General features: G+C 39.8%; 1 protein-coding gene across 9 annotated transcripts; it reads left to right on the top strand.

Annotated features, from left to right (window-relative positions):
* The first annotated feature begins 7,185 nt into the window (after positions 1-7,185).
* On the top strand, positions 7,186-28,973 carry LOC131242698 (uncharacterized). 9 transcript variants are annotated; one of them, XM_058241515.1, is made up of 12 exons: positions 7,201-7,598; positions 11,895-11,966; positions 12,047-12,171; positions 12,275-12,435; positions 13,911-13,980; positions 18,377-18,431; positions 19,739-19,822; positions 22,854-22,892; positions 25,966-26,012; positions 26,608-26,661; positions 27,760-27,898; positions 28,332-28,973. In XM_058241515.1, the coding sequence occupies exons 1-11, from the start codon at positions 7,518-7,520 to the stop codon at positions 27,863-27,865; spliced, it is 894 nt and encodes a 297-aa protein (XP_058097498.1). In that variant the 5' UTR covers positions 7,201-7,517; the 3' UTR covers positions 27,866-27,898; positions 28,332-28,973. The 9 variants fall into 9 exon arrangements, 8 of the variants coding, with proteins under 8 accessions (XP_058097500.1, XP_058097502.1, XP_058097498.1 ...); XR_009169693.1 differs by lacking the exon at positions 28,332-28,973 and having other exon boundaries at positions 19,739-19,844; positions 27,760-27,915; XM_058241514.1 differs by lacking the exon at positions 28,332-28,973 and having other exon boundaries at positions 27,760-28,306.
* Positions 28,974-60,948: the final 31,975 nt, after the last annotated feature.

Raw genomic sequence — 60,948 nt, 5'->3', positions numbered from 1 at the left:
TTATATGAAGGTATATCAGACTTTTCATCTTCAAGGAAAAGAGCCAACTCATCAACTATTGAAAGTTGTTATTTATTTTACATGCTCATAAGAAGTTAGAAAGTGAGACTTGTCATAGTAACAATTCAGACAATTGAATGACCTAAATTTAAAGGTTGAAGTCTAAATGCATCTTATTGCAACGCATCAAGGTATATTCTAGCAAAGCTCTCAACATACATTTAAAATGAGAATGTGGATAAATTAAGTTTTGAATTATTGTTTTCATTTATGCAATTTATATATCATCCCTTATATTCTATGAAAGTATCAGAGTTTTCCTTTTTGTAGGAAATCTTTGTTGGGATTTGTGCTGCGGAATCACACAGATTTGGACCTAGGATAGTAATCCAAGAGCACCAAGCAAATACAAGAGAATACAAAGATTTAACATAGAAAATCCATTCAGGAAAAAAAGCATGGCACAAAGCGACGGATCTTCACTATAAAAATAGGAATTACAAAGAGAAAAGACTTACCCAATTCAAACAAGCTTGAATCTCACACTTGCTACACCTTATATAACTGTATAACCCTTTTAGGAACCATTGAAATACCTTTAGGAAGCCTTAAAATACCTGAGAATGACCCTAGAGACTCCTATTTATAGATGGGGAAACCCCATTTATCACCTCCCTAGAAACTGTCTCAAATTTATGCAGTCTGCGCACAAACCACGCACTGTCTACATAACCCTCGACTAGTTGAAGGAGAGCTTCGACCAATCGAAGGGACCTCCGACTAGTTGAGCCAGTCCCTCGACTGATTAAGCATCATGGACATCAAGATTTAAGACATCCTTTTAACAACAATCTCTACCATATCTTCAATCCTTAACCGTGTAACTTTTTGACATCTTCTGTTATCTTTGTATCGCATCATAGTTCCAATCAACACTTTTCGTGCACACTTCGTCCTTTTTTTACGCCTTCGCCAAGTCCAGAGAAGCTGCACAGAACTTGAACTTTTCTGTAGGAACAACCTTGGTAAGTATGTCTACTGGATTCACGCTGGTGTGAATCTTCTCTAGTGTTACACTTCCTTCCTTAAGCACCTGTCGGATAAAATGATAATGAATATCCATGTGTTTAGTATGTGAGTAATAAACAAAATTTTTAGCCAAATTGATAGCGCTCTTATTATCACAGTTAACCAGCACGGCTTCTTGCTGAAGTCCTGACTAATTTATCATGCCTCTTAACCAAACTCCTTCCTTAAATGCTTTCGTCACTATCATATATTCTGCTTCGATCGTGGAAAGATCCACTACGGACTGAAGCTTTAACATCGAACTAATTGCTCCACTCGCTAGTACAAATGTCTTGAAGTAGACTTCATGAAATCTACACTGCCTGCGTAATCTAAATCCACATACTCTACCAACTTTGCCCCTGTCTTTTCAAAAGTTAAGACGCAGTTTTTTGTACATCGAATGTATCGAAATAGCAATTTCACTGTTTCCCAGTGTTGATTGCCAGGGTTTGACATGTATCTGCTCACAACACCAACTGCTTGTGAAGTATCTGGTCTCATACAGACCATGGTATACATTAAACTGTCAACCACATTCGAATAAGGCACATAAGACATAACTTGATTTTTCTTATTTGATTTAGGACATTGTTCTGAGGAAAGCTTGAAGTGAACCACATGGAGAACGCTTGACGGCTTTGCCTGGTCCATTCCATTCTTGATCAACACCTTTTCAAGATATTCTGTCTATGATAACTAAAGTCTGTTCCTCTTCCTGTCTATATGAATATTTATGCCGAGAACCCTCTTTGAAGCCCCCAAATATTTCATTTCGAATGTTCTTGATAACCGAGTCTTTAATACGTTGATTTTAAACATATAATGACTGGTGATCAATATATTATCAACATACAATACTAGGATAATGAATCTGCCATCACTCAATGTCTTGTAATAGACACAGTGATCGCATTCACTCCAAGTAAATTTCTGACTCAATATGAAAGAATCAATTTTTTTATACTATTGCCTAGTCGACTGTTTTAGGTCGTACAACGACCTCATTAACCTACAAACTTTATTCTCTGCCCCTTTAATGTCATAGCACTGTGGTTGCTTCATGTAGATTCGCTTTTCCAACTTCCCGTGTAATAATGCAGTCTTGATATCCATTTGTTCCAGTTCAAGATCGTATTGGGCAACCAGTGCCAACACGAATATGATAGACACTTGCTTAACTACTGGCGTGAATATCTCTGTGAAGTCAATTCTTTCTCCCTGAGTATAACCCTTCGCTAACAATCTAGCTTTGTATCTATCCTGTTTTCTTTTGAATAACCACTTACATTTGATAGCTTTTCGGCCCACTGAAAGCTCCACTAGCTCCCACGTGTGATTTTTTGTACAACGAGTCCATCTCATCGTTCATAACCACCTTTCACTTTTTTGCATCAGGCTCACTGAGAGCCTCCTGAATAGTAGACGGGTCCCTCTCATCTGTAACGAGGGCATATACAATAATATAGTCGTCTTTGTATATTGCCGATAACATGTGATCACGCGGTAAGTTTTTTCTCATTGGTGGCTACTCCACCTGATCCCGTACCTCTGTCTTTACATCTGTCTCTTCTTGAGTATCATCTGTGTTAATCTGGACGTCTACGATCAACCTTTCTGGTTCTTCTTGCTCCTCTTGATCATTCTTGCAGAATAGAGAGCTTTCATCAAATCTGATGTCACGGCTAGTGATGACCTTGCATGTGACCCTGTCGAATAACCTGTAACCTTTCATACCAATACCATAGCCAACAAAAGTATGCTTTTTAACTCTATGGTCTAACTTATCTCTCTCAACTGACGGTACATGAGAGTAAGCTTCACAACCAAATATGCACAAATCTAAGTAGTCAATCTTATGACCACTATATACTTCCTCTGAAATTCTACATTCAATTGCCGTAGAAGGAGACCAGTTCATCAAATAGCAGGCCGTGTTGACGGCCTCTGTCCACAAGTCATTGCCTAACGCAACATTACTTAACATGCATCAAGCCCTCTTCAAGAGAGTCCAATTCATTCGCTCGGCCACATCATTTTATTTGGGCGTGTGACGCACTGTGTTGTGCCTAATGATCCATTCATCTTTGCAATATTCATTAAAATTAGTGGAAGTGAATTCTCTACCATTGTAAGTCCTTAAAACATTTATTTTCCGCCCTGAGTGTTTTTTCACTATTGCCTTCCATTGTTTGAATATGGTGAAAGCTTCAGATTTACGTTTCATGAAGTAAATCCAAACTTTCCCGAAGTAGTCATCAATAAATGAAACAAATCATGACAACCCCCAATGGAAATCTCTAGTGATGGCCCCCATATATCTAAATCAGAATTTTTAAAAGCTGGAATCAAACAACGATCAGGCAGTACCTTCTAATTTAGATATATGGCTCGCATATATCTAAATCAAAATTTTTAAAAGCCGAAATCAAACAACGATTAGATAGTACCTTCATGCCCCGCTCGCTCATGTGGCTCAGACGAGCATGCCACATACGTAGAGACGTGAAATCTGCAATAGCTGCTGCCACTGCACTTGCTGAAGTGTTCCCAATCAACCTATAAAGGTTACTGTGCCTCTGCGCTCTCATAACCACGAGTGACCCTTTTGAAACTTTAAGAATACCATAAATACCGGTGAACTTGTACCCTATAGCCTCGAGTGCACTGATAGAAATTAGACTTTTCTTCATATCAGTAACGTACCTGACATCAGTCAGAGTATTCTCCATCCTAGCAAACATCTTAATCTCACCATATCAATAGCCACAACATTACAGACATTATTACTGCCCATAAAAACATTTCCACCATCGCATTATCTGTAATTGACAAACCAATTTCGATGATAATTCATGTGATATGACAGTCCTGTGTCGAGGATCCACTCGTTTCCATGATTGTCATGCAAGTGTCCGATCATAGACATAGACAAAACATCACCACTACTTGCTTCTTCATCAGATGTGACAATATTAGCCTCTTTGGAAGAAGCTACTGAATTTTATTTCTTTGCTTTAGGATTGGTACAATCTTTCTTCATGTGTCCAGACATCTCACAGTTCCAGCACTTTAGTTTTCCTTTGCCCTTGCCCTTGGATTTGGATCTATGTCTTAAAGATTTTATACCTCGCTCAGAATTCCTGCCTCTCGTAATTAGGCATCAGAAGATGTTTCCACGTCGTCGTTTAGTTTTCTCATGGTATTCCCTTGAAGGGCTGAGATAACGGCGTCGACACTCAAGGTTTTATTTATGGTGCACATTGTGTCCTTAAATGACTCATACAATATCGAAGAGAATTCAGTAACATACATGCTTGTTCGTCATCTTTGATTACTCCTCCATATCTAGCAATTTGCAGGCTAATTTATTAAAGTTGTTAATGTGGGCCTCCAGAGCTCCACTCTCTGTCATCTTGAACTTATACCACTGCCACTTCAAGTGTAGGCAATTTTCAGATAATTTTTCCGCATAGATATCCTCTAACTTCACCCATAAACTAGCAGCAGTTTTCTCCCTCAAAACATTATAGAGAACCTCATCCGTGAGACATAAACAGATTGGGGATAAGGCCTTCTTATCAAGAGTATTACATTCATTATAGTAGACTTTTTCGCCTCAAGAGCACCATCATCGCTTTGCTTAGTTAAGGAATTAATCATCTTGATCTTTCATAACTTAAAGTTAATTTTGCCCGAGCACTTCTCAATATCATACCTGATACTTCCCATTATTGCTAATCCTGCAAATTCAGATCTGTGCCCCAATGATTGCTCTGATACCACTTGTTGAGATTTGTGCTGCGGAATCACATAGATTTGGATATAGGATAGCAATCTAAGAGCACCAAGCAAACACAAGAGAACACAAAAATTTAACGTGGAAAACCCTTTCAGAAAAAAATTATGTCACAAAGCAACAAATCTTTACTATAAAAATAAAAATTACAAAGAGAAAAGACTTACCCGATCCAAACAAGCTTGAATCTCACCCTTGCTACACCCTTAGAAAACCCTAAAACCATTTTCGGAACCCTTAAAATACCTTCAGGAAGCCTTATAATAACTGAGAATGGCTTTAGGGACTCCTAATTATAGATGGGGAAACCCCACTTACACACCTCCATAGAAACTGCCTCAAATTTACGCAGTCTGCGCACAAACCACACATCATCTGCGTAACCCTCGACTAGTCGAGTCAGTCCCTCGACTGGTCGAGCATCACAGACATCAAGATTTAAGACATCCATTTAACAACAATCTTCCAATCTTCAATTTTATTTATTCATTTATTTTTGTCCCAGACCCACCATATCGATGGTCTAAAAAATGATAGACTGTCAAGTTCAATGCTAGAAGTATGGATGTGGATTGCCTATTGTTGCCCTATGGGCCCACCATGATTTTTTTAATATATGTTATCTATCTATTTTTCTAAATCAATTTAGGGCGTGAGCTAAAAAATGAGGCAATTCCAAATCTCATGTGGAACATAATATATGAAACAATGGTGATTGAACACTCATCATTAAAAACTTGTTGGGGCCATAAAAGTTTAGATGAAGTTTATGTTTGTGTTTATCTTTCATCCAAGTTCATATGACTTAATCAACAAGTTGGATGGAAAATAAATATTACAGTGGACCCTAATGAGCTTTTGATAGTAGCAATTCAATTACCATTATTTTTGTTATAATATAGTCCATATGAGATTTGGATCCGCTCATTTTCAGGATCATGGCTTTAAATGATATGAAAAAATAAAAATGAAGACATCATAGCAAGGATTACATAGCACCGTCCAATAGTCACATCGCTGCTGGCAAGGCAGTAGGTAATCCGTGTTATAGTAGTCTAGAGTGGACAGAGATGTACAAGAGTCGAGTTAGCTTGGTCTGCTCGATTTGACTAGGAAAAGCTCGACTCACCTTAGCTTGAAATTGGATTCGGACGGAGTCGAGCTGGTTTTGGAACTCGAAAAATTTTCGAGCTGAGTTTAAGCTTGCCTAAGCTCAACTCGACTTAGATTAAACCTCAACTTGAACCGACTCGGATCAAATCAGCTCAGAGACTCGGTTATTTTGATATGAATGTTGCTCACCAACTGTTTGATGAAATAACTCAACGAAGTGTTGGTAAAGAAGGAATGGATATGTCAATTGTTTGATCTTGATGCTACTTGCTTGGAATTTGAGTTTGATGTTGCTCTTTAGGTGTTTGATGAAATACCTATGAAATATTGTTCCTGTTTTATCTTCTTGAGAATTTAAAGTTGCATTCTACCTGCTTGAGAAAATGCTAAATATGCTCAAATTCGGCTTGAATTGACCCAGTCGTTGCTGACCGAACCAAGCTGAGTCGAGTTCGGGCTGGGATTACCAACTGGCCGAGCCGAGCTGTGCCAAGCTAGAGTCGGTTCGACTCGTCTACCGCACTACAGTGGACGACTTATATCCACCACATGTATGCCGATATGTCGCCACCGTTTAAATGACCACCGGTGTTTCCCGAAAGTCAACTCCTCAAATAAAGAATGCGTCGAGGCAATCTCACAGCCTCTCTATCCGGCCCGAATACCTGCAAAAGTCCATTTTCCCCACATAGATGTCGAGCATGGTTTTGGTCGAGACTACGTTTGGCTGAGTGTGATGCTCCGTACGCACTTTGAAACTGTAAACATGGGCCCGTGCATCAGGTCAATCTGGCCCTCACTTGTAAAATGGACGGTCTAAAAAGACGTCCATGTTGATACCCGGATGACTGAACCAGCCCGATTTCTAATGCAGGGCCTGTCCACACAAGTCCCCAGCAGGTACATGGCTTGATATGTAACACGTATGAAAATTTGACACGTGTCATCATTCCTCCCGCCAATCCAGCATTTCTAGAGCAGTACTCATGAACTACCGCAATAACTGCTACTTCTCTCTTGTTCGTTTTCCTCTGTCGCGACTCAGGATCCAGCGTACGTGTGTCGCCACCTACTGGGTCCCACATGATGAGATGTTCCTATGATTTGATACGTCCATATTCTCTTTAATACCATCAATAAGATATTATCCTGCAATCGCGCTTCATGGATGATCTTAGCCTTTGATTTTCAGAGCCGAATGCAAGCCATTGAAAATCTTTTTCATTATTGGATAATGGTGGTTACACCCATTCGTATAGAGTAGTTTTCCTACGATGATCCGTATCGCATAGAGTCCATAATATGAACGGTTCGGATCATCGGATCAGGACCACTCACCATGTGGCCCCAAGTTGGGCGGGAGCCTCCTGAGTCGCGAAAGACGCAAAACGAACTCCACTCTCTCTCATTCTCTCTCGCTCACATCCAACCGATTCCGCTCCCGCAAAGCGAAAACAGAGAAGCGGAGCTGCGATGAAATCAAGGAGCAAGAAGGACAGTCCGATGAAATCCAACGGCTCAAATCGGCTGCCATGAAATGAAAACCGTTCTCTTGTACCGCTCTTATTATTCTTCTTCCATCGTGATGGCCAAGACCAATAAACCCCAATCCCAAAAGGTCTCTCCCATCTCTCTCTACTCTTGTTTTATGCCGCGTTTGGACGCACTATCGAATCGAATCGCAATAATCAGTTCAATAAATTGGAAATGACCAAATTGCACTTACTCTCCTTTGGTATCAACGCTTATTTGAGTGCTACTTTGTTAGTATGGTTGTCAAGGATGGTAGCTCTAATTTGGTCATTTTCATTCTGCCAGGCTCGTTATTGCAATTCGATTCACTTGCGCAGCCAAACACACCCTAAAGTTCTTTTTCAGAGAAGGATAAGTAGGTTTATCTTGTTATCTTGATGAAGCTTCAGCGCATTTTTACTGGCTTCCTCCATCTGAGACCGTCCGACCTAAATGTCGTGAGCGTCGGAGAGAGGGAGGGAGTTTCTCATCTCTCCTTCCTCATACATCACACGCTCCACACGTGTGTGGTCCACCTGCGTGGATAGCTCGCTGTGATGTCTTGGTGGGGTCCGATGTGAATGTCGTTCATTTGAATTCTACCTTTTTTTGTTGCACCTCCTCAATGTAGTGTCTGTGATTGGTCAGGGAGAAACCTTGGCTGTGATGTCCTGGTGGGGTCCGATGTGAATGCCATTCATCTGAATTGGGCCCTGATGTGAATGCCGTTCATTTGAATTATACCTTTTTTCGTTACACCCCCCCTCATGTTGTGTCCGTGCTTCTAGTTAGAAGTTAGAACCGCCTGTTCGTTGGATAATGAAAATTCCATGTTTGCTATGCTCTCCTGGACGGTGAAATCCTACCCAAGATTCAAAATATCTGAATGTATTCATATCTGGGAATTTGTTGCGACAAATTCTACGATACAAAATTGTGCACATATACGCATCGAAAATGTATATATTCTGTATCATCAATGCATTCTAATACAAACCCACATTCTGATACATCACACTCTCCTGGACACTGACGTGAACCAAGATTCGAAATATCGAAGTGTATCTTATTCTATGCGGCAATTTGTTGGGATAAATTCATCCAGTGTCACAATACAAACTGCGTACATAAACTGCGTACATATATGTAAATATAACTTTGTATCAGTTTGTATGATCAATACATCCCATGATATCATTCCGAAGAATGAGCTGGATATGGACAGTTCCAATAAGATTTTGTTCCTGAACAAAAATCTTTGTTTTTTTTTTTGATTTATTTCATCTATTACGGACCAGAACAAAGGGAAATACACATTAATAAACTCACATTCCAGTACATCACACTCTCCCGGACTGAAATCTGACCCAAGATTCAAAATATTGGAATGCATCTTATCATGTCCTGGAATTTGTTGTCATAAATTTATCCAGTGTTACGATACAAATTGTGTACATGTGTATAAAAGAGTATAGGCTTCGTATTGTCAATTCTGATGCAAACCCATAATATCAAAGGAAGATGATATGGTAGAGCAGAAAGAACCATCATATGATAGAGTCATTGCTCCACAGGACACATGGCAGGGTGATGTATCGATTGGGTCCACCCATATACTGGCACCAATGAATGGAATACGTTTTAAAAGTAAAATCCATGAGACAATCTCAAGTTTTATACAGTTTATCCACTGCATTTTTGACCATTAACTGTTTCTGCTTTCCATGATAACTTTAACGGATATGTATCAGATAAATAGGATGGTCTAATATGCTGAGTCATAAACCATCCATGCTAGGACCCGGCATATGGACGGATCTGATTTTCTCATCACCCTGCCATGTGTCTTATGGAGAGATGGCTCTGCCATCTTACATTTCTCCCTGCTCCACTGTGTCATATGGCCTGCGTCATATGGCCAGTATCGAAATGATACAGTAGAACCACTTGAGCGGTAATAAGGTAGATCTCCAATCAGTGTGTGCCATGTGGCATACTTAGCACTTCGCAGAAAAATCCAGAAGAAGCTTTTAGATGCCAGATGGTATAAACTGATTGGTGATCTACCTTATTACTGTTCAATTGGCTCTACTATATTTTTCCATCTAAACGTGGGTGGTTGGTATATTCCTCCCAGATTCTTTTAATTTAATATCATACCTTCTGAAATGAAACAAGAGGAGTCACCATACCAACTTGAGACCAATATCGACCAATATGGGGTGATTTGTACCAGTTTTGGTCCCTCAGCAATTCACACTCTGGAACTGCCACTTAAATCCATGCATACTAGTGCCAATTATCTTGAATCTTTTGGTGGAAGGGAAGAGCTTTATGGAGGTTATGCTTTACGGCTATCATTTGGGCAGTTTGGAGGGCAAGGAACAATTGCTCATTTAATAGCATGAGCGCCCCTTTCTCCGCCATATTTTCTTGAGTTAAACATCATGTTTGCTTATGGGCGGATGGCTTGGGCCTCTTTCCCCCTATCTTTTGCCTGGGTTTTGTTGTCTCTTGTTGGTCGGTTCTCCTTTGTAATGCACTTGTGTTATTATGTGCCTACAAGCTTTTCTTTTTAATAAAGCATCATTTGCTGATAATAAACAAAACAGCCATATGATACATTCAAACGATATTTTGAACCTAAACCGTGCCTTCTTGGGATGTAGTTTTGTACCTATTGGATTCGACCTAGAGAGATGGTTTTGTTTATTTTCATTTATGTTTGTATGCATATTTTGGGCAAACTTTCTGGTGCTACGAGTTACATTTTGACTCATGGACACTTCAATCAATCGTCCTGGAATGTCTGTTTTGTTCCTCCCAACCGGGCTACCATGCAACTCAAACCGATAAGAGGGTCTTATCCATCTGAGTAATTTCCTACAGAATGGTTGGTCCCAGTTAACAAGAAAAGTTACTCAGCAATTTGAACCATCCATTCGGTTGGTCCCTCCCTGGATTGCCTCTGGTTCTTAGTAATCAGTTCAGTAAAACATTTCTAAGTTCCTAACCATGTGATCTCTGTGTTGGAATGGATGGTTGTAAGGAGTTTCAACATTCAGATGGATACAGCTATCCAATTGGATTGATGTTTGCATGGCCTTGAAGAGCTTGTTGGATCACATGAATGGCCCAGCTCAATTTTGTTGATATGGTGTTGGTGCTGGATCACATGAATGGTCCTGCTTGATTTATGGGAGTATCCACCTGTCCAAATGTAACTTGCAGCACTTTAACTTACAGCGGTATGACAACACTGTAGTGTTTCTCTAATAGATTCTCTGTTTTGATGTGTTACCTTGGTCAATCGACTCAAGCCCAAATAAGGAGTGGACCTGAGTGGCTAAACATGGTTTAGAACCTTGGTAAATAGCAAGTTTATTATGATTCCTGAACTGATATGTGCCGTGGGTTTGCTCCCCACAAATGCGAGTTCGATTCCCCTCCCCAGGATTACCCGATGCACGTGGTTTCTCGGTGATTACCTGCATCCGCAGGGATTAGTCTCGCTTTAAAAAGGGGCAGGGTCACCTTGTTGTCATCAAAAAGAAAAAAAGATGTGTTGGTATTTGGTAGATATCACATGATAGATGGCATGCATCATCCATGTTGTTGTTGATCTTGGATGATTTAGTGCCATATTGACTAGATCATCAAACCTTGCACAATATTGTTAGGGTTCAAAATCCGGTGCGCCTCAAACAATACAAGTCGTCTGCCCAAGTATTTAAACTATGTTGCTATACGGAGTTCTTTTGGCAGTTGTGCTCACTACCACCATTCTTGTCTCTTCCTTATATAATGATCACGTTTGTAGATAGTAAACCATTAGGTTCTTTTTCCTTGGGATAAGGTTATGTAATGCAGGGGCATTTTTACAGCGGGCTCGAGTGAGGTCGCTTGTGGGATGCAGGGGCACACTCGGGGTGGGCGGGGCCCACAGGGGAGGTCTCGTGTTCAAGACTCCTCATCGGGGGTGATTAATACGCATTTCACACCGGGCTCGAGTGGGATAGCCTGTGGGATGTGGGGACACACTCGGGGTGGGCGGCCCGTGTGAGGCGGTACCCATGTGATTTAGGGCCCACGAGGGGGGTTTGGCTGAGGTCCTAACCCATGAGATGTGGGGCCTGAGCTATGAGATAAAGGGATTAATTCGCTATGCTCTAACAGTTCGAGATTTTAGAGCAAGTGGTTAATTGTCCTGCATCACTATTTCTATCTCATAATTCACCAATTGCATTTGAATATTTTTTTCACTGCTACGCAAACTTTTTGTAGGCATATATGTAACTTATTTTAAATTTAAAAATGCAATGGAGTTTTAGTTCTTTTGGATTATACAAAGAGATCCATCAGCAATGCAAATGACGGAGTCTTATGGGAATTTTGCTTCTAGGGTTCTGATCAATCACCGCCAAGGATTACATCCAATGTCAAGCAGAACTTGCAGTTTCTAAAGTTATGGAGGGTAAGCCACTACTTAATACGAGTAAATTCAATCATATTTGAGGTTTTATTGATGATCCTTATGGTCAAGACTTCTTCTAGGAGTTCCAAAAGCAAAAGTCAAATACGCCCAAGCCTGCAACTAGTTACCGCAAAAAGAAGGTGCAGAAAGAGGAGCTTCCGGAAGACAACGAGCTCTATCAAGATCCTACCTCAAACCTTTACTAGTAAGCATTTGCTCCCTGCCTTATTCTTTTTCTGAAGTTATGCGTTTTTTCAAAGTCAGTATAGTGCTCAGTTTTGGGTTGTTCACTCTCTTTCATTGTTTAGTACAAACCAGGGTTTAGAAACTGCAGTTCCAGTTTTGCTCGTCGATGGATACAATGTCTGCGGCTACTGGCCAAAACTGAAAAAGCATTTTATGAAAGGAAGACTAGATATTGCTCGCCAAAAGCTTATTGATGAATTGATAACATTCAGTGTGCTGAAAGGTTTGTTCTTTCCTGCATCTGTCAGAACCTTGACGAGGCTTATCTTTTATTGGTTGTTGTCGTAAAGCTTGTTAATGTAACTTTTGTACATAATGTTATGCTACCCATCAATTTGAAGGATCAGGATCTTATCTGTCTTCAATGAAAATCTCAATTTACCCCTTCTTGGATGTATATAGCATCCAATTTGCAAGGGAAAAGATGTAATTTATCCCAAGGTAGAAACCAAGACCATGGATGCCGACCTTTTCAAATCGTCAGTCTTAAGAACCTTTTGATAATATGATTTCTATTGTTTTTGGCAAGATGTGTGGAGGGGTGATTTGCCTCTTCAGGCTAGATTCCTGATTATAGCTAGTCTTGCTTCGGATTGTAGCATCATGATCGATAGGTGTTTTGAGCTTTGTGGTGAGATGGTTGAGCGGTCTCCACCTTGCCACCGTTTTCTCTGAGACAATGAGGTAGGAGAGTATGCCGCTCTATTGGAGTGGTTGCATCCTTGCAGGCTGTTGGTTGGTGAAAGCGACTGTATGGTTTGGACCAAAGACAAGTCAGGATGCTTCACGGTTAGATCTTTCTACTTCATGCTTTAGAAAAAAAAGGGAGATTTATGGGAAGACTTCTTACATGTGGCAATATGGCACCCCTCCAAATATCATGGCTTTTGCTTGGCTAGCGGGTAGAAAAAGAATTCTAATTATTGACAACCTCCAAAAGGCGCTGTATGATCATCCTGAATATTTGTCTTCCTTGCATGACCAATGCATAGTCGGTTAACCATCTTCTCATTCATTGCTCTTTTGCTTGCCGAGTGTGGGCTTCTTTTCTCGCTAGGTTCAATTTGGTGTGGTCAATGCCCTATGATATTGGTGATCTAATTTTAGCTTAGCATGGGGTAGCCCTCCGCAAAAGTATTCGTGCGGTTTGGCGACTTTGTCTCCTTGCAGGTTTATGGGTGAATTGGGGTGAGAGGAATGGTAGATGTTTTTGTAGTGCCTGCTGAAGCATCGAGTGGGTTGCTAGTTATGCCTGGGATATTGTTGTGGAATGGGCGGTGGGAAAAGGTTGGTTGGGAAAGATGTATTTTTTTTTTTTTTTTGCTTCTGGGCGCCATCTCAGTGCTTTTTCAATGAAAGTTCTCGTTATCTTTCAAAGAAAGATATCCACTTTTTATTTAGTCTCTTCCACTCATGAGTATCTTCCACTTTATCTTGATTGAACAAAGCCAACTTTCATTCTCTTGGGCATGTGGTTTTAACTGTGTTCCTCAATCTAGAAAAAAAAAACTGTTCTCGTTCCCTTAATGAGGTTTTGTTTTTATCTTCACTTGATTTCAATTTGATACCATTTCGTTTCTCATGGCAACAACTTCCAATGTATGCTCTACAAATATATCATAACTAAGTCTGTAGCTTTGTTTTCCATGTTTTTTCTTGACACAACATATGGTGCTATCTTTTTGTGAAAATTGATAGAGGTAAAAGTGGTGGTGGTCTTTGATGCTATGATGTCCGGACTCCCTACTCACAAAGAAAACTTCGCAGGGTATGATCCAGGAAATCCAACTTATTGTCTCTTAGTTAACAATTATTTTTGTTTTATTCTCTCTGACTTGATACAACACTGCACTATTATCTAATGCAACAACATTCAATCATGTAATAGTGGCAGTGCTTATTTTTCCAACTCATCCCATTTTGATTTACTTGGAGATTTTTGATTCACTGTTCTTTTTCCTATTTAAAACCAGTTTTTTTTTTTTTTTTTTTTTTAAATTTTTTTTAAATTTTTAATTTTAATTTTATTTTTTAAAGGTGAATAATTTACTATAAATGCCCCAAAAAAATCTACACAAAAGCTAAAGCCTCACCCCCTCCCCTAAAAAAAAAATAAAAATAAAAATAAAAAATAAATAAAAACTATACAAGAGTAGAGAGCTCCTACCCAAAGAACTATACAAGAGCAGAAAGCCCCCACCTAAAGAACTATACAAAAGCTAAAGCCTCAGCTAAAAACCTAACCCCACTCCGTAGAGGACTTTGCAATTTTCATGAGAACCACATTGGAAGAACTACTAGCATTGTTGAAGCAACGATCATTCCTCTCCAACCAAATGAACCACATGGCTGCAGGAAGACAGATCTTCCATCTCTTCTTCCCAAGAGTCCCTCCACCTCCTACATCCTAGGACCTCACGTTAGTCTTGATCGAATGAGGCATCACCCAAGTGACTCCTGCTTTAAGAAAGATCCCACTCCAAAATTCTGTTGCAAATGAACAGTGCAAGAGGAGGTGAGACTCTGATTTTGCATCATGCATGTATAGGAGGCGAATTGATGCAGGACAATTAACCACTCGCTCTAAAAGCTCGAACTGATAGATCATGGCGAACTAATCCCTTTATCTCATAGCCTAGGCCTTGCATCGCATGGGTTATGACTTTGGCCGAACCCCCCTCGTGGGCCCCACATCACGTGGGTACCACCTCACACGAGCCACCGGCCTCACACGGGTTGCCCACCCCGAGTGTGTCCCCGCATCCCACAGGCCACTCCACTCCAGCCCGGTGTGAAAATGCCCTTGCATTAATCACCCCTGGTGAGGAGTCTCAAACAAGAGACCTCCTGCTCTGATACTAATTTGATGCAGGACAATTAACCACTTGCTCTAAAAGCTCGAATCGATAGAGCATGGCGAATTAATCCCTTTATTTTATAGCCCAGACCTCACATTGCATGGGTTAGGACCTCGGCCAAACCCCCCTTGTGGGCCCCACATGCACATCACATGAGTATCGCCTCACACGAGCCACCCGCCTCACACGGGCCGCCCACCCTGGGTGTCCCCGCATCCCACAGGCTACTCCACTCGAGCCCGGTGTGAAAATGCCCCTGCATTACAAACATTCGGAAAGGTAAAGCCCCTTTTCTAGAGATTGTTGAGAGTGAGAATGCAGCTTCTGGCAGCAAGCCAGGCGAAAGCAGAAACTTTAGGAGGAGCCCCGTAGTACCAGAGAGGGCCAGTGTAAGAACTGGAGGAAGCATTCCCCAGAGAAGAGGGTTTATCTTCATGTTAAAAGAGGGTTTAACATATGCCTTTAGTGGACAATCATTTGCAGACATTTATTGGTATATGGAATGGAAACTGACATGATAGTAACAACTGTTATCTCCAAAAAAAAAAAAATAAAAAATCAAAACAAAATCTTCACATGCCAGTGAAGTTCCACCCAGTAATAACCCCTGGCGCAACTATTATATGCATACCCCTAAGGGCAAGCAAGCAGAGTATAAAAATCATTCTAGGCAAAACTTTTAAAACCCTTATATTGTGTATATATGATCTATTTTAGTATAATTGACTAGGTAAGGACCTCCCTAATAATGGTATGAATAGATCTCCACATCCTTTCATTTACAAGATCAGTTATACGGGCAGTGAATTACAGGATTAGCTTGCTAAAGAACACTAGTGATGATGACGTCTATGCTCCTGTCCAGAGTCCATGTAAAGATTGAAAACTACTTATCTTCAGTATCTATGTGTCAGTTTAAGTTGCCAGTCATCTTTTAAAAAAAAAGTTTATGTTGCCAGTCAATCGTTATTCCTGTGAACATAAGTGAGTGAGAGACAATGTTCCATGTTCAGAAGACGGAGACGAGGGAGATGATGACGAAGTCTCAGGAAGAAAAAAAAGAAGCCACAGAACACATTACTCTGAAGATCCGGAAGAGGAAGATGGATAAAAGGACACTCTTGATACAAAAAAATGATGATGAGACACTCAAAGTTGACATTTTTTTTTTTCAGCGATAGCCTCTGGTTATTACCATAACCAGTAAAAGACACATCAAGCAGCCCTTGTGGACAGCTTATTCCTTTCTTTCCTGTGAACAAGAACATCTGGTTTAACTAAAAACACATTTTTTTTTTTTGAAAGATGAAAAATTTATTAAAGGAGCCAGCAGCTCAAAAGAGAGAACAAAGAAACAAAACAGCCCCAAAATTATGAACTCCACTCCCTGATACAAGAAAACACTTTTCTGACTGTGGTTCCCATAGTATTGCTCCTATCCCTAAAACATCTACCATTCCTTTCAATCCACATACACCAAAGAACAGCCAGCAAAGCAAGACACCAATCCCTTATTTCTTTGGAGGGAGGAGCCCCAACGAGCCAGGCCAGAAAAAGATCCTTCATAGATCCCGGCATCACTACCCAAGGCTTCTTGACTGCTGAGAGACTGAAGTCCCATACTCCCAATGAGTAGGGACAGCAAAGAAAGAGATGCATTACCAAATCCTCATCTTTCTTGCACAAAAGACAAATGTTGGGAAGAATCATTCCCCGTTTGCGCAGGTTGTCTATGGTTAAAATCCTGTATCTTCCCTTGAGCCACGCAAAAGGTGTCACCTTGCGAGGGGCTTGGTATTGCCAAAGATACCTAGTATAGGAACAGCTATTGCCTCCAGCAGAATCACGATTAACCTTGAGGAAGGACCTCACCAATAAAATGCCGGATTTCTCTCCTAACCAAGCTGGATAGTATGAAGCTGCTGGATAGGGACAAACACCTTTGAGAACCGCAAGTTGAAAATAATTGAAAGTAATCCGGACAAATTCTAGTTAGGTGCACAACTGGATACATACCAGACAAAAGGGGAGTACACATGCAATTAATCAAGTGGTAAGGACAGCTTTTGAGTCCTGCCCAAAACTCCCAAGGAACAGAAGTAAAGAGTACCAAGGAATGGGACCTCCATAATATGGTCATGCTTGTGCTCTGCAACTCCATTTATTCAGAGCGTGGACAAAAATGTTGGGGATCAATACCCTGAGACGATAGAAAATCTTGAAAGAATAGGAGATATGCTCTCCCCTGAATCCGAATGTAAGACTTTCACCTTAGCATATATAGTTTTAGTGTAGCATGATTTCTTGAGAGCCCTCTGGTCCAGTTCCTTATCTTTGCATTTTACCTTTTTTTTCCCCCACACGCACACACACCCACACACTCACGCCATAAAGAGTACCAAGGAATGGGACCTCCATAATATGGTCATGCTCGTGCTCTGCAACTCCATTTATTCAGAGCCTGGACCAAAATGTTGGGGATCAATACCCTGAGACGATAGAAAATCTTGAAAGAATAGGAGATATGCTCTCCCCCTGAATCCGAATGTAAGACTTTCGCCTTAGCATATATAGTTTTAGTGTAGCATGATTTTCTTGAGAACCCTTTGGTCCAATTCCTTATCTTTGCATTTTACCTTCTTTTTTTTCCCCACACGCACACACACCCACACACTCACGCCATAGTCGGATTTCACCATCTTTACATTTTGGGATAAAACATTTCTTCCGATGAAGTGCGAGTCAATCTTGATATGTTCCTTCATGGCATTATATGCTTCATTGACAGGCATATCCATTGCACTTCATAGACAGACTTTGATTATTTGCCTCAGCTATGGCTACTGTATAAAGCCTCTCTCTTGATGGGTTAAATTTTGGAAAGCCTGATGAATCCCAAATTATCAAATTTTTATCCTCTTGAAACTAACTCTATCTCTAGATAATTTATGCTAGACGTATACATTTTCATGTGTTTTAAATTAAGTTCCATAAACGCTCTCTGTCACTATATGCTCAATGATGGACTGGTTGATTACCCTCCACCGCACCCATCTAAACAGTGTAATGAGTTGATCATTCATGCCCCCCCCCCCATGAAAAAGAAGAAGGAGAGAAGAGAGCGTGAGCACCAAAATTTCTGTTCCACCACAGCCTGCTTTTGCTGCAACATGGGTTTCCAAACCTGGAAGATGTACATTGGATGACAGATGACCATTAATTATCTTTATGCTGTTTTCATCTGAGCTCTGGGATTTAAGCATTTATATAAATTACGCTTGTTCTTCCTGTTTTCTAATGTCGCAGGATCGATGTAGTATTCTCTGGCGATTCATGTGCTGATGCATGGATTGAAAAAGAGGTAACTAATCATTTTGGTCATGGAGTAAAGTTTAGGTAATAATGTAGTCCCCACGTAACTTTTTTTTACCTCTGTTTCTTTTACTCCATTAAAGTCCAGTATGCATTTTGTATTTGGAAAGCCAAAAATGTGATTTTACTGATAAGTTGAACGTTGGAATCATTTACAACTGGAAATGTGAGCCATGTCAGTCATTCTCTTACATTTTTTTTTTTAAATTATTATTTTTTCTTTTCTGGTTCCGTCATACTAAAATTTCTTAATAGGATATTTTGGAAGCAGTTGCTCTATTTATGTTCAATCCATTGACAATAAACGCTAGCATGGTTATTACGATCACAAACTCAGATTGTTAACAATCTAGATCCCATAATGCTTGGCGTGTGTTTGGATGCACTATCGAATTGAATTATTACAACCAAATTTTAGCGTCCTTAGCATTCATAATGAGGGTCTGGGCACTAAATTTGTTTGGTTGGCCTTAATGCATTATTGATTCTAGCGAACTTTTTTTTTTTGGGTCACTTCCTCTGGATCAAATTGAATGTTTGCAATACAATTCACTCGTGCATCCAAATTCTGTCTAAAACTTTTTTTTTTTTATTTAAATAATTCCATTAGGCTTTGTCGTCGCTCGGATTGCTGTCCAGGTTCATTATTAATAAAGCTATGTCAAGCATAGTTTCTCATATTTTGGCTGAATATCTCAGCACTATGTGAGCTGATGTGAAGACTGGCATGCCTAATGAGATAATGTTCATGATTAGATGATGTTTAGTGCTTGCTCAATTCCATTTTTACTTCTTGATGATTGTTCTTGAGAATTTTTTCTCCTGTGAGAATCAGTGCCTACAGTCATGATCCATGAGGTTGGTCTGTCTTACAAGCTACTTTTGTAGTTGTAGAAAAAAGAAAAAAGAAGAGAGTATATCTGTATCCTCCTCTAGCAATTCTTTATTTATAATCTCCTGATTACAAAGATAGTCTTCTCTTTATAAAGATATAACTACAAGGAAAAAGAAGAAGAAGCCAAAAGATGACTAAAGGATGATAACTAAGAGATATACATCAATGTGGTGTTCATCAGGAACACAGAAGACTATGCTCACTATCAGTATGGAGCTCTGCACGTACACAGTTTTGTACTCTATCAATAGTAAATACACCTATATTCTTTTCTTTCCAAGCCTTCAATGGGAACTGAATTAGTTAACATTTGTAAGATGTATTTTTGATTCTGTGTGTGGTTTCTTTTCCCAAATTTCTGATTATTGGTTGGTTGCTATCTGTTCCACACGTGCACTCAGGTTGTAGCTTTGAAGGAAGATGGGTGCCCGAAAGTTTGGGTTGTGACTTCGGATTTTTGTCAGCAGCATGCTGCACATGGGGCAGTACGTATACTTCTCTGTATTAGTTGTGTTGGCTTTCAAAACCACCACCTTCCCACTTTCTTTTCTGGTCATCTGTTTTCAGCAGCCAGATTCATCTATCTGTCTATTTTCATACCTATAAAAATGTCCATATTTGTACCTCACATGATTAACCTTTTTTATTTTTCCCCTGTGGAATCACAATATAAGTTAAACAAAGTTAAAAATCTTCCATCTGATTGCAGGGGCAGCCTCTGATTGGGTTGGAGGTTATTGTGGACTGTTTGGATTGGTGGAGATAAAAATGTAACCAAAGAAATGAAATTGATTTACTCAGATGTGACGGTTTCCCTTGTTTGCAAAAGACAAAGACTGAGGAAATTGATTTCCTTTTCTTCATATTTCCTTAGATTTCTCTATGAAGTGCCATTTCGTTTACCACTTCAAGAAAAGGAAGCCTTTTCCTCTCCACAGTTTTCCTTAGATAACTAGGACAAGGAATCACAAGAAAGCTGACCTGAAATAACTATGACAGAGCTCTGAAGACTGATGATGATGGTGATATGATGAGAAATGCACCTTTACTTGTTAAAAGCATGTATCTTGCGGTGTTACCTTGTGTGGTTTTCCTAAGTATTTAAAACTTAATATTGAAGCATAGTATTCCCTGGTTACCAAAAGTAGCAGGAAGTTGCTTAGGCAAGCATAAAATAAGTTATCTTATGATTGCAAGTGTCTGATGCATGGCATGAAAATTAACTATGATATGCAAGATCTCAGGCTTTAGATCAAACTAATTCAGAAACATTCATATAAAATTTCCACATCCCACACAAAAGCTCAAAAATTCAAGCATGAGGAATCTGTGCGGGTCCAGGCCTACACATGTTTGGGTTGGATCAATAAAAATTATGAGCCAAACGATACTCAAAGGGAAGTAAAACTCATCCACACGAGCACAACTATCAGTCCCTAATCCAAGGGATTCACCGGTTTCAATTCAAAGTACCCTAGGATTAGAAAAGGGGCAAATAAATTGAAAGTAATGCAATGTAGGGTTAGGGTTAGGGAAAATAGGTATGAGGGGAGTAAAATAGGTAGGAAATCTGAACCTGAAGACAGTTCCCGTGCGCGGACAGCGGACCAGGCCTGTCACACGTGCGCAGGGGCCTGTCCGCACCTGCGACGGGGTGCCGAATGCGGAAAGCGCCTCCTTGGCTCTGGTCGGCTAGGGGAGGGCTTCAAAACCCCCGAGTCTCGAGTTGATCAGATGCGCGGTCTGTGTGTTGTGCTCCGCCGAAGTTTCAGCCCTCCTGCAGGGCTAGATTTTGAAAATTGTCTGTAGGGAGAAGAACTGTTGCAAAAGTTGACGGATTCGAAGCTAGGATGGGTGTAGAAGGTGAGAAGTATGGATGATAGAAGATAGGGGCGGATCAAGATAGATGTGGCTTTGCACTACGGTAGTTAGCCCTTCGATGAAGGGAGGGCTTCGCTCCCAATTGAATTTCCACAACTCAAGAACTTAGAGGAGTAGAAAAACGCATGAATTTTTATTAATCTGCAATGAATCAAAAAACTACAAGGAGTGCCTATTTATAAGAAAACCCTATACCCCAAAACTCATACCATGTGTGCAACCTATTACTTGGCGATGAAGTACAAAAAAAAAAAACTAATCAAAGAAATCTAAACCGTCTATGATATTCTAAATAATATTAATAAGCAAAACCTAAAATATGAGATTAATCAGACTAGTGGGTCACGATCATGAGATCCTATGATAGGCTTTACTTGACTATCGGGCCCACTCCAACGAACTAAAACTCTGTCTTCTAACTAAGAGGCCCTCCTTGGACGTGATCATCGATCCAGATCGATGGTGGGGCCCTCTTTCTCCTTGCGTACGTGCGTAGGGGGGACGGTGTGCGTGTGCGTGTGCATGCGCGCGTGATGTCCCCATCAACTCTCCCCGGTTGTGAAGATTTCGCCACTGGCGAAATAAAACTCCTGAACCGCTCCAAGTTGTCAGGATCAAGTCTCTGAAGCTCCTCCTCAGTGAGCCACATGTTGTCTGAAGCTGGTCGTGACTTCCATTTAACCAGGTACTTCTCAAACACGCCGTCTGACGTTGAAACTATCTGATGGTCCAGAATATCCTCTATTTGTGTCTAGTAATCAGAATATCTTTCAACCCTATGTAGGCCACTTGTGTAGTTCCTAGTATCTGAGTTACATGTACTTGCATTCATCAATTGATATAACAGGCTGGAACGCATCTTGGAAGACCTGAAGTTAGTTACAATGAGATGACTCGATTTGGGTGTACAAAGTTTCTTATCAAATTCAGTTTTTCATGCCTTCACTATAGAGACTTGCTCCTGATTAGGCATTTAGACAAGTGGCAGGCAACTTTGGCTAGACCCTTTCTAAGAATGATATGGTCTAGAACTAATGAGCTTTTCATGCATTCAATGCATGGGTGCTTGTGGACATGTGAGGAGGAGATTTGGTATTTTACTAGTGTTCTAGAAGAACATGAGTCAATGTGCTATTTTGTTGTTCCTTTCCTTTTGTTAGTAGTTGCAATTAAGGCTGGGGAAAGAACCATGTTTCTAGGACCAACACTCAAGGATCACAGTGACTGACTAAGACTTGTCTGACTTGTAAAAAAAGACTTTTGACCCTCTGCATGTTCTTTCAGTTGAAGACATTTAAATGGCTTGATTGTAGTTAACTGACAAATGAATGCAGAAATGAAAGCAAGAAACATCCTTGTTTACGGTATTTGCTGTAGTAGTTATACAGAAGTATGAACAATGTGAGAAATGGGAATAAATAGAGGTGGGCATCTGCAAGGGGAGAATCTTTATTTCCATTGAATGACTGTTACTCTATCTCAGATTTTGTCAGAGATGTTGCATGTCATGTATGTGTATGAAGTCATTTATCTTTTACTCATGTAACTACATTGTCCATTACCTGCAGCATGCCTGCCTCATATTCAGTGCTGGTTTTAATAACAACTATTTACTTTTGTTGTGCTGCTTTACAGGGTGCCTTTGTTTGGAGTTGCAAGGCATTGGTTTCAGAGGTGAGAGGCATACTCATTGCCTTCGCATCACTGCAACTCAACAGATCACTTATGAAGACATTTTTCCCTTGTATTACCAGGCATTCCATTCTTTTATATTTAAAGTTCTCATATTCATCTTTTCTGCAATACACCTTTTAAGACTTACCATGATATAAGGTGTGTCATATTCTTTGTAATGTGGATGTGAATGGCATGTTGTTTCTAGGCACGGGGAATGGGCCATAAGAAAATGTGCATTAAGGTCTTTTGCTCATAACTGTGTGGCTGTTTTGATACATGTTATGCATGGTTTTTTTTTTTTTTTTCTTTTAATGGAGTGCATGAGGGTCTTGGATCTTGATTGGGCGGCTTTGTCTCACTTTACGAGGTTGCGTAGTAGCCACTGAATGTGGGTGATGGTGGATATCAGGGTTCATTGATTCTCACATAGGCTGATAAGGGATCCACTGGTTTTACCATGAGTTTAGGGCGACATCTAGTTAGATCAAGAATTCATTCTGTTAGGACCAACACTTAAAAGGGTTTTAATCGGCTTTTAAAAGGTTTTCAACCGTTAAAGTTTTGTTTTGACATTTACAACCGCTTTGATCGCACTTGATGATGATCTGATGGCCCAGATCTAATGGTCTTCCGATGTAGAGTGGGTCGTGGACAATTTCATGGCCAAGATGGACTAGAAAAGGCCTGATCGGATGTGGAAGTGATCTGGACTGTCAGAACCTTAAAACGGGCATATCTCGCAAACCGGAATGAGTTATTCGACTTACCATATATGATTTTGGGGCAGGAGAAGCTACTTTAGCCAATCAACCCTGTTATGCCGGGTTACCCACGCCGAATTTGCGAGATTCCATCAGATCGACGGTCGAAAATCCATTTTATTTTCGTTTTGACTAATTTTAGTAAGTTTTAGTTTGATTGTAACTCTACATCCTTCGAGCTTTAGGAGTTGTGTCCAACACGAAAAGTGCTTAGAAAAATTAGGAGAAAAAAGTGGTTAGCCAAATAGGACACTTAATATTTTTGGCCGAAAACCATGAGGTCTAGTGCAAATCATGACCATCTATAAATAGTAAGTTTACTGTTTATAGTAATTCACGATTTTAGGGAGTTTTAGTTGTAGTTTGATTTTGAAACTTCTTCCTAGGGTTCATATCACTATTTAAGGGGTTGTAAACTCGTTTTTGATCTATCAATCAATTTATTTCCAATTAATAGAAAATTATTTCTATTTTCTTATTTTCCTCGTGGATTCGAGGTATCTCTGTGAGGAGTCTAGAGAAGCTTTGTGGATTCGGAGTAGTTATCCCCCCGAGGAAGATAGTGCTCGACCTCAACATGACCTTCCCTGCATCATCCTATTTATGATCTAAATGGGTTCTAGATCGTAGTTAGATGGCCTTGGCAGTGGAGGAATTAGATTATGAGTATGTGCATGATAGAGGCGGATTGGCGAGCTTCCTTCATAGCAGAGTACACCTAAGTTCTTCGGGTGATGGAGCATCATACTAAGTATATCCTTGAAACCCTAACCCCTCGTATATACATCCCATTACAGGGAGAGCACTACATGCTTTGGGACATCAACCATTGGCAAATTCTCCTTTATAAGTGTAGCATGAAGTCAAACTGTGTTGTCAATGCGACCCTTTGCCAGTTCCAAAAGCCCAGGAAAAAAACGGAGGTTGATGTTTGGTGGGCAGCTTTTATTTTATTTTATTTTACACTGTCACACACACACCCATCCACACAAACACCCCACATGGGCACTTGATCCCATGATCTGAGTGTTGAAATGTAGCATGTCTACCACCGAGCCATGCATTGAGACCTGTCTGCTGGGCAGCTGATCATGAAAGTTTTGCTAATCTATGATCTAAATGCCAACCCAAAAGTTCTGCTAATCTACCACCTAAAAGGCAACTGGGAGAAAGGCTTGGATGGTGATGCCGATATATTCAATGCATATATCTGAAAGTAAAAATCGCACGAAGATAGATCAGGTTCTCATAAGGTGCTGCGTCCCTGTCCCCTAAGAGTTTATATTGGTGATGGAAGGTATTTGACATAAATATTAGAGATATAAATTATGGGAATCTCTCCTATAAAAGAAGCCCTACACCAATGGGTTCAGACTAAGTTTCAGTGTGCAATAGGTATTTGAGTTTATTTAGATTTTTACCGAGTGGCAGGCAAGTTGCAAGTATTTATCGGAACTTAGTTTAGTTTCTATGTTTTTGAAATTTCGAGCTGTATTTTTTGGTAATTTGACTTTGTAGTCACCATTTGAACTTTTAGGCAGGTGCTTTGGATGAGTTTTTTTTTTTTAACCCATTTATTTATATAAATTCTGGTTTTGATCTGCCTATAGCCATGCTTTTCACATTTTTCCCCAAAAGTTGTATTTTGCTCAGAAAAAAATGGCATGACGAAAACATTTTATAAATATATTTTCTACTATTTCTTTAATATTTGGTATAAAGTAACATGCAATTATGGCCGTTTCTACTGTTTCTAATAAAACAGAAGAAATTATTAAATTATAGATGATAATTATGGGAGTGCATACCATGTTTCTATTTAATGAATGTTTTTTATTACATTTTATAAGATTAGGCAACCACTATTCAGTATCTACACCCATCCTGATCAACAGCAGCACCCATTCTTTCTACTTATGATAATATGATATCACAATTTTATACTATGGTATTACCGATGGATGCTACAATAAGTAAGGGTGTGTACAGGTAGTGGCTCCCCAAAAATAATAGATTTTTTTAATCATATAACCATATAGAGAAATAAAAATTCAGCATACCAGACAGTTGTCTTCATTTCTTAACATGGAGGAGCATCCATATTGCATGATTGAGTGAATCGATAGTTTGACTCTCACCTTGTTGGCACCATTTATAGTTAGCTCCTTTTGCTTCCCCCTCTTCTTGTGGTTTCCTGAATCCTGACCACTATCATCTCCCCACACTGTCACATTGTCTGATATTCTTGTACATAGTTTCTCTTGGCCTCATGACAATGTTGGATTTTTTTTTTCCCCCTCACTTTGTAGGTAAAGGCCACACAAAAGGAGTTTGAGCAGGTACTTCAAGAACATAGGTAAGGCTCATTTTTTGATAAACCTTGATCTTTAGATAGAGCAGGTGCATGATAATCGTAGATGCCATTGTTCCAAAAAAAGAAAAAGAAATAAGAAAAAAGGTAGTTGTAGATGCATTCCATATCAGCAATCTAGCTTGGCTGCTGCGTCTCTTGCATGATTGGTTTTTCAAAATGGCAACTTAGTTGGATTTGTTTGAAAATATACTTGAAGAATGAGCGATACAACTCCACAGCTATATGTATCTTAGAAGCGCATTGCATGATAGTGTGGGGCTTTAGGCTTCGTTTAGCCTGAAACCCCAAAGAAGGAAAAAAATAAAATAAATCTCAGTGAACAGGTGGGGTCCGCCTTGCCACATAGGACTGGGGACGCCGTTTTCTGAAGTCCGACAAAATATAAATAATCAGGATGCAGGAAGTTATTGTTTCCCTCTTCTTTGTACTTTGTGGGACCCTGCAAACAGCAAGCGCAGTCCTAGGTGTCAAGGTGAACCCAGTTTCTCGGGGTTTTTCGACCAAAGGGAACAATTTTCTGTTACTTGTTTTGATGGAAGTTGTAGGAGTCTGCTCTCAAGATAAGTAGGACTTGGAGGCCCAAGTTTGAGGCAAATTGGAAACTGGTGAAATACTTGATCTACTTTTTCATGTTTGCAAAGCAGACATTGTACTCAAAATGTTTTGAGTTTTTGCGTATATGTTGTACCCAAAGCTTTAAAGTGACACATGGCATAACCATTCGGTCATCCATATTGTTCATTCGTTTGTACCATTGGGGGCAAGTCATGGTGAAAAAATCATGCTAGTAGGAGGATCCTAACCCTTTTGGTTACACATTTCTTTACGAGCCATAGTTCGGATGGTTAGCATCACCAAACTAAATTGCTTCTTTGGAATCATAAGTGGTCTGCAGTTGGACCCATTGAATAGCCATTTCAAGATGATCTTTGGAACTTTCTCATTGCTCGACTCCATCTTGACAGTCCATTTTCTATGCTACGGATATGATGGTTAGGATCATCGGATCGGCATGATTTTCTCCCCCAACATGGCTTGCCCCGATGGTATAAATGAAAGAACAGTGCAAATTGATGATGAGCTATGCTACGTGTCACTAAAAAGTTTTGGGGATGCTGTTAACATCCCATAAAGACAGTGATGCCTTTAACCCAATTGGAGTTGGGGTCCATCTGGATGCACACCTAATCAGGAATGGGATAGTTTCTTCCAAAAAATTTCCATTTCCACATTGCGTTTTGGGCAGCTCAGAAAACAGAAACCTCATCATGTAGGTGACTAGTTTCCCACTTTTTTTCACCAAGTGGGATCAAGAACAGCTAGGCCCAAGGACTTGTTCTTATTTCTTTTGAGCAAGGTATTCTGTAATGGTAACAGTGGCCATAATGGCCACTACCGTCACCTTTACGATATGAGTTGTAACGGCCGTTCGTCTCTCTCTCTCTCTCTCTCTCTTGAATTTTTTATTTTTTCAGAAAACTTGTATTGGCCCTGTAATGGACCATTATGGGGGGCGTAATGGGTCGTTACGGGGGCTGTAATGGCTATTATGGGTATGACCCCATGACATGTAACGGTCGCCACCATTACCTTTATGTTACAGCCTTTACGACATACCATGCTTTTGAGATTTCAATGGGGAATGCATTGCCATGACCAGAAATTCAAAAATGTATAAGCACGGGCCCATGTCATCACATCTGATATGGTTTGTTTCTGTAATCTGCAGGTCGACTTCCATGCAAGGGAAATTGCTGCAGCACAATCTCGGCCCTGAAGTAGTCAGTGCTCTCAAGGACCTTAAGAAAAAGCTGTCTGAAAATGGGTCCAACTAGCTGAGGTCTTTCTGGACCGGATGCATTTTGAATGTAAGGATATTTGTATTTGATCTTTGGTTCTTATTGCTATCTTGGGTTTGTATGCATACCCGAGAAGGAATGCTAAGGAGGCTTGCCCCTTCTGCCCCACCACATGACTATCCAGGCCCTTCATCTAGAAGGTCTTGTGGCACATTCACTACACCGTGAGAGATCCTCGCCCTCCATACAATGGTGAGTTAGAAACTGCTTTTATATGTGTTGAGATCTCTGATCAGTTAGAACTTCTCCAATGTAGCTAAGGTGGGATGATGAACAATCTGGATCATTACTAAGTGGGAAAGAAGGGATGAGCAGCTTTGGCACACCCCTATGGTGCACAATCCCAGTGCTTCTCATTGTCCATGAATGTGGCTTTGATTGGAAGGAAAATTTACAGTGGCATCCCTGCCTCAAGCTTACCTACACCATCCTAATCATGCAGGTTTCTGGTTTACCTGAACACCGCTCTTCACACTGCTCATTGTAGATGCATGGCCGCAATCGTGTTATGTCGATCACAGAGTAATAGGATGACCGTCCTCGTGGCCTTGGTAAGGGGAGAGGTGAGCTCCAGTGCACATGCATGGACCATGGTCGTAGGTCATCGTGTACATGAATCTTCTGAACATGCCATGCCAATGGGTTGGTTTTCAGCTGGGTTCGGGTCAGGACCAAAAATTGTAGCCCAAACTTGGCCATGACCCATTACCTTGTGGCCAACCTGACCCACCTAATACCCATCAAGCCCAACCCCCATCCATTCAATTGTAATTGGGTCGGGCTCAACCAACAGGACCCATTTAAGAATGGAATATTTGACCACTGGGTAGCTGTACCTTGGCCCAAGCAGTGGATGCATGGAAAACATAAATGAATTTGTAGACTTTTCTGCTTTATTTTGTTTTGGGCTTTTGGTCGGGTCATGTCACCCAACCCAGTTATAGCTTATGCAGGCACGTTGGGTTAGGCATGGTTAATGTTCCTGGTATTGCTGATATCGTCACTAATATTTGTTGATATTATATGTATTCCAAGTCAGTGATACAGATACTGAGGCTAAAATAGAAGTGAGATATTCCATATATACGTCAATCGTATTGCCGATATTATCACATGTATTGACAATATAGTCAGATATTGGCAACATCCCCTTAAAAAATAAAAATAAAAATCCATTGTATTGTCGACATCATGCAATGTTATTGATATCATGTGATATTATTGATATTGTCAAGAATACAAACGTTAGTACATCCAAGCTTAAAAAAAGTAGTTTTGTTTTTTGAGAGATTTTTCCTAGGGCATGCATTTTATCTTAAAAATGCATTAGCATCATATTTGTTAATTAAATATTTTTGTTCAACAACGCATAATTTCGACCTTAATCCTTTTTTTTTGTTAGCCTGTTAGCACACCCACTGTCAGTTCACACTTTCACTGTTAGCCATCCCCATTAGGGAATGGATACCAAGACCTCAGCGTTGAAACGAGGTATCTTTTACTCAGTCTACCACATGATATATATATGTGTGTGTGTGTTAATTTATTGAGTTCTAAGTGTGTAATCATGTTCCTTAACGTAAGAAGTTTCAGTAAAAAACTTTTACCATTTACATAAAAATTGATTGTTTCTAATGTACTATCCATACATGTTTCATCTCTGGATACGGTTTGACCCAAGCCATACCCACTTACTTCCAAATGTAGCCCAAGCCTGACTTGCCACCCCTTGGCTTTGTTCGAACCCATCTCAAAATCCGGTCGGCCCTATTGACTGATTACTGACCTGACCTATGCCACCCCTACGGTCCATCATTCCCCTTATTCCACATATAAAAGCTATTATTAGCATTTTGCTCACCTTTTGACCATACAAGGGGACGCTAGTTGTTACTGACACTGTCAGTAGCTACTTGGTGCTCTGTGGGCCCCACCCTGATGTATGTATTTCGTCTATGCTGTCCATCCATTTTCCAAATCATTTTAGGGCATGAAGCAAAAAAAAGAAGAGGCAGATTGAAATCTCGTGGACCACACCATGGGAAACAGTGGTGATTGAACGCCCACCATTAAAAATATCTTGGGGTCTACAAAAGTTTTTGATGAAAGCTGATATTTGTGTTTTCCCTTCATCCAGGTCATGTGTGGGCTAATAGACAGATTAGATGGCAAATAAACATTACAGTAGGCCCCAACAAGTTTTTAATTGTGGGTGTTGAATCAACACTGTTTTCTTGTGGCGTGGTACACTTGAGATTTGGACGTCTCATTTTCGGGCTCATGCCCCAAAATGATCTGGAAAAATAGATGGATGGCATGGATAAAACACACATATCGTGGTGGGCGCACAGAGCAGTGTCTGGTAACCACGGCGCACAGAGCAGTGTCTGGTAACCACCTCGCTACTTGCAGCGTCAGTAGGCGCATCTGTGTCCGTACAAAGGTTATGAATATATATGGCCCAAGTCAAGCCGCCCACTTTTATGGAAGATCTGGCCCTTCATTAGGCCTCCCCCATCATGTATAATATATGATAGAAATTCCGTCGATACCTTGAAACTGGCTCGCCTGGGGTAGGCTCTGCCCGGACTGCTGGGCTCCGAGCTAGGGCTATTCACAAGTCGAGCTAGCTCGAAAAACTCGCTCGAGTCAGCTCGGATTGACTTGGCTTGAATGGCCGATTCGGGCTGAGTCAAGCTAATTGTTTGAAGCTCAAGTTAAGTTCGAGCTGAGTTCGACCAGGGGACATTTCAACTCGACTCGACTCGACTCGAAGCCCGAATTCAAGGTCGACTCGGTTCAATTAATATATATATATATATATATATATATATATATATATATATATATATATATATATATTATATTATATTATATTAATATAAGTTTTAAGTTTTAACCTTTTTTTTTAAAAAAAAGAAGAAGAAGAAAATAAAACCTAGAGTCTCTACCTGACCGCACGCACCCCCTTTCCCTTTCCCTTTCTTCTCTTTCTCTACCCGTTGCCAACTGCACACCTGCCTGGACCACCACCACCAGTTTTCATTTCAACTCCACAATAGTATGATTTCAATCTCTTGAGATCTACTTCTTGGGCGAGAAACTTAAGAAATCTGAGATGGGTTCTTCTCAGATTTGTTAGAGCTTCAAGGAAATCCAATCATCTGATTGGCTAGAGCTCTTAGATTTTTGATCTGTCTTCTACTTGGTTTCTTTTTTAGTACTTGAATTTCTACTGGTGGAAGAAGATCAAGAACAGATCGGTTCTTACAGGTTTCCTCATCCGATTTGAAGCTTTGTTTGATTTTTTCATCGGGTTTTGCTTTGATTCTCCTAAGATTTTTGAATTTTTCATCAATGGAGGAGGACCAAGAACATAATCCATTACTCTCTCACCCAATAAGCTCAAGCTCGACTTGAACCACTAGCTTGACTCGAACTCGACTTGACAGCTTTGGCAAACAAGCCAAGCTTCAATGTTGAGTTCGAGGCTGAGCTCGAGCTTGAGTACAGCATGGACAAGCCGAGCCGAGCTTGGCCCACCTTGACTCAACTCGGCTTGATGTCCACCTCTAGCTCGAGCCCACCTAACTAATAAATGACATTACATTAAAGGCCCAGCACCGACCCTTAGGCTTACTATTCGAGACCGGGCTCATCTGGAAGCAGGCTAGGACCGAAAGTCCTGACAGACTGGCCCAGCCTGTTGACGGTCTTCCATGGTATGGGCCCATAGTGAATGTTCCTGAGACCACTAATCAGTCCAGTACGTCATAAGGTGGGCCACACATATCCAAAGAAATGGATGGTAAGAAAATGATGGGAAGACGACTTGCCGAAAGTCCTGAAAATTGCACACAAGTGCCACATTGGCACATGAGGTGGTGCCTATGGAAAGAGCATTCCTCAAGGCCAAATTAACAGACGTTGAGCCCGAGTCACCACGACTCGGTGGAGATTTCATTTTACATTGTTGTCGGTGGGCCGTGTCTGGGCTAACAAATGCAAAGTTTCCAATAGGCCCTACCCAACGGCCCGGACAAAAAGTTCAAAATCAGGGCTGAAGATTACCCAAGGCCAGGCCCATTGATAGCTATACCTATCATGTATGATATAAGGCCAAAATGCACTGGGCCAAGCCGGTCTGGCTCCCGCGCTGATCGGCTCTTAGATGAAGCCCAATCCCAGTCCGTCTTAAAGTGGGCCAGGCTTAAAACCTGGGCTACGGTCCACTGACAGCCCCATCTGTCTGTGGGCAGAAAGAAAGGTTGTGGCCTTGATTACAGACCCAGGGGCCCACTTCTCAAGATGGAAAACCTGCGTATACTGCAAAGATGCGGGTGGTCGTGTATGATTTGATCTTTCATTAAGTAACTCGACCGGGTCAACTCACTGAGTTTCCTATAACCAGATCGACCTCATACCCGGTGTGCATCACATGATATCCTGGGGAGATTTGATACTCTGGCAGTGTGATGGTTGATACACAGGCACTCGGAAATTGTACAGTTAACACTTTTAATCAAATGGACCAAAACTCGGAACTGACTGTAAATAGATCTTACCCCAAAATTCAGATTTGATGTAATGATCCTAAGCTCTAATTAATGGGGATTGGTTGGTTGAATGTGGACCGTTGAATAATTTCTATTTGTACAGTTGATTAAATGTCCCACAAATCAAACAGCTCATCCAACACCTGAAATAATGAAAGACGGTGAAAAATAGTTATTACCAGAGAGTGACGTTTGGTGGGGTGAAGAAAATCGATCACGGGATATCTGCCTTTGATTTGAGAAACGTACAAAATAGTAGCTGTACCACACGTGCCTGTCACGTGCATGTGTCATGTGTCGCACGTGAGACTTGAGGAACCGAACAAAACTGCCACCCTTCTCGACATAGTCACGAACTTAAGTCAGACATGGTCAACGGAGATGGTCCACCAATGGAGACAGAGGAATCCTCTGCAACACACCTGTTTTACGAACCGTGTCAAACATCCAAGCTCTGTGGGGCCACCATCTTGTATATGTTACATCCAGTCCGTCCATCAGGTTCCATCTTCGAACTTAGGCATTTGAGCGAAATATCACTCATATCCACAACCATAGTAGGCCAGACTACAGGGAACAGTGGGTATGAGATGCCAACCGTAAGTGTATCTTTTATCAAATCAGTTATTAGGTGTAACTCACCATGATGAAGTGAATATACAAAAATCAATCTGATCTAAAACTCAAGCGGGCCACACCACATGAAGTTAGGTTTTAGGAGCAATTTTACACTGTTTATATTGGTGTGGACCATTAAAGTTTTATATTGGGCTCATATTTTACTAATACAGTTCAAATATGTTTTCTCACCTGATGAACGGAGTAGATTCTAAATGGGAACCCTACAGATATTGATTAGATGATTCCGGTGAGAGAGCTAGTAAGAACAAGAAATGCAGAACCTACTCGCGCTTGCGCGTAGGATCTTGCGTATCCTCCCCACATGTGCCATTTTCGCACGTTCATCTAGATTAAACTGATAAACAGGTGGGTCCAATGAATATGTTCCATAGCAGAAAAGTCGGACGGATCTGATCGTCACCGGGTGGGCCACAAATGTACATAGAAGTAGATGATTACAGGCAGATGATGGACGGTCTTCACTTGACCTACACGCGTCACACGACTAATTATCGGAACTCCCTGATTTTTGGGCCACGACACATTTGGTGTGACTAGAGGTGTACACGAGTCAATCCGAGTCGAGCTTGCCACAGCTTGACTCCGCTAGGCCACTTGCCGACCCCAGCTCGAACTCGACGCGGCTTGGTGCTCGAGCTTGACTGGCCAGCCCGGCTCGGTTCGGTCAGTAACTCGGGCCAGTTCAAGTCGATTTCGAGCCAAGATCGAGCCGAATTCACCTATGCGGCATTTTCACAAATCCATGGACTGCATCTCAAATTCTCACTGTTTGTAAAACAACGACATCGATTTTTATAGGTATTTCATCAAACACCTGGTAGGCAGCATGAAAATTAAGAAAAAAAATATTTGTTTTACATACATACCTTCTTTGCCACCAGCCAACACTTGGTTGGGTTATTTCATCAAACAGTTGGTTTGGATTTAGGTGAATGGACGGCCGAGAGGATTTGGGCGAATGGGTTAGGGTTGGGTGAACGGGTTAGGATTTGGGCGTTGACCGCTGCGGTTATGATTGGGCGAACAGGTAAGGGTTTCTCTCTTTTTCTTTTTAAAAAAACCTATATATACTCGACTCAAAAATCGATCCGAACTTAACCGAGTCGAGTCAAGCTCAATACCGAGTCGAGCTAGGTCTGGATCGAACTAGACTCGAAATTTTTCGAGCTCATTAAAATTGCCTTAACTCGGCTCGATCACGATTTCTATCTGAGTCGAGTCAAGCTTTTCCGAGTCGATCTGAGTAAGCTAACGAGGTAACTCGACTCGTGTACACCTCTAGGTGTGACCCCACTTGATGAGCTTCCTGGATTATTGACCATAGAGTTTGTACATTAGCTTCATGAATTTCGATTTGTATTGGTGGGGCTCATGATTCAGTGATCCAGACCGTTGATGTGATTGCCTCACCATGGATGGCCCATGTACTGAAGATCCTAGATTAAAAGATCCTACTTATAGAAATCTGTGACCTTTTTTTTTGGGCGGTTTAATTTGATCGGTTGCTATTATATCTTTCTCAACCGTCTACTTGTTGGCTACTTATTAAAGGGCTCAGATTCTTCCGTACGGGACATTTTTAATGCACGGGTCATCAGCAGAGGGCCCACAATATCAACAGTTGAATTAATGGACAACGAGCCCCACTTGCACAAACGGATCCCAGGCGTACTGCGCACAAGCGGGTTACAGTTCTTATGAGAATAATATAGGTGATCTGGCAGAGTGCGATGATTTATGCTCGTACACTCACGAGTAGTGAATGTAACTCAAATTAAACGGTGGAATTTGTGGGACCACTTTACCTAGATTAACAATCAAACTTATATATTGTTGGAATTATGGCTACACATGGTATATGTCCATTTGACAAAGTAATGATCGGATTGGATCTGATACATGACCATTAGGGTGGGGCTCATATCATACGAGGTGTACATAGTTTGTTATGGGCATGAAGTGTAGTTGACAGCTCTATGGAATACTCTGGATAGAGTAGTTGTGTTGGGAGATGACTTCTCTACCGGTGAGGGGAGTAAAGAGACCTCGGCTAGTGGAAAAGTCCTTCAATGAATGGACTCTTTTCACAACCACTTCAGATATAAATTATATTCGTTCCCTAACTCTATTTTATAAACACCGGCTAATAATTGCATCATAGGGTGCACAGGGTCAATGAAAGTACAAACATTAAGGTGACATACATATTTTAGAATATTAAGGTTTAATTTACTATTAAAGTTTTGATCTTTGTTCACATTGAGCATACTAAATGAACAAATAAAGTTAGGCTGATACATCCATTGATAGAGATTCTTGGACTTCTTGAAAGTTTGCATGCTGGTTTCACCTGGCATGGGATTTTCATATTCTGCGCTTGTGTTTTCGATATCGATGTCGTTGGGAATAGTGGCATATATGATTACACCTGGTTCTGTATCGATAAATGAGGTGATGATTGCCGTGGTCTAGTGTCAATAGTTCCAATGAATCGAATAAATTTAAGGTACTTCATAGGATCATTACATATCTAGTAAAACTTCATGCTCATTAAGAAAATACTTGATATGACATTATATACTGAAGAATGCTATGAATGTTCCACGTGGGAGAATGTTAGAATTATGGGCCACACATGTCATATGTCCATCTAGCTATAGACGTTAAGGATCCCGGGTGGAGGGATTAACTCGCTTTTCCATAGGTTACCTTGCTCGAGGGCTTCTTTTTGGTTGAGGGGGTGTTATGTTTGACCAGCATTGCTACTAATCAATTACTTCGAATATATAATCGATTAGACTCTCTAAAAACGCTTAGGATTGAGATCCCGAAGATTCTTAACCCTAAGATGACTTTTCAGTTTGCGTTCTAGAAATTCCATGTAAGGGATCACGATTATAAAGATGGAATGTATTAGGCACCCACTCTGCCTGTATAGATATGCAGTCTTTACTTCATAATATTTGACTAATTTTTGAAGAATAGAATTAGTTCTCACACACAAAAGATGTAATGTAATGCAATGGTGATAATAACTAATTAATATAAATTTTTAATGGGCAAGATCTGATTACATCGGCAAGCCGTAGAGCATACCTTTAAATTGACCGAATGTAAAGTGCAAAGTATGATGCACGGGATGCTCGATACTATGTTGATGCTTATGCCCAAACGATGGCTAACTAGCTAGATTTCTGGTGGACATGCTTCGATTATATCGATAAGCTATAGACTATACGCTTACTAATTAGATACGAGAAAATGATAGAATATAATGTAATGCTGATGTTATAACACCCTATTTTTTTCAACGGTGAGTTCCATTATTTCTCTGTGGTGTGGCCCACTTGAGCTTTGGATTAGCCTCATTTTTGGGCCAATGCCCTAACTTGATCTGGAAATATTAATAGACGGAGTGGATCCGCCAAGGCATCTATGTGGGGCCCACTGTGTAGAGAGAGAGAGAGAGAGAGAGAGAGAGAGAGAGAGAAGTGACGTGTGTTGGCATGTCACCACGAGAGCACCACCACCCCCAATTTTCTCTCATTCTTCTTCTAATTTCTTCTCATAATAGTTACCGCTCACACCCATCTACGACTCATGCCATCCATCTAAATGGAACCCATCTCATGATCAAGACCATTCATTAGGCTAGGAATATTATAAAACTTTATCTGTTGAAATATTTTCCCTAAATATCTCTTGTGCGGCTCACTAGAATTCCTGATTTACTCCATTCTCGAGCTTCTAACCCATCTTGAATCGCTGAAACTGATGAATGGTATGGATTCCTTCTAAACTCACAGTGGACCCTATCTAGCATCCGCAGCACACCGCACCCCACATCTGTTATAGAGTCCGCCCGAAGTGGAACTCCTCTTCCACACTTGTGGCTATGCTGCTCCACAATCGGCACGAAGCCCGTCCTCACGATCTCGATCATTAAATCTCTTCATCCAATTGCCTACTCTTCTCTACCATGAATTCTACTCAACAACTAATCAAAAGAAAGCTCGAGACCTCGGTGTTTTGTATTTCGGAGTGCAACTACTGTGACCTTCCAAGTTAAGAACCACTACGAAAGATGATAGGAATTATCAATCTTTTGCTGCTTAAGCTCCATCCAGCCCATCCTGATCGTCCACGACTGATTTAATGAAGAAAGATTCACTAGACAACAATATGCCATTGTCATCCAGTCACCTGCGCCAAGGAAAATCCATTGCATGAGCCGCTGTAAACATCCATTTAAATCCACACATTTCATTTATTGGGCCTTCAAATCATCATTCTAGGATTGGAATCCATTCAACTTGTAGGATTAACAATTCAGACTTTCCCCAACGTATAGAGCCAGTTGTCGCAAATAAAAACTCTACGTTAACGAGTTCTTGTGCAACACCAACTCCGAAAGCTCTCAAAAGCTTTGCCACACTTCTAGAAGCCAGGAAGAGCATAAATCGAGAGAGAGAGAGAGAGAGAGAGAGAGAGAGAGAGAGAGAGAGAGTGCAATTAAAGAGAAGAAACCATATGAGGACGAGATCTAGCCGATGACTCATGGACTTCCTGCCATCCAAGTTGGAGTTATAACATTTATTTTTAGACGCCAGGAAGAAGGAGATCGGTGGAGAAGATAGAGAAGCAGAGAGAGAATAGAAGTTGAGAGAATGATGGAACAAAGAAAGCTAAAGCGAGAGATTGTGGGATAGCTACTAGCGAGTCGGGTGACTCACTAAGTCGTGTAAAAAGATCGACAGTTCAGCACCATTGCTGGATGGAGGAGATCATAATCCCATTTCAGTTGGGGTTGTCTGTATTATCCCAAGTAAGTTTTCCATGCTGGATGTTAGATCAAGTTACACTCAAGTAATAACAATAACGTTCATGCACTGTGTAACTGTTACACCAAGATTTAGCTAGTTAGCATATATTTCAAATCATCCCAAACTGCAGATTTAAATAACTCTTAAAACTAACACATACCACATTGTATTTGATTCCCAAGAGGATCCCACCAACTACAGCCATATCGCAATCGAATTCAAGATCTATTTGTCAAATCATGTTTAGCTAGTGTTGCCCGATTCATAGTATAACCTCATCAGAAAATCAAATCTTCTTCAGATTTCTACTCGTAAATCAGGTAGGTGATCTTTCCGGTTGAAAACACTACGTTACAATGATTTTAGTTGATAATCAATATGTACATTGAATTTATTTCAGATTCATTATGTAACTTGAAAATATTTGAATTTATTTGATTATCATTATATAGATTGAATTTATTTGAGTATCACATCGTAGCATGATTTTTATTTTATTTCTGTTTCATATTGTATAATGTATTTAATTGACTTGTGTTGTGGGTGCTCTGCCCTTGAAAGGATCAAGATGTTATGGGTGCTCTGCCTGAGTCATTCCCGAAAAAGATGTTTATTATGTGTCACATTTTAAAATTTAGCAATTGTGGACATTCGATCACTGGCCATGTTTCATGATGTATGTCGTATGTGAATATTCAATCCTTAGCTTGTGTTTTAGGATGCAAGTTCTATTTTTTTTTTTTTTTAAAATTATGTGAGGTTAAGTGAATCTATACACATGTGCTTTGCCCTGGCCAAGTCAAAAAACAGATTAGAAGTTATTTTATTTTATTTGACTTCGTTATTAGAATTTCAGTTGTTATTATTAAAATGTTAAAGTTATCTTATATTCGGGTTGTGAATGCATAAATATAATTTTAGTGTACACATTCGTGGGTTACAATACCCAATAAATATGGGACTATTTAGGATTGGGAGTCTATTATCCCGGAATCACTTTGCACGTTAGGTATGTGACTAATACAATTGTGGTTCTTGGTGCAATACTCCTACCCGCCCATGATACCATGCACTACGACTCAGCTTTTTGGTATATTTTCTTTTGAAACATGCCTACTTATGATAAGTCATGTTAACTTTATTTATTTTATCAAGCTATACTTGATGCCAACATAGTATTTTTAACTTTGGGAATGATTTGACCCTATGAGCCATCGCGCTCACACTTCCATAAATTGTTTTATAGGTACAAAGATGAAATAATGTGAGTTAGTTAGGTAAGACTTTAGTTTTATTGTTATTTTAGGATTAGTTTGCATTTTGAATGATGATTTATTATTTAGTTTATTTTTATTCTAATATAATAAAGATTTGATGATGGTTTAATGAACTTTCAATTAATGAGAATGATTTATTATTTATTTTTCTCTTTTAGTTTGACTTTGATTACCTTGAAAATGTATGGAAACTATATGGATTGTATTATATATTTTGTTTAAGTACAACTCACAGTCTTAAAATTTGGGTTCGGGCCTAGCCAACTAGAGTACCGAATTTCGGGACATGACAGATGTTTATGGCAAAATGGCGGCTAATTGGTTAAGTTTTTGGTGGGCTGACTCCGATTATATCGGCAAGCCATAGAGCATACGCTAGTCAGTTAAATATGAGAAATGATGGAATGCAATACAATGTTTATGTATTTGAGGAACAAGGGGGTTGAGAAGAAAATGAGTATTGCACAATGCTAATGCGCGCTGATTTGATGAAATTAATTGACGGTTGGATGAACGGTAGTTTCGCAAAGGCTAGATTGAGTGGCTTAGATTCGAACTTGGGTGGCTTATGAGACTCAGATTTTGGCTAGGCTATGCTAGATAAGAGCGGGATTTTCACTCTTTCTCACTCTCACTCTCCTTGGTAGAGGGATAACTAGATGGCTAAGGCCCTAAGGGATGAAGAGGGATGCTTAACCCTCTCTAAATGATCCGGATGTAGAATTGAAGATTGCCACATGACATCATTTCATGTGTTAAATAAAGTGGTAAAAGGGTAATTTTGGATAATGAGATGGGCATCAGAATAAATATACATCAACCACACACTTATGGTCTGGAAAAGAAAAATCCCACATGCTTGAGGGATGCCACCCCAAAGAGGGAGAGTGTCACGTGGCAGACAACAAGTTGGCTGCCGTCGGTCCCTACTTGGACTCCTTGCTTTGGCTGACAACCTCCCTTACTTGTGTGGAGGCTCTATTTTAAAGGACGTGAGGTTTTGCATGATACTCCATTGGGCTTGCTTTTGGGCTCTGATTTGAGCTTGGTTTTAGGCTTAAATAGGTGAGTTGATTGAGTTGTTGGACTAGGTAGGTTGACTGGGTGAGTTGACTAGGTGAGTTGATTTAAGGATCAAGGGTTCTAAGTTCCTGGAGTTTAGGATTAGATTGACTGGGTTAATTGGGTTAACTGGGTTGAGTTTAGGGTTCCTAGAGTTTAGGCTTCTAGGGTTAAGGTTTAGGATTGAGGCTTTGTTGATCATCCATCGGTTTAAACATAATCATCTTATCAGCATGGGGTGAGGTGTCTACACTGGAAATGCAATGATTGGATTAGATCATGTACATGACCATTAAGGTGGAGCTTACACCGTACTGAGTGTACATAGTTTGTTATGGGTGTAAAGTACAATAGGCAACTCTCAATGGAGTTGTGTTGGGAGATGACTACTTTCCCAACAAAGGGAGGAGACATAGGCTATTAGAAGAGTCCTATAATGGGTGAGCTGTTTCCCACAACCACTCCAGATATAAAGTGCATTCGGTCCCCAACTCCATATATGTTTTCACACTCATTCTTCTCTCCATTAGATAACGTACAATCATAAGTGTACATGAGGCAGAAGACCAATGTGCAACCAATTCTCTCCAGGGTCTCTCTCAACAGCTAAGAAAATGGTCGATCAATATGCACAATCCAAATGCCTCAATACCTTAAATTAATGTTAGTATAGATCTAGGAATCTGTTGCGATTTAATAACATTTATGCCCTAAATGGATTATTTTTGTACATTAATGGGCCACCATGCATAATGGAAAATGATGAGTAGAGGGTTAAGAGCATTTATGCCCTAAATGGATTATTTTTGTACATTAATGGGCCACCATGCATAATGGAAAATGATGAGTAGGGGGTTAAGATCATCCTATTGATCTCAATTTAGGATCATAACTTCTTTTTTTTTTTTTTCTTTTTCGGGTTAGCTTGTTAGTACACACCCATGTCACTACACACACTCCATGTTAGTCACCCCTGTTAGGGATTGATACCAAGACCTCAAGTGTTGAAACAAGGTATCTCCACTCAGTCTGCCAATTGAGCTATGGATCTGGGTGTATTTAGGATCATAACTTAATTGTATTGTATTTCCCTATTACAACGGTACCACCTGAGATGTAGTGTGCACCATGTATACTTTAAGAGAGTGGGTGTCTATGGATCATCACATTCTGCCAGTTTTATAGGCTTTCTCAACCGTGAAAGATGAAAGTACCAAGAGAAAAGCTTTGATACTCCAACAAAGTGAGATGGATGATACTTGGGTACTTAAAAATTGCACATGCTGAGTAAACTAAGCTATCCTGATCATATATAGGTCCCAATTTAGATGTATTAAATTATCATGAAAAGGTTAAGATTACTTGATTATGTAACCAGCAGATTGGTTGGCATTTATTAGAAGGTTAAAATTAAAAAATAAAATCCTCAAATCATTTTTCAACAAATTAAGGTTCATTTGTTTCACCAATTATCTCAGTAATGTAAATGAAATGTGTAAGCTTACAAATCATCCTACGAGTCTCCTTACAACATGTGCATAATAACATTTAACCAATCTTAACTCCTATGTTGGTTTATTTGCGATAAACTCATAACGATCAAATTTTACATTACTTTTGTTAAATCATCATTAAATATTGCCATTTAAATTCAAGATTTTTTCATATAAATACATAAAAAAGTATAATGATTACAAATATTTTTATACATTTTTTAAAACACATATGCATTTGACTAATAATTATTATATTTAGATTAGTGATGGTAAGATTTTAAGAAAATTTATTATAAAAATTCTTAGGGAATTAACATTTTACCAAATAATGCTCTAGTAGAAAGTACTTTTAAGGAAGACTATTGCAAAAATGCCTCAATCCATTTATTTTCTTAAAAAATTAGTGAAAGCCAAGATTTGTGGGACCACATAGTATGTGTATACATCCAAGCCATTAAATATATGCACCCCATCACGGTGATCATACAAAAAAAAATAAAAATAAAATATCAGGCCAATCAAATCATAAGATAGGCTACACAAAAATTTAAATATTTTGAGTGGCATATATTATTTTTTATTAATTAGCCCTAATATTTTTAATTCGCCTGTGCACCTGTTAAATGGGTTGGATGTCACCATGTTGTTTATTTATTATTATTATTATTATTTTTACACACACCCACCCACACTGGCGTGGGATTTCACCCCGTATGAGTATCAAACCCAAGACCCCGTGTTGAAACTCCTCAAAGTCTACCACTGAGATAAGGACTCAGAACCCACAATATTTTGCAGTAAAAATCCCAAATCTTAATGATGACACATTCTTTTTGCATCCCTGGAGTAATTTGAAAAACAGCATGCCCTTAATGTATGCCACGCTGGATAATTTCTAAGTAACTGTGTATCAAAAATGGTACTCTGCCAGAGTATGAAATAACTCCCAAAATAATATCAGTCGTACCTTGTAATGTTATCAAGCTGGCGCATGGGACGTAGACAAGAGGTAGTGGGCCTGTCATCCAGTCAATGGTCAACTAAAACAGTCAAACATGTTGATTCGATGGGACCGAATTTAATGAATCCAACGGTCCACATGTCTCTGTTCCAATCTGATGGGTCACCTTCGTCTTCAATCGCACTTCCATTTAAGAGTCTGGCAGATACCAAACTGAAACCTGTGGAGTAGAAACTTAGAAACTATGAAAGTAGTTATTCAACCATCCATTTTAATTGCATGAATACCGTATGCACACCGAAACACATGACTCGCTTTACTTTGTTTTTTATGAGTTGTATGTATCGGGTGGTGAGAAGGTGATTCGTATCGCATTTTTGTACGGATCGTATGTATTTTGATCAGTCCATTTAAGCTGCACTGCACTACTTCAAACATGGTCACACTTATGCACGGTTGGGAAATGATATGATATAGAGCGGGTTGCGGACACTTTCATGCCTAAAATGGATCAGAGAAGGCCTGATTAGAGACGGAAGAGATTAGGACCGTTAGAACCCTTGAATAGAAATATAATGCAAACCAGAATGAGATATTCGACGCTATATGATTTTGTGTAGGAGAAGCTACTTTTATCTACCCAACCTTACTATGCCGAGTTGCCCATATTGAATTTGTGAGATTTCATGTCAAAATTTATTTTAAATCTTATTTTTACCATGTATAGTAAGTTTTAATTCCACCGTAACTCTTGATCCTTAGAACTTTAGGAGCCGTGCCTAATGTGAAAATGACTTAGAAAGTTTAGGAGAATAACATGGTTAGGCCAAATTAGACACGTCCTATTTTTGGTCAAAATTTATAAAGTTTGGTTGGAATCATGACCATCTATAAATAATAAGTTTTCACAAGTTTTTGAGAGTTTGAGTTGGAATTTGAATCAGAAACTTATTCCTAAGTTTAGTATTTCTATTTTAAGGTTGTAAACTCATTTTTTATCATTAGTCAATTAAATTTAGGCTGGAGGAATCTCTGTTCAAATAAGTTACGAGGATGAGTATTTATCCCCTTGAGGAAGAACAGTGATCGACCTCATCACGTCCATCCCTGCATCATGATCACATGCATTCGAGTGTATGTGAGTTCCAGCCATGGTTAAATGACTCAGTGAGTTGGATCGAGTCGTTCGGCCCTGGGGCGAGTCGGAGCTGAATTGTTCCTACTTGCCCGAGCCAGGTGTCGAACTGAAGCGGGTACTACCGGATCCGGGTTGATTCGGATGAGTAATTAATAGCCGATTTTTAAAATCATGGTTCCCATATGTTTGAGTTGTGTGGGGCCCACGGTGATGTTTCTGTATCATCCAACCTGTCCATCAGATGTGCCCTCCGATGTTAATAATAGAATCCAAGAATCAGCCTACTAACATACTCAGGTGGGCCACACCACAGGGAAATACGGGACCGATGGAGGGGATGACCATCGTAGTAACTTTCAGTTTGAGTGTGGGACGCAGCGTGCTGGGGATATGCTATCCAATCCATTCATTACACGTGCCCAACAAGGATGAATAAACATCTCGAAAAACATGCCAATTCATGACTCAGGTAGGCAACACCATCGTGGATTTAGAAGTTGTAAACGTGATTTAAAAATTTCCCGTGGTGCGGCCCACATGAGATTTTGATCCACCTGCTTCGTGTTATGTACCGTAAAAACAAGGCCTCACGGCTGATGAACGGTTTGGATCTCACAAAAACATCAAGCGGGTCCCACCGAAGCTCCTACGTATTGGAACTGCACACGTGCGGAACTCATGTGATCATTCCAGGTACAAACATGCATGTGCACGTAAAAGCATACGTGTGTGCCTGGAAAAGCTCGCAAGATACCTAAGGGACCGTTTGGACGTACCCCAAATCGAGTTTCTTTGGATTATCATTTGAATGAGAATATGTTTGGGAAGGAAGCGGATTGCGTACTGAGTAACTCAGTACGGTTAGCGTACTAAGTAAACTCCGTGGGCCCCAGTGTCATTCATGCATTGTATCCACTCCGTCCATCTCTTTTAATACATAATTTTATGGCTTTATTCCGAAATTAGAGAATATCCAAACCTCAAATGAACCACACCACCGGAAACTGTGTGAATTGAACATCTACCGTTGAAAAATTCTTGGGGACAACAGAGGTTTTAGATCAAGATGGTATTTGTGTTTTCCCTTCATCCATGTATTTCTGATCTTATGAACAGGTTGGATGACAAATAAACATCACTGGGGGCCTTAGAAAAGTTTCAACGGTTGAAATCAATACTTCCACCTTTTCCAGTGGTATGGCCCACTTGAGCTTTGTATATGCATTAATTTTAGGTTGAACCCATAAAATGATCTGGAAAAACGAATGGACGGCGTGGATAAACCACATGCATTCGCGGTGGGCCCAACTGAGTTTACTCAGTACGATAAGAGCGTACTGAGTTCGTTTGGGCAGGCACCATTTCCACATGCCTTGGAACCTTCATGGTCTTGGTGAGGAGCATTGAAGGTTCATCAGCGTCTCACCGAGCCTCGTCGGATTGATCCAGGCCGTCCATCAGAGTGGCCATCAAGTGCACAGCCAGTAATAAGATGTATTGAAACTGTGATGGACCGCAAATAATGATGGTTCACTGATCAGGCAGGTAAAAGTATTTGCATGAGAAAAATGAGTGGTTGCGGAAACCAACGGTCCAAATTCAATATACGTGTCTGGCTCGACTATCCCGATTCCTGGGATATCGCATGTTACCAGTCTGGGCCGCCTCACGAATGGCCCATATTTCTCACGTCTGCCGTAGGCCAGGATCTCTGAATGATGGAGCTTGAAGAAATACTCCAAACCCAGCCAAACTGAGTCGACTCAATTGAGTCCTCACGACTCGTTTAAGTACTCACTTGGGTTGACATTTATGTGAGGGATGCTGCATCTCATATCTTTGTGACCTCAACATGGACACCCATGCTGAGTCAACTCGATTTCGTGCTATTTCGACCTAAGTCACTTGGAAAGTGCTCACTCAACTTTGAGTCGAGTGACTGACCTAGTTGACATTAGAGCTAGGCACGGGACGGATAGACTCCATGATACGTTAAGACCTAACTTGATCCGAATCGAATGGGTGAGTCGATCTAGATCAAGTAGGCTTTGCTAAATCTAAACTCAAACTGAGTTAAGTCCGAGTTATCTTATAACTCAGCTGGATCTGAAACTCGATTTGACTCGGATTCAAGTATAGATCTATAATAATAATAAAAAATTCTAATTTTTAAATATCTCTAACCTAACTTTACTCCGTCGATGAGTCATGTGTGTACACTCATTAAAAATAGGCCGCCGTTATATAAAGCGGACCCACATTAATCGTGCATATGTTGACTTCCAGATGAGTGGATGAGCCAGATCTTGAGCATGATCATCAGTGTGGTGAGGCCCACCTCACACGTACACATGCCATGCTGACACATTTGGTGTTTTGAATAGGCTTTTTGCCTTTATGTAACCGTTTAATTTCCGTTGTTCTTATTGCTTAGTGAGACGGAAAAAGAAAGAATCATAGATATGGGTATCAAAGTGTCATTTTCATACCACCGGCACCGTACAAAGACTCGACCTGCAGTGCATAGTCAATTATCATACACTGGGATTTCTTGTATAATCATCTCTACTTAGTGGGCCATGTTCTCATCTGTACCGTCCAAGCTATGGGACCCGATCCATCGACCTAGATGGTCTATGTGACTCTTGATTTTGTCTGATTTAAGAGGTGGGCCATTGATTGAATTGTCCTGATTGAAGGGCCTAACCGTATTATCACAAAAGCATCATGATCATCATGGTTAAGATGGGGAATGATCAGATGCGTTTGAGCAAAATTGCATATATTCCTGTTGTGTGGGGCCCACCTGTGATGTGCATGTAGAATCCAAACCGTTCGTAAGTTGAGACTTCTCATGGCTACGTTACATCCCAAGAATCGATCCTATAAAAACTCAGGTAGGAGACATTGGACACAATAACGAGCGTCCACTACCCATTTTTTCCTTTGGTGTGTCCCACCTAAATGAATCGGGCTGGATTTTGGAACCTTGGCCTAAAATCACGCAGCCGCATCTAATGGACAGGCTGGATGGAACTCATACGTCACGGTGGGGCCCACACATCTGGAACGTATGGTAATTGGACGGGGATTATCTAAGGTTGAGTAGCTAGAGAAGTTACATCACCAAGTTCTGTGAGCCCCACCATGATGCATGTGTTGTATCCACACCACCTATTTATTTTTAGAGTTCATTTTATGGCATGGATTCAAATCTAGAATAGACCCACCATAGAAAACAGTGGGGAGAGTGATGCCCACCTTTAAAAACTTCTTAAAGGCCACAAAAGTTTTAGATCAAGCTGATATTTGTGTTTTTCTTTTTTCATGTCTTTTTTAAAACTTTTTAATTGGTTGGATTTCAAATAAACATCATGGTGAGCCTTAGGATAGTTTCAACGGTGGGAATCACTCTTCCCACAGTTTTCTGTGGTGGGATCCACTACAGCTTTTTATCAGCCTCATTCTTTGTCTTATGCCCTAAAATGATATCTTAAAATGGATGGACGGTTTGAATACAACACATACATGATGGTGGGTCCCACTTAACTTAGTGACGTCATTTCAATAGTGAGTCTTGCTACTCCATCCGTGTCGATGGTAATTCACAAAAGTTAGAAAGCATGTGATCATTCTCGATTCTACGTGGAGATACGTGCTTCCAAACGAAACGAAATGTAGTGATTATGGGCCCTTCATTGTTCCAGCTAGGCGTTAGAACGACCGACGGGACCGTCCGGTGCTACAATTGTCGGTGATTGCAACCAAGTGGGCCATCTTATATTAATTGAGTGTCATTTCATTAAGAAGGCCGTAGTCAAACACCTCTCTGTAACAGATCTTCACATGAATGAAGAGAGATATATGATCACACCCAAGTAAGTGGTCCAACCAAAGAGATGCTTTATCGATGGCTACATTTCACCTAACCATGGGCCCCACATCCAAAAGGCCCATCTTTAAAAACAAGCCCACTTCTATCCACCTCTTGATATTTTTGGGGAAAAACAAGGTTGCTGCATGTGTAATACCGGTACCACCCTACAGTCCTACGTACCATATGAATTGGGTAAGGGTATTTTTGTCCATTTTCATCATACAAGGAATTTTCTTTGGTCAAAGGTGTTGTATGACATTGAATGTAGGGGTATAAATGTCATACTTTTTGATGTTCATGGTCCTTCTATTTTCGCTCTCTACGGCCCAACTTGGTCCCATCTTTCGGTGGAGGATTTATTTTGTACTCTGCCATGGTGTCGTGCTCCATACGTATGCACATAGGAACTGTACACGTGGCATGTATCTATCTCCAACTACATTGTAGGACCCAGTTTAGATTGGGCGCAGACGATCCGGACAGCTTTTTTAATGAATTGTTTATTGGATGTTGACCGTTGACCGTTTTCTGTTTTTCGACCCTTCATCAAATGTCCTTCAATCAAGTAGTTAAGGTTAGATATTCGGATGATTTTTCGGTCATGAGCCATCTGTAGTGGGGCCCATGATTTGGACGGTTCAGACCTACTACGTGCCTGATTTCTGTGTGCATGCTTTATCCCTGTGTTTGTCATTTTCTTCTTAGATGAAAAGCTACACCCCTTGCTTTTGAAACTATGGTGTTTGTCACTTGGTTTTGGTACACTGTAGAGCGTGTATGAGATCCTTACCGTTCATCAGGAAGGTTATATATGGATGGCCCATATCCAAAAGAGTATGTGGATTCGACCATCCTAACTCGTCTGATGGAGGACTTTCTCTGAAAGAATATAGATGGTTTCAGGAATAGTCAGCCGAAGTTGACTTGACCGTCCATTTTTATTTTTTTATTTTTACTTATATAACCATCTGATCCAAGGGTTTGAATTTTTGGTTATGGATCATTCAAGACAAGTCCCACCTTATGATCGGGTTGGATCTTGTCGACATGGCCCGACCTAACCCACCGGAATTTGCTCAACCTAAACCCGACCCGAATTCAAATCGGGTTGCCGTTGTCATCACAAACCAATCGGGGACCTTGACAACCCGACCCAACCGGTAGCGGATTAGCTGTTACCCGGGTAACAGCTTAGTGTGTGTTACCCCTACCGTGAGGCCCACCTTCATGATTTAATGTATATCCACGCTGTCCATCCGTTTCTACAGACCATTTTAGGAGGAGATTCCTAAGATTATGTAGATCCAAATATCAGGAGGGTCACACTACAAGAAACAGTGGTGTTTGAGTGTATCACCATTAAAAATTCCAAAAGGCCCATCATAAGGTTTTAATAATTTTTATTTTCAATCCAAACTATTGATAATGTCAAGAAAATCTGGATTAAGGGAAATTAGAAAGGTAACATTGATCCAAAGCTGTTGTGGCCCACAAAAAGGTTTTTTTATTATGGTTATTCATCGTTGTTTCTATTACTATGGTCCATCTGAGATTTTCGTTTTCTTATTATTTTGGATTGACCCTAAAATGATATGGAAAAATAAATGGACGGTGTGGATATATAACAAATAAATCAAGTAGTCCCCACACGGTTATGGTAACACCCACTGAGCTGTTTGCCGGGTAACAGCTAATCCTCTCCCGACCCAACCTGACCCGAACTCCTTTGGGCCAGTCGGTCTCTGATTAACCCGAGCCTAAGTCTCTGGCTAGCTGTAGGGCAGGGATCATGTGACAAATGCCCAAGTGGCACTTATGCACAGGATCTGGGCCATTGATAGGGAGTGCTAGTGTTACCATGCACTGGAAAAAACATCAGTACCGTTGAATTATCAAGAAGTCCACGTTAACAAGACAAAAATGGCTGGTTAGGAAGAATTGTCCAATGATTCATGTTTAAATTACATCATATATGTGTAATATCTCAGTATGAAATTTTTGATTAAGATATGATAGTAATACGAAATGTCTAGTGAATGGTTCAGATTCGACACATCTTTGTCTAATTGGCAATTTTAATGCGAATCCCATAAGTTCATCTCACGCGAGCGAGGAAAAAGAAAAAGGGAACGAACCCGTGACCTCATTATTGCAATATTCACCCCCTAAACTCCAAATAACGAGGACGCGGATTGCGTCCTACGGTCCTACCCCCGCCCGGACTGCAATCCTTCCGGGCAGGGTTCTGTGGGGCCCACAGTGATGTAATTATTTTATCCACGCAGTTCATCTATTTTATCAGATCATTTTAAGTTCTGATATTAAAAATTAAACAGTTCCAAAGCACCAGTGGACCACACCAAAGGAAGATGCATTGATAATGACACTCACCGTTGAAACCTTTCTAAGGGCCACCGTGATGCTTTTTTTTACCATAAAAAATATTCATAAGGTCATTTAGACGTGGATGAAGTGAAAAAAAAATATCATCTTGATCCGAAACTTCTCCAGCTCCCAAGAAGTTTTTAATGGTGGATGTTCAATACCTATTTTGTGGTCCACTTAAGATCTTTAACTATCTAATTGTTTTAAAGGTATCTTAAAATGATCTGATAAAAACTATTAACGGAATGGATAAAACAATTAAATCAATATGGGACCCACAGATCCCTGCCCGGACGGATTACTGTCCGGGCAGGGGTAGGACGCAATCCGCATCCAAATAACGACAGTCGACAGATTACGAACCGAGAGGTACACCCCTGTGAGTTCAGCAGCATTTTGAAAATGGTGGTGACTCTTCCTGCTCACATCTGGCCCTGAATTACAGCTATCCAGACCATCCAAATTATGGGAATGATTGAAAATATGTATAATATAAATTCGAACTAATATATCCTTCCAAGTAATGGCTATAAAATGCACGGTTAAAATTAAAAGAAGAGTGGTTGAATTTCGAAGCTAAAAATTAAATGGTCAATATCATTTTGTCACTTAAATTTTCATTTGTACTCCATCCACAGTACTGTCAGTGGTTTCAGCGGCTTAAAACTATGCAATATATACAGTTGAAGAATCACCACAATTTATTAAATGGTGTATAACTTATGCAGGAGTCACGCCGGTGCACGGACAGATAGCTTCTACTATAGAAGAGATTGCATACGGACTATCTCCAACCGTCCACTGTCCGTGGGGCGAGGATCCACATATCCTGATCGGTTTTCGACAAGTCCATCCAAATCTAGATCAAGCTGCGGTTAGGATTTTATTCCCTATTTGATGTACGGTGGAAGGTTTTTGATATCCAATGTGATCAGTGATGATGGGAACACGTGAGTCACGCCCTACCTTTTTTTAATCAAATCCATTAGTGGTTTGATTCTTACAAGCTTCAAAACCATGGGCAAGGGATTTTGTGTTACGTGCATGGTTTTATGTCCATAAAAATCAAATGGGCTCCATCACACGTGCCACTGACTGATGCGTGTTTAGCTAATACCCAGACAAACATGCATTAATTACTAAGTATAAGATCAGGTGGTGAGATTTGATTGATAGGATATGAGTTGTCCAAACTCATGGAATTGCAATATTTATAACATTTAAAAAAAAATAAAAATTTGAAGGAAGTCTACCCTTTTCTTGTCCCCTGCTGAAAGTTAGCCGAAAGAGAAAGTTTTCGATAGTCTAGAAGAGTCTGATGGATTATATACACATGCATTTATAAATGGCATATATGAAATTGGAGTAATTTAAATTAAACAATTATGGTCCAAGGTATAGATGTTTCATGAGCACTAATTTTTTTTTTTTAATTTGACCGTCTAATAATTGGATTGGCGGACACTTTTTGGACGGTTAAAAGATTAAAAATTAATAACGATTTTATTTCATAAGAAGTTGAATTACTGTTGACGCTGGGTTTGTTTCTTGTTACGTGTAATGTGTATGGGCATACCAGGTTTGTTTCCTATCACGTGTAGCATGCTTGGGCATGCTAGAATTGATAAAGTGGCTTAATCTAAACCAAGTAACTATGACCTCAAGTGCCAAAATAAGCATACATTCAATATGAATGCATATGATTATATTATAAGAATATTGATCGTTTACTCAGCCACTTATAAAATTATGTAATGATCAGGCAATAATTAAATGGTGGGATTCTTCCTACAAAGTCGAGTTGCTTTTTGACTTTCATAAGAAATGACTTCTAATATATCAGTACAAATCTAACAAAAGTAAACACTAACAATCAATTTTAATAAGCAATAATAAGAATATGTCTTTCAGAAGAATTATGTGATTTTAGATAAGTACAAATCCAACGTATTAGCGTAAATTAAGATTACCACTAAAAACTTATATATACCTAAGAATTATTAATAAAGAATTATCGTTGCTCTTAAGATAGGATAAATTAAATTAATAAATTTATTTGGTTTGATTGATATGAGACTTAAATGATCTATTGAATTCCTTTACTATTTATAAATTTTCCCCACCGCTTGTTCTTTCAAATATTTCTTTAGTTCTTATAATGGTTATAATAGTTGAAAAGCTTTTCTCAAAATCATCATTTTTGTTACAGTTCTTATTTGTGAATATCTCTCTTCTATCGGTAAAGCTTTGTGTTTATTTGGGTCAGCTTTTATATCTTGAATTGCTCAGTTGTATTTTTCTCTTTACTCATTAAACTTTTGAATAATTTGATTACATTCCTCTAACAACATTCACTAACATGTAAATTTAAATTTATGATAATTATGATTCCACAAAAAGCATTTCAAGTATTCTGAAGATCTTTTCATTTATCTCTTATTTCTCGTGTAATGTCACATGTCGACCTTCTATTAACTTTTTACCAAATAGCTAAAAATAAAGTACAACAATTGCTCAACTAATCTAATTATTGGGATGGTGACCTTATATAGGAAATTACAAATAATTAAAAAAAGTTTAATTTGATTTAATAAATGACATGTGTGCAATTTCTAAGTGCATGTTTATCAAGTATAACATGATGCCAGAGTATCAAATGCCTAACAGTGTGCAGATACCACAAACGAGGAGAATCAGAATATCATAGTGTGATCATTCTTGGGTCCAAGTAGTATGTTTGACTACCAATCAGGTCCATTAATTTTTTAAGCCTAGCATGAGTGATAATTGGAAAAGAGTACACCTAAATTAATATTTATATGTCAATTGGCTAGTAAAACAATGGTAGTAGAAAATAGTTAATGTTCAAAAGAAAATCCCTTGGATATGAATGTCCACAAAGCTTGATTTTTGAAGCATAATCTACTCTTAGAAAAGCCAAATAAATGAATGGACCCAATTGATAATCCATCCTGCCATGTGGACCGTGCATCGTGTGACTCCCTACTAGAATGGCACGTGGGAAAGTTGAGCTCATCCAACCGTCCGTATTTGGAGGGTGAGCAGAGCTGCTTCCATGAGTGCCTATTTTCAACATTGGATGGCATACGTGTCAAATCCTTGCCAGTCAATTCATTAGGTAGTAGGTGCTGTGAACGCCACTTATGCCAACAATTACGTTGGTACACTGTAGGTTTCCATGCAAGTATGAGTGTAACCAACCTGATAAACGGCTCAGATATCTGACACGTGTCATCTGCCAGTGTTGAACATGAGCACTTAGCATGACCCCAAAACACACTCAAACCCTGTGGGTTGGGTCCAGTTTTTTCCAGTCTGGAACGCCATGACCTATGGACGTTTAATATAGAGAAATGCTCCAGTGCTGTCAGTGCACTATAAGTTATGTGCTCCTAATTGTATTGGGATACTTGAACAGTCTAATCTACTGATCTATACTGTTCATTAGATCCAACGCACATTCCATGGGCCACCATGAAAATATCATACTAATCTGACAAATATCAACCATTTGATCAATGGTCTTAGATATGAACGGTGAATATCATTTACCATCAATTTGATACATCTATTTGTTAGGGACCATCATGCATTGCTTATGATTCTAAAGAAACAATTTCTTAGGCAATCGTAACCATCCCATCCATTTCTTGGAAAAAGGACGGCTGTAGAAAATAAGGCCAAATCAAGCATGGACTGGATTAACTGATGGGTGTAATTTTTACTTGGTACCCAATGAAATATGTTTTGATCTTTATGGACGGTTCAGATTGATCGACTGGACCGTTCAAGTGACTCGGTCCAACCGAGATTTTACCGAGTCTTCACCGAGTCATGTCTAGATCTGATTGACCCGTCAATATGTGGGCCTCAAATCAAAGAAGTTGAGATTAACATCTCTTGGAGATTTTGGGTCATAGCCCATCCTCAGCTAGATGAAACAAACCAATGGCCTGGATCACAGAACCAAGGGCCCCACCTGTCAGAACTGAAACTCGTGTGTACTGTGCAAAGCGAACTAGCATAATCAAGTGCTCGCGTGACTCAGATGGTCTGGCCATTGGTCGGTTTGGTTCCTGGGTCAAGGCTTATTGACGGTGGGGTCCAGATGATGAATGCATGGACATCAACCGTCGAGAGAAAATGACAGGACTCAAGAAGGGTTAAATGGTCAATTTGAAAAAGGAAAATGGCAGGTCCACCAAGGGGGGATCACCAAAAGTTGTACTCCTTTGTATCTTGGTGATATGTAAGGTGATCGCGACCGTTCCAGGGGAAGGCCCCACCACGAATAGAAATGTAGGCTGAATATTCCACTGTTGGATAATAATAATAGCCCATCCAATAAAGGGACTTTCATCCATTGATTGGGAACCGTTGGAAATTTTTTAGCTTTAATCATGATTCGTCCGCGGAGTGTACGTTCACAGTGCACACTATATAATGAATAATGGCCCAGATCTCTAACACGTGTGCCATTCGAAGGTAGAGACCAAAGGATGTGGATTGTGTGGTGATCCCAGCCAAGGACACTGTGGAGCCCATCTTGATGTATATGTTTCATCCAGGCCATCCATCTGTTTTGCCAGCTCATTTTTAGGGCATAGGGTCAAAATTGAAGCATATCCAAAGGTTAAGTGGACCACACCACAGGAAAAAGTGGAGATAATGATGTCGACCGTTGAAACTTTCCTGATACCCAAACCAATCCAACCTGTTTATATGGTATATATGATAGTGGGCCCTACAGGGTCCTGACACCGTGTGGCTACCTGGTGTTGGGCTCACCACGCAATCCGTGTCCAGTAACTTCATGGGGGACACGGATTTCCTGCGGAAGGATGTTGGGTGGGGCCCACCGATATTTTTGTGAGAAATCCACCCCGTTAATCTGTTTTGAGAGCTCATTTTAGGAGAATGGACCAAAAATGATGTATACATAAAACTTAAGTGGGTCACACGAGCGGAAACAGTGGAGATTCAGTGCGAATGGTTGAAAGATTCTTGTGGCCATAAAACTTTTGTTTCACGCAATTTTCTTTTTAGTATTTTCACTAACCTTATAAAAGGTTTGGATCGCATATAAACATCAAGGTGAGCCGAGGAAAGTTTCAATGGTAGGAATTTCTTTCCCCATGTTTCCCTCTCGTGTGATACATTTTAGTTTTGGATCCACCTTATTTTTGGTCTCATGCCTTAAAATGATCTCTCAAAACTGATAGACGGTGTGGATTTCCCAAATACATCTCGGTGGGCCCCACCCAGCATCCTTGCGCAGGAACTTCATGCCGAGGGGGTGGTAAGGCTCTACGTGACTCATGTGGGAAAAGGGTGGTGATTGAATGACTACCGTTGAAAACTTCCAAGGACACCAAAAGTTTTAGATCAAGCTGATTTTTGTTTTTGTTTTTTGTTTTTTGTTTTTTCCATTCATTCATGTTTGTGTGACGTTATCAATCAGTTTGATGGAAAATAAACATTATGCTGCGCCCTAGTAAGTTTTAACGGTGGGTGTCACTATCTCCTCTATTTTCCTGTGGTGTGGTCCACTTGCACTACGTATCTGCTTAATTTTTAGGTTTATGATCTAAAATTAGCTGAAAAAACGAATGAACGGCGTGGATATAAAATGCATACATAACGGTAGTCTCCACAGCGCCGAACACGTCACCACGCCACAGCTGGGGATGGTGCGGCCGTGCGGGCAACGCCACCTAATCCGCGTCCGAGAGCCGCTTCTGGGCCCACATTATATCAAAAATTATAAAAATTCGCTCGCTCTTGGATGCCACCGGAGGTTGCGAAGCCCCACACGCATCTCTAGACTAAGATACACGTCCCAATCTCGAAGTAGTGTACGACATCTGAGCCGTGTATCAGATGGAATCCAAGGGGGAGATGATCTGACCGAAAAATAAGATGGGCCCACATTCACAACGGTCATTTAGGAAAATAAAGGAGGTTTTATAGATATTCTAATTTTTCTCCACCGTTCATTTTTTTGATACACGTGTGGCCTGCTAGATAATTCAGCACCCTATTTTCTTTGAATGATCGTTTAAAAGGAGGGCCCCACACGGATTGGATGTCCTATACATATGCCAAGTTAGTACACGTAGCTGCGTGTAGTGTGGAGAGGGATACGTTTGGGGCTGGCAAACATACATCATGTTGATTCGCTCCTCTAATGAAAAGTCCATGCATGAAAAGAGAGTTCGTTTCTCCTGCGTACTGAGTTACTCATTAGGCTTTTATGGTACTGAGTAAACTTAGTTGAGCCCGCTGTGACTGTATGTTGTTTATCCACACCGTCTATCCATTTTCCCCCCTAATTTTAAGGGTTAAGCTCAAAATCGAAGTATATCCAAAGCTCAAGTGGAGCATACCATAGGCAATAGTGTGGAATAATGATTTCCACCGTTGAAACCTTTCTAGGGCCCACAGTAATGTTATTTGTCATCCAATCTGTTTATAAGATCACAGAGACATTGATAAAGAGAAAACACAAACATTAGCTTTATCCAAATACTTCTGTGGCCTCCAAGAAATTTTCAATGGTACAGGTTCAATTACATTGTTTTCAAGAAATTTTCAATGGTAGAGGTTCAATTACATTGTTTTCTATAGTGTGGTCCACTTGAGCTTTGGGTATGCTTCCGTTTTCGGATCAAACCCTAAAATTATCTGTTAAATTGGATGAATGGATTGGATAAAATAAATAAATAACGGTGGACCCCACAAAGTTTACTCAGTGGGTACTGAGTTACTCAATACTAGAGCCGGGCAGAGTCTGACTCAATCCGACGGATCCAACCCGATCTGATCTGAACCGAAGGCCAGGATCAGGTCAGTTCGAGTAGGCCCACTCAGATCCGAACGTACATCGAGTCGAGTTCGGATCAATGGCCAATCCGATCCGGGATTTGATCCGGTCGAGTACTATATAAATAATATTTAATTTTTAATTTTCACTTTTTTACTATTCACCTCACCCGAACGAAACCCTAATCTCTCCCTTCTTTTTCTCTACCCGAACGAGGAGCCGCACCCACCCATCTCTCCTCCTTTCTCTTCCTTTTTCTCTCCCGATTTCCTTCCCCTCCTCCTTTCTCTCATTCTTTCTCTCCTGGTTTCCCACATCTCCTTCTCTCTCTCTCTCTCTCTCTCTCTCTCTCTCTCTCTCTCTCTCTCTCTCTCCCCCGATCTTGATTCAGCCCAATTCGAATTTATTAGACAGACTCAACTTGATCCAACTCGATTCGGTTTCCTAGACTGAGTCAGACTCGATTCGGGTCAGGCCAACAAGGATTCGGATCGGATCGAGTTAGCCCTGCTTGACTTCGTCCTGGATCGGATCGAGTTCGGGTCAGGTTCTTGAAAAATCAGATCAAGTCGAGTTGGACCTAATCCGGTCCGACTCAACTCGATGCTCACCTCTACTCAGTACGCAATCCGCTTCCCAACATATGGTGCCCAACTGGGGCCCAAAGTATCATATCATCCGATGATCGGAACCGTCCAAGATCTGGATAATTTATAAATAAGCTCTTATAAGAAAATTACACTATAAGAAAATTACACTAAAAGAATGATTTTAAAGATCACTATTTGTAGAAGAATTTAGTACGTTGATTTTCAGTGGCTCACATTTAACTTTAAAAATAAGAAATTGAGATAATTATTGTTCTACCCTATGTTTGGCCATGTTGGAAAAAACTAATAAGAAGGCAATAAGTGGCATAACATTTGAAATAGAATGTGGATGAAAATATCTTAAAGATACTTAGAGCACTTTTTATGATATCATAATTGATATAAATTTAATTTTATACGTCATTGGATGGTCGATGCGGCTGAGTTATTCAAAAGTTTAATAAGCAAAGAGAGAAACACCATCAAACAATTCAAGATACAAAAGGTGACTGAGTATGAATATTTACTGCCTAGTCCAGTACCTTTTCTATCAAATACAGATATACCATCGACATCTTGGGTTGAACCTTTAGAGATTATGTCAGTCGTGATAATTGAGATGTAAAGGAAAATTCAACACATCGCAAAATTGTCGCAAGTTCAGGATGAACACTCATGAGCTTAGATTAAAGCTTTTAATAAGTGGATGGTCAACTATATCGAGAGCATGAATCATTTAGTGGCTTTATTTGCTAAAAGAGTACTTGTTACACCTCAGCAATAAGTCAATATTAGTTATGTTGAAAATCTGACATCTATAGCACCAGCCCAATTGGTGCCACAGACACTTCCTTTACGGAAAAACACCTCTTATTTCTATCCCTGATTTAATCTCCGACATGTGAAATTCAACGATGCCGGTAGATTTCAAACATCCCGAATGTATTCATATATATGATGTGCGAAATTCACAACTGCCAATAGATTTCAGGAGTCCTGAATGTGAGAATAAAAACTTAATTCCTAAAGCTAAAAATTAATGGATATCTGGGAGACAACTTTTGTCTAGAAATCAACTTTATATGAAGAATAATATTAGGTTGGTCCAAAATACCTCTAGTTGTTGCACAACAATATTGTGAGCGTAACCAAATTGTTCAACTAGTTCAGAAAGTAGTAGGCCAAGTTCTCGACCGGTCGACTGACTAGATGGACTAACAATATCCATTACCGATGAATTATCGACTTAACTTTACACGATTTATAGGTGACACAGGTTAATTGACTATAGAATACATAGGTTGATTTAGCATACAATGTGGAGAAATTGACCAATAACAAATATTACAACTATTTGATCATTTACTCGCTGTAGTAGTTTTCATTTGGTATTCTAATTTGCTACCAAATTGTATAGAAAATTGGCAATAAATAGAATAAAAATTTCATGCTCAATTGTTTTATAAGGATAAAGAAAATTTCATGACCGATCTTTCTTATTTTTAGCAATTGTTTGGAGAATAGGTCGAAGATTATATTGAACGATTCAAGAAAGAAAAAAGCTGATGCAAGGTAATTACGACCGAAGTAGAATTTGTTTAGTTAGTTTAAGGTAGTCATGACCGAAGCAAAATTTAAATTTCGAAAAAAGCTTATTGTGATAGAATTCACAGATATTTATGTTTAAAGTAGAAATGTGTCTCGATATGAGACCCTGCTTAAGGAGTTAATGCGACAAAAGAATTCGTCAGAAGGAACATATTATTATGACCCTAATTACGACGTTGTAATGGCTGAAGTAGTGGATAAACAACCATTCATATGCTCGGTATTAGTTATAGTAGAGGCAAAGTCATCTTCTAATCAGCAAGTTCAACAAACGTATACCTTTGATATTGCTTGTGATGTCGAAATCTTTGATATCATGTTAGTTGACAAATTTATCAAAATTTCTTTTAACCATGAGATTCCAACATTCAAATAATTGAATTTTTTCTTACTGTAAATGGTATGAAACTCTGTTGTAGTCAACTAACAAATGTGTTGTTTTAAAAAATGTTATTCAAGACAACATCAATAAAAGATTACTGAAGTTCCTTAAAAAAGAAACATAAGCAATGTTGAATAATATTAATTTGTTTCAATCCAATATGAAGATTAATATGACCACAATTAATCCTCATAGGCTAGTTCGACTACAATAAAAAAAATTAATTTCAAAATTTAGTTGACATAAGAGGAATAATCACAAAATGGAAACGTAACGAAAAAATTGATATAGAGAAATGTTTTTCGACTACCATAACTGTTGCGGTAATGGAAGAATGATTTGAAAAAATAAGTTGTAACAAAACTCTATAAATGACAGAGTAATCCAACTAAGTAACGTCATCTTACACTAATCAAATCAAACAAATTATCAATTTACTTCATCTCAACTTATCCTAGGAATAACGATATCAAGTAGCAGTAATTCTTAGTTATATATAATCTTTTGGTTGTAATTGAAATTTATGCTCATATACTAGATTTGTTCTCTATCCATTATTATGAAGTTCTTTCAAGAGGCACATTCTTGTAATTGCTCTTAGTGATCGATTGTAAGTTTTTCTTTTTGTTTGATTTGTACTGGTATACCGAAAGTCATTTCTTATAAAAGGGACAAAACAACCCATCTTCGGAGGAAGAACTTCACCTTTGATTATTGCCTAATCATTATAAAATTATGCAAGTGGTTGAATAAGTGAATGATCTTCTTATAATCTGATCATATACATTCACATTGGACGTTTTTGCTTATTTTGGCATTTAGGTTGAAAGTTGATCGGTTTAGATCGAATTGTTTTATCAATTATGACATGCCCGCACATGTTATATGTGACAAGAATCAAACCCAATGCTAACAATTCTTGAAGCGCAATTATTGGATCATAACTTATGAAATCATTTCAGGATGGACGGTTCCAATCCTTAGACCATCTATGCATGTGGATCTTATGTTATGATACATACTGAAGATCTAAGTACATGAATCGAACTCACAAACACAGTAACATCATGTCACAAAGTTATGACTTAGAGCTCGACGGCTGATGCCAGATCAGAATCCTCAACAACACCATATGCATGCAACGTCTACATCACCTGAACTATGTGGGGCCCAAAATGTTATGCTATTGACATCGATTCCGTTCATCTGGTGAGGCCTCTAATTATCATTGTACACATCTAAAACAAAAAAAAATTTCAAAATTCAGGTAGGCCACACCATGGGAACCATGTAAAATGATGCCTAAAGTCTGGAGCCTAAATTGAGAACATGTGACCCACTTGACTTTTTGGTCTGGATGAATTTTAGAGTTTACATGACCGTGATATATAAGTTTGATGATTGATTTACATGATGGA

This window comes from Magnolia sinica, chromosome 4, assembly GCF_029962835.1.
Source record: "Magnolia sinica isolate HGM2019 chromosome 4, MsV1, whole genome shotgun sequence".
Taxonomy (NCBI): domain Eukaryota; kingdom Viridiplantae; phylum Streptophyta; class Magnoliopsida; order Magnoliales; family Magnoliaceae; genus Magnolia; species Magnolia sinica.
The sequence above is the reverse complement of the archived record's forward strand: the minus strand, read 5'-3'. Positions and strand labels throughout refer to the sequence as shown.

Excerpts from the sequence above, each read along its gene's own strand:
- LOC131242698 (XM_058241515.1), top strand. The coding sequence starts at position 7,518 with ATGAAAACCGTTCTCTTGTACCGCTCTTATTATTCTTCTTCCATCGTG. Across the intron at positions 13,981-18,376 it reads CACAAAGAAAACTTCGCAGG|GATCGATGTAGTATTCTCTG; the intron begins GTATGATCCAGG and ends CTAATGTCGCAG. Across the intron at positions 26,662-27,759 it reads TACTTGATCTACTTTTTCAT|GTCGACTTCCATGCAAGGGA; the intron begins GTTTGCAAAGCA and ends TGTAATCTGCAG.